Source organism: Lissotriton helveticus, chromosome 5_1, assembly GCF_964261635.1.
Source record: "Lissotriton helveticus chromosome 5_1, aLisHel1.1, whole genome shotgun sequence".
Taxonomy (NCBI): domain Eukaryota; kingdom Metazoa; phylum Chordata; class Amphibia; order Caudata; family Salamandridae; genus Lissotriton; species Lissotriton helveticus.
Window position 1 is genome coordinate 1,569,868,417 of NC_136065.1, and position 72,089 is coordinate 1,569,940,505.

The 72,089-nt window shown below is 45.6% G+C and overlaps 1 protein-coding gene across 1 annotated transcript; it reads right to left on the reverse strand.

The window, feature by feature from the left end:
• Positions 1–16,755: 16,755 nt before the first annotated feature.
• LOC144753708 (hatching enzyme 1.2-like) lies at positions 16,756–51,107 on the reverse strand. Its single transcript, XM_078641300.1, has 9 exons — positions 50,967–51,107; positions 43,763–43,826; positions 43,558–43,644; positions 28,027–28,179; positions 26,346–26,463; positions 24,359–24,537; positions 22,209–22,290; positions 20,650–20,771; positions 16,756–17,324 (listed from the first exon to the last, which is right to left on the reverse strand). Exons 1-9 carry the CDS (start codon positions 51,048–51,050, stop codon positions 17,293–17,295), a joined length of 921 nt encoding a protein of 306 aa, XP_078497426.1. The 5' UTR covers positions 51,051–51,107; the 3' UTR covers positions 16,756–17,292.
• Between the last annotated feature and the right edge of the window lie 20,982 nt (positions 51,108–72,089).

Sequence of the window (72,089 nt, forward strand, 5' to 3'; positions counted from 1 at the left end):
TTTCTCAGAAAGCTAGCCAGGGTAGAGAATGTGGCATAATGGCCAAATTTGAACCTGGGAAACCAGGTTTGAGTCTCTGCACTGGCTCAACATCCTGTGACTCTGGGCGAATCACTTAATCTTCCTGTGCCCTTCACAAAATGTATGTGTCCTTGTGTAGAGTGACCCAACACCTTTGGGTCGAGTTTGCGCTATATAAAAGCAGAAGCAAAAGTCACCGGATGGGACAAAGGCATTTGGTCTTCCGGCTCATGTATTGCGCTGGGTGGGGGCACGGCAATGAGAGGGAGGGAGGGGCATCATCCACTAGGATGGAGCAGATGAAAGAGCCAGCTATGAAAGATGCACTCTGAAGAGTGGCTGAACAAAAAGAAACAAATGGCTCCCAAAATCACGTGCAGTGTAAGGACACGAGTACTAGGGCCATGCTCAAAGGGACGGTCACATGCAAGAAGAGGGAAGTACAAACCGCAGAGCTGGCCAGAAGGAAGCAAGCAATTGAGCGTGGATTTGAAACCAACCAATGGTAAGTAATGGGAGGACTCCAAGCCCATTAACAGCAAGCAAAGTATATTGAAGAGACAACGCATGCGCTGTCTATGCGAGACCTAAAAAGCTAAGCCTGCCTCATTCCAGTGGCCAGCTGTGAAGGGACTCCAAACAGTGCTCATAGTGCATTGTGCCCTGTCTACACGTTCAAACCCCTTAACCCAGCTCTCCAGGAAATCTTACGTGCAATTGTCATTATCAATTCTTTAAATATTGCCCTCTTACCACATACTACTGGCAGTTGGTGTATCATTCCGCCTCCTGAGGAGTCTGCATTGCAATGCATGAGGTGACAATTTCACATCTCAAACATACACACTGAAGCATCACACATTATGTTCTTTGTCTGAGACGCATTCAGTGTACACTAAAGCACTTGTTTATGTTTTGATTTTTAATGCAGCGGGCTTTTAAAATGTTTTATTCCCGACCTCAAATGCAAGCCAGACCTATTGACTTTGTCAATGCTTGTTTTACACACGTCATACTGTTCTGAACTTTGCATAACCCTGTACTGCTACGAGTGCTTGAAGAGTTTATGGGAAGGGTTTGCACTATCAGTTAGCTGCCAATACTCTGCAAGTAGGCATATCAGAAGCCCTGAGATGAGCAAACACACTCTGGTGCCCTAAGCAGGGAGAGGACTGTCAGGACATGTGCTGCAGGGAAGGAGAAACTCCCCCTCTTGCTTCTCTTTACCAGGCTTCTCAGCTTTGCTTGAATTCAGGTAGTGCATGTGTTCTGTGTGCTGTACCTAAGTTCGGGGCTTTGGTGCTAAGGTGTAGTGACGTGTGTCTTGTATGTTTGCAGTGACTCTTGAAATTGAGGATCATACCACAGAGAGCAAAGTACCCTGGTCATTATCCGTTAGGAAAGCTCGGGCTGAGCCCCTGCTGGCTGCATAAGTGCATAACGCATAAGGTTATCCACAACCTTTGTTTTTATAGAAGAGTTCAGAATTAACACTTGAATAATTTTTTATGTAAACAGGAACCACATGTCAGATCATCAAGCCTGCGTGCCACACGGTATCAACATGTGTCACATGGCGACCAGGTGAACAGACATCATCACACTGGGGACCTGAGTGTCATGTCACCTGGTGTCTGGAGAATATGAATTGCATTCGTCCGTTGTGGGCTTTACCAGTGCTTGATGAGCTGGAATGTCCTTGCGCTGTGGAGAAGGGTGGGTGCAGCTCCAGCTGGGTGCACAAAGTGGTCCCTACAAAGTCCCTCGACGGACCCCACCCCTCTCCAAGCCCCCCTAAACTCCCCTACCTGCCATGGATGGACCACAGTGGTCATCAGTGCAATCCCGCCCAGTCTGAGGGGCACCTGTGGAAACATACTGAACTCAGTTATAATAATGCATACATGCACACTGACCACAGCCCCCTCTTCCCACTAGACAGATGGCTCACTTGAATCTAAGGTATCTTTTGACAAGCTTTCAAGATAAGACTGCCACTGAATTGCTCAACACTCATACCATTTCAGTGCCAAGAGACATGAAGATTGTGCGCTATATGCACTGTAATATTCTGAGAGGCCACGTTTGTTAAACTAGTGGAATAAACACATTTACTTTCCATCACCGCTGACCGTATTACTCGCCTTCCTTGCCCCCTTCATTGCTGAGCCCTTGGTGCGCATGTGGTGTATGTTTGAGGCTAATTCGCTGACGTCAGACATGGAATCTACTAAGAACTGTTTTGCTCGTCCCATCTTATGTGCTTGGCTTGAGATAAAAAACTTTTCGAACAAGTACAGATCCTGGAGCTATTTTGAGCCCAACAGGCCTGTGCTAGTGCTGAGGTTGGCCCGTGCCAGCGCCAAGGCAGGTCCGTGCCAGCGCCGAGGCTGAACCGTGCCAGTGCCGAGGCTGTCCAGTGCCACTGCTGGATCGGTTGTGGCACAGTAAAACAGACAGTGGTGGAGACGAAGACCTCTAGGTTTTTCCAACACACAAACAAACGTAATTATTGCTTGAGCACCACAGCTTCCTGATTACTAAAACCCGTCTCTATCTACTTCTAGTTGGATACCCCACGAGCGATGGCAGACCGTTGCGTGTTGTAGCTTTTGCAGGCCAGGACCTCAGCGTCTAGTGCCAGCGTGGAAGCTTCTCCTCTGCCTATCTAGTGGTTGTATGGTTCTTTTATACCTTAAAGATAGCCTTGTGATTCCTTACACAATCAATATGTTGTGAGTACGAATATGTAAATGAGTCTAAATCAATACCTGCAATTATGCAAAGTAGTTCTTTCGGCCTAGGATGAAGATGACCATGACTTTTATACAGAGTATGTTAATCCTGTTATGTGTGTCATGTGCAGGGACTTTCTACAAATCCTCATGCTTAATAAATGAGGCTGGTTTCAAGGAAACTGATCGACATTTATTCAGCACATAACTGGGTAAAAGGTCAGTGCTAGAACCGTTATGCAGAGCAGGGTAGGACAATTTTATGTAAAAGGTCGTGCAGCTGCCTAGACTGGGGTACATAACAGGAGGTTGTTTTTTTACAAAATGTATCTTCACAGTTGGTACTATATATCCCAAAGCACAAGCCTATCGATCACCATAAATCCTGTCCACTTCAAAGTCTGTTCAGATGGCCTTTGAGGTGAGAAGGGTAGTGGCTGGGAGACCATCAAAGTCACATTCAGACACAGAGACTTAGTTGTCCGGACCCCAGGGCTTCAGATTAATGCCCGAGGTGGTCACCCCCCCCATTTTTTTTATACAAAGGGGCAGACAACCTGCTTTGGGCCTCAGACTGGGCAGAGAAGACAGCCTGCTTCACAGGGCTGTGGATACCAGTGGGGCTGCAGGTGCAGTAGCCCTGGTGCCCAAAGGTGTGAGGGTACAACTAAAGCCCAATTTGGTTGTTTTTCTCTTTTACTAACCATTCTTTGCTTGCATTAGGGCCCACTGTACCCTTTGTTTGCTTGTGTTGTTTTGGGCTTCAGACTAATGGCTCACGGGAGGGGAAACTAAAGCAGAGGAGGCAATTTGGCTGGGCCTCTGAGAGATGACAAAGAGGGGGATGAGGCAAAACAGGGGCCCTTGTTTTTTTTAAAAAGGCAGAGAAGACTGTACAGTTTGCAAGGGAGCAGCTATCATTGCCAAGTATGTGCAGAGGTACTAGTTCCAAGGAGTGTGAGTGGCTCACTGAATCACAATTATGACTTTCTTTACAAAAGTGGCATGGGGGCTCATTTTGCATGTTAACGTTAGGGCAGAGGGTACCCTTGCTGCAAAGAGGAGGGCAACACAAAAGAGTTTTTTTCTGAAAGTGACAAAGAGTCTGTTTCAAGATTGGAGTGATGGTCAGATATGGCGGAGAAGGGGTGAAATAGACAGAGGAGACATTCTGCTACTCAGGGCTGCAGCTGTCATTAGTGCAGCAGATGCAGTTGCATTGGCACCCAGCTGTGTAACAGGCTCACAAAGCCCCGATTATGGGTTTTAATGTTTTTTGTTTACAAATCTTATATTTAGTATAGATTTTTTGAGCTATTGAAAAAGTACCTCTGAAATGATCTCATAAACCACATTATGCACACATCTCTGCCCTTCCCATTCCCCCAATTCGAGCCATAAAACTTTGGAGGGGGGCCAGATTTCAAACAAGGTTGCCTACAGGGTCTCAGAGCAAAAAAGATTGAAGACTTCTGCTTTAGAAGATAAGAATTTTGTGGGCAAACTTGAGTTAAAAAATATTTAAACTGAAGGAAGTGTGGTAATCTGACATAGAGAACATAATTATCAAGACTGGAAAGAATGCACACGTGATTCCAGCAGAAATAGCAATCTAGGCACATTTTAGGTTAATCCAGTTCAAATATTTACACAAGGTGTACATCCCCGGCACTGTAACTCCTACTTCCTTATACGGAGGGGAGAGATTTTATACGTAGAATATGGAGTTGATATGTGGTCCAGACTATTTGGCTGCAGATGCTGAGGTTCTATTAAGGGTCTTGGGATGGAGATTCCTTCTAACTCTTAGGGTTTCACATTTGGGTTATTAGAGGATCTTGAGATGTTTAGCTGCAGTAAGTGGTTAATAATTTATGGCTGCACGCAGCCAAGTGATACATTGTGCGGATCTGGCAGGCCAAAGAGACAGCTGAAGTTAGATAGTGGATCAGTGACATGGACAAATGTGTTGTTATGGAGCTTTGGCTTGCCAGAAAAAGCATCAGAAAATGTAAGGGCTTTGTGTCTTGGCAAGACATGAGCAAAGGAACGGTAACAAAGGCCCCCCTGTGCAGTGGAAAGGATTTATGAGAATGCGGAGTTAAAGACCGAGTTACGGTACCTGGATGCTGTGAAAGACCAGGCAGTGGCAGTTGGGGATGAAACACAAGAGGAAGGCCTTCAGAGTTAAGCAAAAAGTCTGAACCAATCAGAAGAATGGCAATGGTGCTTGAGAAACAATTTCAGAAGGAGAGTCAGCCAGAACAGGTTGAATTGCAACTGCTTTGGTGGTATGGTTGCCTCGATTGATCAATTTGTCCACCATTTTGAGTTTTGCACCCATATTTTCTTCCGCTTGCTAAGTTTTCCTTCAGATCTTTAGGACTAACATTTTGAGGATTGCTCCTGTGTCAGCTTCAGACCGTCTATCCTGCATTCTTATTGTGACAGGCTCCAGTTAACAGTATCTCATGGTGCTTCCGAGCTCGTCTCTAGGGGCTTTCTGTGTTCAGCACCAGCTTTACCACTGGGAGCATCGGGTGAGTTAATATTTGTTAAGACTAAGCCTGGGCAGAGTTGTACGAAGTGCAAAAAAACACTACGCTACGCAAAGCTTCGCGAGCGGCAGAGTGCATTGGATAAATGCTGTTTGCGGTGATTTTCAGTGCCAGGTGCTTGTCTGCATTGTGCAATCATCGCAAACAGCACTATGCACAGCGCAAGCTGGCGCTGCTTCCTTTCTGCCGCTCGAATAGATTTTTACTCGAGCAGCAGCTTTCTCAACGCGAACAGACAGTTTCTCAACACAAGTGGTCTCGAGCATACACGACCACTCACAATGAGAAATCTGACCGCATTGCATTGAGAAATCTTGATGATGATCGCAAACAAAGAAAAATCTCACCGGGAGGTGACGTTGACGAACGCGAGCAAGGAATAAAACTGCACTCTGCAGAGTTTTTCGAAACTGTGAGAGCTCTGCGTTACGCGTAGTACGGAAATCTACGCAAACTCCGCGAGTGGAGCGTAGTTTACCGCCCCTGGCTTAATTAAGAACCGACTTAATTACCACACCCATTAAACTAATACAAATATCCATATTTGCAGTGTGTATTTAAATCATTAGACATGTATGATGCAATGTGTCTGAATGTTACCACTGCTGCTGCCATATCCAATCTAAGGCTGTCTCAACCATCCCAAATATCGAATAGACAAAGCAAGAAACAGTCAATGCTTTCTCTCTTACGTCCCTATCCCACTCACCCATTTCCCCCTGACATGATCGAGTTGGTTCAGGTTTTGTTTGTGCCTGGCATATGAATCTCTATTGCCGAAGGAGTGGTGGATCTCCATGGACTCCGATCTTAACACCATCAAGCAGTGGCTCAGGGTATTAATAAGATACAAGAAGATATTGAGGTTGCCTGACAAGAAGGATGCCATTTGTTAACTAGAATAAGAAGATTGGGTAAAGGTAAAGAATATCCAGGAATCAGGAGCTCCAGTGTAGCTTTGGTTTCGGAAATTTCCATGAAATCCAGAGATATTTTGGCAACTCTTAACATAGGGACTGGTATACCCAATATAAGGACATGAATGAGTCCTCCTTAGTAGTATGAGTGAGGCCTACACATGGTTCAGGCATTTTTGGCTCAATGTCACCTTCATTTTTTGAAGAAGCCAAAAGCCATTCCTATTGATATTATAAAAGTGTTTTGTATTCTCTCAAATGTAACCTATAAACTATTATCTAGGCCATTCTTAATATAAAGTCTCCCACTGTCCAATTTACAGAACGTTTTGACTAGCTTCATTAAGATGTTTTATCAGTGTCAGGCTTCTCAGTGAGCTCATTTAGGCCTACTGACAATTAGGCAAGGGAACAGAGACATAGTTAATATCATTCATTTTCAACAACCCCAAGCTGAAGATAACTGAGCAAATGGGTCTACAATTCTGTCATTTTATATTAGGCCTCTAGAGAAGCTAAAAGCTGGTGGCGAACCGTCCCACTGATTGTGAACCAAACCAGCAGGCCTGTCATTAGAGAGCAAACCCTGGACACACCCCTGCTATCAATAATTCTAATTTTCACATCCGGATTACCTATAATACCCCTGAGAAATTTTAAATACTACTGCGCTGACAGATTGCCGAGCATCTGTTTGTTTCAGTGATAAAGATTTTTGTAAAAAGCAAGAATTTCCACTTATAAAAAAAGACTGGTATAAGCTATTGTTGGCATTGATGTCACACCGCTGGGGTCAGGCGTAGTGTGTGAAACAAGACTCTTACTTGCAATGGAAAATGGCAATTTAGAATCTTTAACTTCCGACGTTGTCACCGCCCCAATATTTGTATTAGCTCTCTGAACCACTTGGCTATGAACACACCATCCTGAGATCAACAGAAGGAGGAATACAGGATTATCAGAAGTTAATATTTCAGACAGAATTGTTGGCTAAGTCAGAGGTACATTTCAACATATCGTGATAATGCTTTGCTAATCATGCTCATCAGAAAGAACTGAATATTTCCCCTACTTATAGGGACTTTCTAGACGTATTTAGCAAGAAGATTAATTCACTCCACAACTAATACATGAAAGTGCAATTGACCTTCAACCAAGTGCTCAGATTTCACATGGCAGAATCTGCGTCTTATCACCAAAGGAAGGTGTTGTTTTAAAAGATTATTTTGAAGAAAACCTGCCTAGAGTATTTTTCCACCATCGGGATTTTCCTGCAGGTGCTGGTCTATTTTTCATACCAAAACCAGATGGTGAATTTCAGAAATGGATGGATTATAGATTTAAATGTGATTATCATTCACAATCACCATCCTCTCCCCCTCATTCCTGTCCTCTTAGATGAAGTCAAAATAGCCAAGGTGTTTCCCAGCTTCAATCTCAGTGAAGCCTGCAGCTTGGTCCATAGCAGGGAGGGGTAGAAAAGGAAGACAGCTTTCAACAGCAAATGTAGGCATTATGAATATCTTCCCCCACTGTCGTCCAGCATTTCGTAAACAACATATTTCAAGACATTCTAGATAGTTGTGTTGGAATATATCTAGATATATTTTTGTATTTTTCACAAACTTTGCCAGACCCTAGAAGATATCTCAAGGAAGTTTTAAATATCAAAAGAATTCCTTATATGCTAAGTTGGAAATGTGCATGTTTGAAATCAACACTGTTTTGTTTCTGGACTTTTCATTGCGATAATAGAATTCAGATAGATCCAGGCAAAGCACTATCCAGCTCCGAAGGCAATTAAACAGGTATAAACATTTCTAGGGTTTGCTAAGTCAGATTAAAAAAAGATTATATCTACGTTACACAGCGAATTTGAAAGCAGAGTTCCACATAAAATATCCACATTATGCCAATAATTGCCATCATTATGTCAGAAGTGCACTTCATCAAGCCACAGATGGTTCAAAACAGAGATAGGGAGCAACAGGAAAGATGGGGTGGCGGCAAAGAGGAAGGTGCTAGGGATGTGGCAGGTGACAAGGAAGGGACGGGTGATAGAGTTTGTGAGTGGGAGAGGAATTGCCACGGTGCTAGGGACTGGTAATGTTGTGAGTGTAACAGTGACTCGATTGGCGAAAGGGACTGTGAGGTTCAGAGGATGGGAACTGTTACAGGGAGTGGGGGGGTTGATAGGGACTGGAATGTGACAGTGTTAAGGAGGGTGACAGTGATAAGGAGTATAAGCACCTGTCACTACCCAGGGTGAAACAGGTGACAGTGATAGGGAGGGCGACAAAGATGAGGCGAGTGATAGGGATGGCAAGGGTGATCGGGAATAGGAGTGTGACAATATTTGGACGGTCACAAGGAGGGAAGGGGTGACTGTAAGAAATTGGAATTGTGCAGAGATGGGAGTGTGACAGTTACTGGTAAGATGACAGGGACTGTTAAAGTGATAGCGACTCGGAGGGTGACAGGGACTGTGACAGCACGAGGGACTACAAGTGTAACATGAACTAGGAAGGTAAAAGAGAGTGAGAGACACCAGGGCGGTGGCAAGGATAAGGAGGGTGACGGGGACTGGGGGGTGTGAGATGGGGATGGTGGCAGTGATATGATTGTCACTGGGTTGACTGGGAGTGCGACAGGTATTGAGATGACAAAAGGGACTGGTAAAGTGATAAAGTAAAATGAAAAGCGTTACATGGATTGCAAGAGTGGCAGGAACTGCAGGTGTGAAAGACAGAAAAAGGAACAGGGAGAATGGCATGATTTGGGGTGAGATTGGGACTGGGACTGTGAAAGACGGAAGGTGATAGCGAGAGTGGTAGGAACTGTGCGCAGAGATGCCTACGGGCATTGGTGCGCTATATAAATCACTCTCACAATCACAATCGCAGATGGTGAAGAGTGGCAGGGATGGGTTATGACAGCGATTGGGACGGCAAAGTGAAATGGGAAACATCCTTTACCACGCGGATTTTACTCCGCAAGGCTTTAACAACGCGTCCATTACAACGCAAGTCGTAACCACGACTTGCGCTGGAGAGCGCTAGAGGATTAAGAATAGTATATTTACTATTCCAACACCTTCCCTAGTGTCCACGGGGACTGGTGTTAGAATAGTGAATTATACTATTCTCAATCTGCACACCCAACGCGTTGTAAGGGACGCGTTGTTAAAGCACGCGTTGTGACGGTACGCGTCATACCGTCATACCGTCATACATCCGATGAAATGGACTGGGAGGTGACAGGGATGTAGGGAGGGTTGTATGATGATCCATCGCTTACATTTTTTTCGCGTGCGTTTACAGTGCGGCAGTTACATCACAACAGCGATCACAGCGGGAATGTTTGCATCGCACGTTGTTGCAACGCTAATGCGCCCTTCTAAATGAATAGCGTATCACATCGCAGACTTTACATCGCGCGTCATGACAACGCAATGTTTGTGCCCTACCACATGTTTAAAATGTTTACAGCCAATGCGTGATCCCGGATCTAACGCTTGGCCCCCAGTGGGTGGGGGGTATATATAAAATTGCCCACCGTGTCTGCAGCCATTTGTGTCTGTGTTGTGGATGTGAGCAGCCGTGACTCTGTGGACAGACTTTGAAATAGGTAAGTGTCCTGAAATGTGCGTCTTCTGTCCAAAACTGTCCTTTTTTATTTTACATTTGTCTGTCTCATTATTTGTAATGTCGGTGCAGATACGAGATCATGGTTGTTTGTCTTGCGTATTTATCCAGGAAGATTCCACCGTTTTGTGGAATACGCACACGAAATACTCGTAAGCCCTGCTTGTGCACAGAAACCCTGATTGTGCCCTTCAACGCATGCACCTGCTTTATTTCGATCTGTAAGTGCTTCGTGTTGATATTTAACTTTTTGTGGCAGGAGCATCGCCACAAAAAGTTAAATTTCAACACAAAGCACTTACAGATTAAAATAAAGCAGGTGCACGCGTTGAAGGGCACAATTAAACCCCATAGTTTGCAGCTAGAGCTTTCCTGATTCAATGTTATTCAGACCAATAAACGTTGGATTAAAAACAGGAAATGGGCAGATTAAATTTAGCAATGTAGAAAATAAAAGCTTTGTATGTCAATCTGCCCTACTCTTCAGCTATCCCTGTAGTGGGTGACGTAAGCGCAGCACCTCTGTTTTAAGTTTTTTTCTTTCTGAGGTCTTTGGGTAAACCAGATATCGATTTAAATAATTTTGCTCGTATGTTTTTTGTTGTTTTTGGATTCAGCAAAAGGTTTTCATTTGCATATTAGAATCCATCAGTTATTGCCGTTTGCCCATAGAAAACCTACATTTTGTTTGCTGTTGGGTCAATACTCCGTTCCTATTATAAAACGTCAGCTTTGAAAGTGCTAATTTAAGACAAGGCTGTGCCACAGTCTTGCGCTAAAAGGGCCCATATTACGTTATGGACTCACTGTCCTTGTTTGCACCATTGTGCATCTTTGAACTGGTTTGCCAACATGGACAGTGCACCCCGATGCAAGTAACAGCCATGAATAAGAGCCTGCTCTGTTTGTAGCTCTCTCTTAGTGCGCATCTTAACCCCTTCGGGGCTGATGACGAGCTCATCTCGTCATGAGCGTAACGTGCCGTGCGCTGATGACGAGCTGAGCTCGTCATGTAACGCGGTAATTTGAAAAACGCAGCGCGCAGCGGGAAAACCGCTAGCGTGCATGCGGTTAAAAGCCCATTTACAAAGTAATTCCCTCATTTGCATCGGGCCCACACTTTCACAAAAAAGCTCTGGCGCACATGAGATGCTTGTTGCCTCTTAATTAATGCTACAGTGCCCCAAGTACTGTACGCAAAAATGAGGCGCACACGCCATTTGTGCCCCGGGGCACTGCATGGTGTGTAAGACAGACCTTAGTGTCTTAAATTGTTCAGTAGCTCAAGCAGCTAGATGCACAAAAACAACACCGCTGCAACAATAAGAAGCACTACAATTTAGGACAAATATTCTGGTCACACATTACCACCTAAAGAAATTCACTTTCGTAATAAGGCAGTAATAGTGGTTGGAACCATGCACTGTCTTTCTTTATCGCAGGTGGAAGGTGTGCGTTGTAGTGATAATGTGTGTAATGGGCAGTAATGCATAGCTGTATCTCTGTGGGTGGGTGGATGGGTTGGTGGGTGAATGGATGGGTTGGTGGATGGGTTGGTGGATGGATGGGTGGATGGATGGGTTAGTGGATGGGTGGGTGCATGGATGGGTTGGTGGGTGGATGGGTGCATTATAATATTTAGCACCCCCCGTAATCTCAACCGCTTGGAGAACAGTGATGTGTGGATGATGGATGGGACCTTTAAAAGTACGCCCACCCCTTTCACCCAAATCTACACCATTCACGGGTACGTTAACGACATTGTAGTCCCTTTAGTCTACAGTCTACTAACAGACAAACAATCCTCAACTTATACTGAGTTTTTGTCAGTCCTGAAATCCAAAATCCCAAACAAAAGTCCGAGAAAAGTAATCATGGACTTTGAATTACCCATGATAAATGCTATAAAGAAATTGTACATGGATACCCAAATACAAGGATGTTTTTTCCACTTTTCTCAGGCTATTTGGCACAAAATTCAAAAAACATCCCTTATTGAGGATTATGTGTCTGATAGTAAACTACAGTTTGAGCTTAAAAAACTATCTGGACTTTGCTTTGTTCCTCCTAATAGTGTAGACGAGTACTACACATCGATTACAGAGTCTGAATACTTTATGGTAAACGAAGATAAATTGGCACCAATATTAAGGTTGCCGGAAGAAACGACGTTTTCTTGTGGACTGGTGGAACTGCAACTCCACCTGCTTAGAGGGAGGAGCAAAGACAAACAATGCCATAGAGGGTTGGCACAACTCTTTAAACAAAAGTATTGGCAAACCGCACCCACATTTCTACAGTTTTCTTGAGATTTTGCAAAAGGAGCAAAGTTACCAGGAAATGCGCATGTCATAATCTTTAGCAGGTAATCTACATCCACATGTTTCCCACCGTTCAAAGGAAATATCTGCCTGACTTTTGGCAGTATTAAAACTTTTCACCTTGTCTGTGCCTTCTGACTACCTTGCTTCCATCACACATGTACTTAATTCCTTTGGGTAAAAAAGTTGGTACTTGTCTATGTTGGATTTCTTCATCTGAATTCTTACTGTAGTGTACCATAATCCTATCTGTAAATTGTACACCTTTTAAAAAAATATATTTTTAGGGATATGTACCATCCTTAAATTGTTAATGCATTGTGTCATTGTTTTTTGTTGTTAATTTTGTTTGCTATTAAATACCTAGTAAGTATTTAAGTATTTGATATCAATGCAATGTAAAGAAAATAAAAATGTCCAAACGTGTTTATTGTGTTTTTTTGTATGTGACATTACATATCACATTCATTTATATTTTAGAATTACACATTGGCTTCATTTTTGCATGGGACATCACAACATTGTGTCCGTCTCATCATTCATAAATGGACACTTACAACCATCATGCATCCATCCATCCATCATGCATCCATCCACCCATCCATCATGCATCCATCCACCCATCCATCATGCATCCATCCACCCATCAAGCCATCATGCATCCATGCACCCATCCATCATGCATCCATCCATCCATCCATCCATCCATCCATCCATCCATCATGCATCCACCTATCCATCATGCATCCATCCACCCATCCATCATGCATCCATCCACCCATCCATTGTGCATCCATCCACCCATCCATCCACCCATCAAGCCATCATGCATCGGTCCACCCATCCATCATGCATCCATCCACCCATCCATCATGCATCCATCCACCCAACCATCCATCCATCCATCCATCCATCCATGCATCATGCATGCATCTATCCATCCATCATGCATCCATCCATTCACCCATCCATTCACCCATCCATCGACCCATCCGTCCACCCATCCATCCATCCATCATCCACACATCCATCCACCCTCATGCATCCATCCAACCATCCATCATGCATCCATCCACCCATCCATCATGCATCCATCCATCCATCATGCATCCATCCACCCATCGATCATGCATCCATCCACCCATCCATCCATCCATCATACATCCACCCATCCATCATGTATCCATCCATCCATCATGCATCCATCCACCCATCCATCATGCATCCATCCACCCAACCATTCAACCATCCATCCATGCATCATGCATGCATCCATCCATCCATAAGGCACCCATCCATCCACCCATCCATCCACCCATCCATCCATCCATCCATCCATCCATCAATCATCTACCCATCCATCCATCCACCCTCATGCATCCATCCAACCATCCATCATGCATCTATCCACCCATCCATCATGCATCCATCCATCATGCATCAATCCACCCATGCATCATGCATCCATCCACCCATCCATCCATCCATCATGCATCCACCCATCCATCATGCATCCATCCATCCGTCATGCATCCATCCACCCATCCATCATGCATCCATCCACCCAACTATCCAACCATCCATCCATGCATCATGCATGCATCCATCCATCCATCACGCACCCATCCATCCACCCATCCATCCATCCATCATCCACCCATCCATCCACCCTCATGTACCCATTCATCATGCATCCATCCACCCATCCATCCAGCCACCCATCATGCATCCATCCACCCATCCACCATCCATCCATCAGCCACCCACACATCATGAATCCATCCACCACCCACACATCATGCATCCATGCACCCACACATCACCAGCCCGCATCCCTTTCCAGCTGTAAGCGAGTTACATACATCCACCACCCACACATCATGCATCCATGCACCCATACATCCACCACCCACACATCACCAGCCCCGCACCCCTTTCCAGCTGCAAGCGAGTTAAACCAACGCATTAGTTGCCATTAATTTAGTTTTTCTCATCGTACTTGTGGTTGCACAATTATTTCCGCTGCATCATACTTGCATTTTTTCAAAGCCGAATTCAACCTCTTGGCATATTTCATCGTACTTGTATTTGCACAATTATTTTTCGTACTTGCATTTTTTCAAAGCAGAATTCAACCTCTTGGCATCGCAGGCGTAAGCGAGCGTTGTAATCGCATGCGAGGCAACGCACAAGTAGTTGACACTAATTTAGTTAATTCATCGTAAAGGCTTGCCTTTTTAGTTGCATCGTGCTTGTGTTTTCACAATTATTTCCGCCGCAGGCTCTCAATTGTCTTTGTAGTTATTTAATCATGTTTGTACTATTATTTCGGCTCCAGGCAACGCAGTTTCATCGTGCTTGTGTGTGCACAATTATTTCCGCTGCAGGGTCTCCGTTGTCTTTGTAGTTATTTAATTATGTTTGTACAATTATTTCCGCTGCAGGCAACACAGTTGCATCGTGCTTGTGTTTGCACAATTATTTCCGCTGCAGGCTCTCCGTTGTCTTTGTAGTTATTTAATCATGTTTGCACAATTATTTCCGCTGCAGGCAACGCACAATTATTTGCCATTAATTTACAGGCAACGCACAATTAGTTGCGTCGTGCTTGTGTTTTTAGTTATTTCATTGTCCGTTGTCTTTTAGTTGCATCGTGCTTGTGTTTGCACAATTATTTCCACTGCAGGTTCTCAGTTGTCTTTGTAGTTATTTAATCGTACTTACATTTTTTCGAAGCAGAATTCAACCTCTTGGCATCGCAGGCGTAAGCGTGCAGGCAACGCACAATTAGTTGGCATTTCATCGTCCGTAGCGTTGTAATCGCGTTAATGGCATCGCGCCGTTGTCGCATGCGTAGTGAATTCATGCGATGCCAACGATCCTGCGATGTAAAAGTCGCAGTGCGATGGCACCACGATGTTTTGACATCGATGTAATGGGTGTTTCCCGTAGAGAGTGACAGGTATGGGGAGGGTAAGAAGACACAGTAGGGTGATAAGGAGGACAACAAGCCTGAGAGCGTTAGAGGTGAGTATGGTGACAGTGATGTGACTGTGATAGGGTTCGAGAGCGAGACGGGTATTGGGATGGTGACAGAGGAGTGGGAGTGAGATAGGACTCAGGAAAATCTACCTGCTCCCACTACAGATTTATCAGCCAAGCTAGCCACACGCTCCCTAAAGCCCCCCCTACTTATTAGACAAATCTCATCTTCCCCCACCTCCAATCAATACCCACCTGCACCCAGCTCCGTCACTAGCCACCTCATTACTTACCTGAGCCATTTCCCTTCACACACCCCATCCCACCCACTAGTAGCTGTCTGGCACAACTCCCTCCACATCCCTCCCCACACCTCATTCACTAACCACCAGCTTCTACACCCTTGGCTTTACTTTAGGCACTCGCCTACCATACTCGTCACAACCTACTTGCTTCCACATCCACTACCAGCCTTACCTCTACGCCCCTGCCTCACCTCAGGCACGATCCACCTGACTCGCTTCAGTCACTACTCACCTGTACCAAAATGTATTGCTAGCCACCTCTCACTTGGTGACTGGCTGCCACAGCTCTAGCTCATATAAGTCACTACCCAGTTGCCACCACACCCCCTGCCACACCTCAGTAACTACCCACTCCAAGCCCCTACCCTAGCAACATTACCACCACATCCCAATCCAACCTTGCCGCCTGCACTCTGTCCCCACCAAGGCTGCAATATAGCTGCTCCCAGAGGGGTAACACAGGCCCCTGCAGACCCTGTAGTGCGGGAGAGTGGGGGAGCTCCAGGCCCCCCCTTCAGTGCAGGATCCTGGCCTGAGATTTCCTATGTAAGTCCAGAAGGGGGACCCTCCATGCACTTTGCAGGGGGGCCTCCTCAAGTTTCCTTACGCCACTGCTGCCCCGACAAAGAGAGAAAGTCACCCCAGCCCTGCTGGCCCCCGAGACACCATACAGCAGTGTACAGCTGCACTTCTCCCTCACTGTGCCCCTGGAGACGCCAACACATGTCCCCATCCAGCCCCCAAAACCCGAGATATCACCCTATTTCCACTTTTCTTGAGCCCCTCTAACCCAGAGGCCCTCAGATCACACAACATCCAGCATTACCCCCATGCACCCAGCCAGCCTGCTGTGTTCTCCTTATAACTAACACAAAAGGATATTTGCCTGACCCCTTTCCTAGGGGTCTCTTTGTTTGCCTGTCGGTAGCAGCCCAGCCCCAAAGACACTGCACCTGATGCTCCATCGTCTTCTGGATGACAGTACCTAGCCGTGCCCTGGTAGATCACGATGCGGCATGCACCCGCACATGCTGAGGTAACCCAAGAAGACGACGCACACATGCTGAGGTAACGCAAGAAGACGAAACAATGAATTGCACAGCATTTCCTTTAACGTGCAAGCATTTAATTTGCAAAATATAAGTCAGAAAGATAAGGACTGGGTCCACTTTAGCAAGCTAATTGCTGACATTTTAGTCTTACATGCAATTTATGTTTGTGTGAATTTTCACAACCCCTCCCTTCTGCCCACATACTTCGAAGGACACAAGGTTATGGTAAAAGAAAAGGCCGCAGTTTATTGCATATCACATAAAGAAAGGATCAACATCTCACAACGTTCATGGTTGGTCATCAGGGACCCATGTTTTGTCATAACTTTGCATCTCTTGGTAATCTTGTCCCACTAGTCCTGTTTCAGACAATCTTTGCAGACAGTCTCACAGGCTTTGCCCACCGGGTTCCCCGTGGGCCCCCATTGGTCAGCTGCAGTTCCAAACCACGCTACTTCACACCAGCCCTCAGGGGGGGACACCAGAAACAAAATATAAGCTGCAGATGAGGGGGAGAGGTCGTGGCATCTTTGACCTCCTTTTAAATCTGCCACTGACGTGAAACTAAAATAAGTGGTTCAAGCATGCCTAAAACACAGGGCAGGAGACACGTACATGCTTTCCATGAGCCGGAAGGCAGATGTCCACATAGGTTTATTATTTAGGAAGTTGAGTATGTGCTAAACAAAGACAGCGTGTCAGCAGAGGCACAGTTCAGTTCTTCGAAGCACTCTTCATCTTCATACACCTGCAGGCTTTAGAGTAGAGTTCTTGAATGAGTCCCCCTCGCTGCAAGAGGGAAGAAGAAGGCGGATTAATAGGTTTTACCACTGGCATGCTTTTGATATTTGCATGGTGAAAAGATGTTACCAAGCTTCAAGTCACAGAATGGCCAGCAGCCACAGGGCAAGCTTCCTTCATACACAGACAGTATAGTACAGCACCAGTACTGCAGACTTCCATTGCGCATACCGAACAAGTACAACAGGTGCAATGGCGGCACTATTACTGCCCATTGCACAGTAATAGCACAAGCAGCAGCAGGAGGCTCCAATTACACAGAGGAGAGGTGTGCTACATCCAGGAGATCTGCACTGCACAAGAGGAGAGGAGGTAAAGTATGAGCAGCAAGTGTCCAAGCATCCATCACAGGCACAGAACAGTCCCAGTACAAGCAGCAGCTGTACACGCTTCTGTTAGACAGACTGAAGACAGAGAGCACAGGCAACACGTGGTAGCTTCCCTTGCGCTCACACAGAACAGTCACAGTACAATCAGCATTTGTGCAAGCTTCTGTTAGACGGACACAAGAGTGAGAGCACAGGCAAAAGTGCTAGCTCCCCTGCGCTCACACAGAACAGTCACAGTACAAGCAGCAGCTGTACACGCTTCTGTTAGACTGACTGAAGACAGAGAGCACAGGCAAATGTGCTAGTTCCCCTGTGCTCACACAGAACAGTCATAGTACAAGCAGCAGCTTTGCAAGCTTCTGTTAAACAGACAGAAGACTGAGAGCACAGACAATTGTGCTATCTTCCCTTGCGCTAATTCAGAACAGTCACGGAACAAGCAGTATTTGTGCAAGCTTCTGTTAGACGGACACAAGAGTGAGAGCACAGGCAAAGGTGCTAGCTTCCCTTGTGCTCACACAGAACAGTGACAGTACAAGCAACATTGTGCAAGCTTCTGTTAGACAGAGACAAGACTGAGAGCACAGGCAACAGTGCCAGTTATGCTTGCGCACACTCATAAACGTCACAGTACCAGCAGCATTTGTACAAGGTTCTGTTAGACAGAGAGAAGACTGAGCACATGCAACATTGTCAGTTATGGTTGCGCACACTCATAACAGTCACAGTACAAGCAGCATTTGTGCAAGCTTCTGTTAGACGGACACAAGAGTGAGAGCACAGGCAACAAACAGTGCTCGCTCCCCTGCGCTCACACAGATCAGTCACAGTACAAGCAGCAGCTTTGCAAACTTCTGTCGGACAGGCACAAGGGTGAGAGCACAGGCAACAGTGCTAGCTTCCCTAGCGCTCAAACAGAACAGTCACAGTACAAGCAGCATTTGTGCAAGCTTCTGTCAGACAGACACATGAGTGAGAGCACAGGCAACAGTGCTAGGTTTCCCTGCACTCACATAGATCAGTCTGTGCAAGCTTCTGTTTGACAGACAGACGACAGAGCACAGGCACACACAGAAAAATCACAGTACAAGCAGCATTTGTGCAAGCTTCTGTTAGACAGACTGAAGACAGAGAGCACAGGCAACATGTGCTAGCTTCCCTTGCGCTCACACAGAACAGTCACAGTACAATCAGCATTTGTGCAAGCTTCTGTTAGACGGACACAAGAGTGAGAGCACAGGCAACAGTGCTAGCTCCCCTGCGCTCACACAGAACAGTCACAGTACAAGCAGCAGCTTTGCAAGCTTCTGTTAAACAGACAGAAGATTGAGAGCACAGGCAACATGTGCTAGCTTCCCTTGTGCTCATTCAGAATAGTCACAGAACAAGCAGCATTTGTGCAAGCTTCTGTTAGACAGACACATGAGTGAGAGCACAGGCAACAGTGCTAGGTTTCCCTGCACTCACATAGATCAGCCACAGAACAAGCAGCATCTGTGCAAGCTTCTGTTAGACAGACAGAAGACAGAGCACAGGCACACACAGAACAATCACAGTACAAGTAGCATTTGTGCAAGCTTCTGTTAGACAGACAGAAGACAGAGAGCACAGGCAACAGTGCTAGCTTTCCCCACGCAAAGACCAGTCACATCACAGGCAGCAGCACTGCAAGATTTTTTTGCTTTTGAGTATTTTCAAGATTGAATGTAGGATGACCTCAAAGCAGGTAAACAATATGACAAGACCTTGTGGAAAGTAGAAGGAATGTTAAAGTGTAGAGGTAGATAAAAAACCTGCAGAAAAGGGAGGATATGTTACAGCTGTTCAGTGTTCAACACAATATACCTAGCTATGGAATCGACATGGAGATGGAAGGCTTTCTATACTTTAACGAGAACATTTAGGGGCATATTTACAAGGACTTATTGCCACAGGAACATGACGTTTTGCGAAGTTCCTGTGACGATAATCCCTTCAATTTATTTACAAGGTGGCGTTAAACTACATTAAGTGGCTTATCACCGCCTTGTAAATAAGGCCCCCTTCCATGTTTCTTTTGCGTGAAAGGGGCGGGTAATGGGCGTTGCTGTGGGCATTCTGTCGCAACCCTCATTGATTTTGACGCTGCCCCCTATTTACAAGGATGGTGTAGATATGGGGCAGCTCCAAAATTAAGACCAAGGAAAACTCGGTCTTAACATGGCGAATTGAGGGGAAAAGTTTAATTTCTCCTCTTATTTTGCTGTTTCTATCTGTGCTGCATTATGCAGCACACATAGAAGCAGCAAATAGCCATGAATGATTTTTTTATGTGCAGGAAGGTGTCCTTTCCTGCACAAAAACAGTCATTTAATAAATGATGATTTGCAACTTCTATGTGTGCTGCACAATGTAGGACAAATAGAAGTTACAAATCACCATTAGTGATTGTTTATGTGTAGGTAGGAGTACCTTCCTGCACATAAGCAATCATTCCCTCAATGCAGGCACCCTTGCACTATGGTGCAAGGGTGCCTGCATGGGAGATAGGCAGCTGAGTTTAGTGCCAGCACTAGGGAAAAGACAGGGATGTGTTGTACCATTGTAAATACGGTGCATCCATGCGTTTTCAGAGCGTTAGCAATTTTTGATTAATGCCACGCTTCGCCATTCACTTGTAAATATGTCCCATAGACTCATAGACTCATGAACGCCGAGGGAAGCGAAGTATACATTTCAAGAAGGATCAGTATTGAGTTAGTACAGAGCTGAAAAGTCATGCAAAATGTGAACACTGCTCTACAGATTAAACATAAGATAACATAACATATATTATTAGCACCAAGTGACAATGCTGGGTGTACTGATATTATACCACTGAGGTATAAAGAAGGCACACTCCCTAGGTGCCCCTGGGTATTACAGTAGTCCCCACACCATCCCATAAATTACAAAGCAACATAAACTACCTGAAGTGAATCACTTATGACCACTTGTTTACTTACAGCAATACAACATGTTGATCTTTGCGATGTCGGTTTCAGTGAACTGTCGAGATTGCCCAATAGGAGTGTTAGGATCGGGCTTGGGCAAAATGGTGGGACTCCCATTGCGTGAGAAGGCATTCCTGTAATGAAACACAAGTATGAGCAGATGCAACGCAATCTTCTACTATTGTGCCTTGTCCACATAGAGGCAATGACCCCTCTGTGAACACTCTAAGTGAAAAGGCTGGTCATTTTGCAAATACATAGAGTATTTAACAAGACTGCATGTTGATGGCAGCATGTGAGCTGAAGTCAATGTTAGTTTCCATTAATCATGAACACCAATTGTGTTAAATCTTAAGAGCTAAGTACATCTCCATAAACTACTCTTTGCATTGATTTCCAGATGGGATACAACCTTCTACATCCAGTAGAGAGGGTGTCCAATAACCTGATCTCAGATATGTTAGCTTTAGACAGAACTTGATATCTCTTTGGTAAAGCATAATATTGACCACTCTTTCTAGTAGGCTTTTCCTTGATTACGTCTTCGATTTACCTGAGTGAGATTGCACTTCCTGCACCATTTTCTGTGTCGCTTCAGGTGACAATGCAATAGATTGTGACTCAACTGAATGGTCAAAAGTCATAAATGTAGCTAATTAATTATCAGGTGCTCACCTGAGGTCAAACAAAATAAAGATTTTGAGAAAATAAATACAGAATGAGTTTTTAGCCCTGAGAGAAACTTCTATTTTTCAGTGTCCTTAGTACTGAGGAATTTTAGAAGAATGTTTTCAGTGTTCTCTCTTGTCCTTAGGAGCCTGTGGGCTACACTGGGGATGTGGAATGATACATGACACTATTCTCATTTGTTCACTGTTTACCCTTATACATGCTTTGTATAGCAGTTGCACCACAGCAAAAGTGGCAGATACCCCAAGCCCGCTTTTTGTAAAACCCAGTAGTGAGATTTAACAAGCTTGCTTTACATCTCATTACCATACTTTATCTGTGCTGCCTAGAAATATTAGAATGACAGTGAATAATAGGTGTATTAGGGTAGGCATATCGGTGAAGGCATATGCAAGTGATAATGAGAGTAGCTATCAGGGGCCATATTACACAAAGTGCTCCGGGGGTGCAGACGCTTGTGCAGCCCTTTCTGCAATATCAATAGCATTTACTGCACCCGCCTACAAGGGGCTCTCCAATCCTCTTTAAAAGTACAGGCAGGTACTGCCTGCACTCTGAAAACACGGAGCGGCTTCAAAGCAAACACTCAGTTTTTTACTTGAAAGCGCTGCCCCCAGGGCATCGCAAGTTCGCGGCTGCCCTGGGGGCAGTGCATTCATCATAATACAGTGCATTTTTCTTTATTGCGCTAGGGGCACGTTTTAAAAGGTGCGCCCAGCACAATGAAGGAAAATGCACTGCATGTATAATATGGCCCCTGATGCCATATCCAACCCAAGATTCCCAAGATCCGATAAATCATTTGTGCAGTAATTCATGAAGTGAAAACCGCTGTTCTCTGTTAAACAATGGCATCTCCAATTTTGTTTCACAAAACGTACCTCGAGTAGTGCATAATTGAAGCATAGTCATAACGTGTGCCAAGATTATTGGTGTTCACCTTCTCAAAATTATTTTCCAAGCCTAAGAAAAAATAATTACAAGCAATCATTGTTCATGTTATTAAAATACGAGTTGATGAAGTCTCAAGTTCAGTTTCCTATAATATCATGACAAATACTACATTAAGGTACTAATAGGAAGTGTGCTTCCACACTGCATATAGCAAGGAATGAGACAAGGAAAGCTGGATGAGGAGGCCTCTCGTTCTCAAGACAACTGAAGTATTCTCTGACACAACTGAAGGTCCTGTGAAATTAGGAGTAACCCTTGGTCCCCTTAATGTGGAAGAACATATGAGACACAAAGAGATCAAGGAACCTGTTTGTATTGTGGGTATCATCTTTTCATAAACATCTTAATCATCTTCAGGAGCAGCTTGTGTTTGGGAAAAGAGGTGGGGCGGGGTGGGGGATGGATGGGGGATGGAGACAAATTAAACAACATAAAAAAGAACTTACTTGCTGCCCTCCACAATCGCACTTATCTGCTTCACTCCTCTCCACTGCAGGCAGGCACAGGTTCCCAGAATTTCCTGTGGCCAATATTGAAGCTGCTCACATGAGAGCAGCTTCAGGATTGGCCTGAGTCCTGATGATTTGCGCTCCCAGACAGACTGGGAGCCTGTGCCTGCTCTCTCCAACCCGGCAATGCAGCTGGGGTTGGAGAGAGATTCTCTGCGCACGTGAGATTGGCCAGTCTGAGATGGCCGGCCATACCCACATGCCCAGTGAAGGCAGTGCCCACCACTCCCCCTCCAGCCTGTCATCACCCTGGCCCTGCCCCAAGACTTGGCACAAGAAAAATAAAAGGATAATAAAATGGGCTTTAAACCCGTTTTATTTTTCACGTTTCTCAGAGTGCTGGCGAGGGGAGCAACGCTCCTTCGCCATAGCGGAGGAGCCGCCGCATCTTTCTGCCAGGTGCTGTTTTATTTTTGGCATCCTGGCAAGTGTCTCTCAGAAATTCTGGAGAACAACACTGTGGTGTCTGAAGAGTGTCACCCGTAACCCCCTTCCACCTTCAAGAAGTAAAGAACAATCCTGGATCTGGAAGAATTCTTGAAGAAAGGAAGGAAGAAAAGAAAGAATATTCTGACTGAAGCCAAACTCAGCTAGAATAGTGACTGAGACACTGATCCTGAAATTGATATTGTCTCTCCATAGCACAGTAAATGCCGAAACAAGAAAAAGAAGTTAGTAATATAGATCAGCGTTCATGGTTTATCAACGAGCTTCATAGATTTAAAGACAAAAAAACATTATTTCTTCAGAGAATGTCGTAGTAAACAGGAAATGTAGACTTCACTGGCCACAACCCCAGCCCATGAGAAGGAAGGGTCACTGGGCCACACAGCATCACGCTGTATAAGTGCTCTGGATTCCCCACGGTGCAGGACGCGCCCGGGCGAAGACAAGGCCAAGAGTGGACCTGTCTGCACACATCCACGCCCGACCAAGACCTGGGCTGGTCCCCCACTCGTTGGCCCTCGTATTCCTAACTGACTTCCCTTTTAAGATATTTTGGAACCCCTTTCTTGCACATACGATCAATGGTCTAGGGGGGTGTTTCCATTTCCTATTTGATTGACTTGACCAGTTTTGTTGTTTAGATACTTCGCATTTGCAACATTTGCAGTCTTGATCAAGTCAGGTGAAAAGGACGACAAATTACAAACTGCATACTTTGCTGATATCGTCAATCGTGTACTGTTGTAAAACTTGGTTTACACCTACACCATTATGCTGCAATGTATGCTTACATTTGTTTCTTTTTAACCAGGAACTGAGCTTACTGGTCCAGTAATACTGGTTTGTTTGTGTGTCATCGTGGCTGTTCCATTTGTACCATTTATTGTCACAGTGAAAGGCTTAGCATTGCCTCCAGCTAATGACTTCACCATAAGGCTGCATAACCCTTGCCTTCCCCATATACCCTCGTTCTCATAGCATCCCAAAAAAGCTGATTTGCAGAATGCAGAGGTTCACCAAACCCAGGCAAATAAAATCAGTATATATTCTATGGCATCTACTGCGCATGGAGTATATCAAGTCTTAACCTAGCTTAGTTACCTCACACCTTCTAGACTTACCCGGCATCACATTCTGGAGGAGGATGGTGACAAAGTCATCGCGGTCACTGCGGTTCTGCTCATGGTGGAAGCCCAGGGCATGGAGGAGCTCGTGCTGCACCGTGCCGGTGAAGACACAGCCGTTCCTCTGTAAGGACACCACCTGACGACCCCCGATCCGTCCAATGAAGGACCAGCATCTGCAGAGGGGGAAGGGCGCACTGTGATGAACACTCTTACACTGGCCGCTCGCCTATACTAGACTCTCACCCGGCTACCTGTAGGCCTCACTGCCCTTCAAAGAACTGTAACAAGGGGCAGAAGGTGAAATATATGTGTCCAAGGGTGTCTTTTTATAGGTTCTCACCACTTCAATATTGAAACCCTACGTAAAAAGCGCATCCCTTTCCTTACTTTCTAATGGCGCTTTAGTGAACCTCCTTACGGAATAAGTTTCTTTATGTTGCCACTCCTAACATACAGAGCCCATCGTTCCTCTATTGATAACCCCCCATACACATATTACTAACAGTGCAAAGTGAGACCATCACTTATTGGCTCGTGAATCAATACGAAACAGTCCGACTGTAACAAAACCGGCCTACACCCCTCCGGCCCACCGGGGGAATGTCCGGTGCCCGCTACGGCCAGCCCTGCCCTGCCGGGATCAGTTGAGAGTTCCATCTAAGCATGGGCGGATTTTGCGGATCCACGATTCACGAATTTGCGGATTCACGGATCTTGGATCCGCAAAATCCGCGGATTATGCGGATCGGCGGATTTGGGGGCGGGGCTTCCTCGAGTGTGTGGGCGGGGCCCAACAGACGGGGCTTCCATGCGAGCGCACATGCCTCTTGTGTGTATAAAAGGTCAGAGACCGATCAGAGCAGCAGATTAAGAGACAGAAGCTCCTGGTCACAGGAACAGCACGGGGATTGCGCTCGTGAAAGTCAAAGATGCAAATGCCTCTGGCCAGCATCACAGCGGATTTTCGATGGTATATTTGGGAAGAAGGCACACCTGCCCAGCCCCCACAACGCTCACGATTGTTTTTGGGCTGATGAATGAGTCACTGAATTTAAGCTTCAACTAGGGCACATGCTTTATTGATATCTGCAAGTGTTTCCTGTTGAGGTTTATTTTTTGTGCCAGGACCGTCGTGCCCGAATGAACCCTGCCCTTCATATTTATTCAAGAAGACACCACCGTTTAAATAATTTACGATGGCGCCGGCAAGCTGCCAGCGCCATCCTGCAAAAGTTACTTAATTAGCTTCAACAGGAAGCTCCAACTGATAAAATAAAGCAGGCGCTCGAGCCCCTGCTGTATCTTATCTATTAGAGCTTCCTGTTGAAGCTAATTAAGTAACTATTTGAGGATGGCGCTGGCAGCTTGCCGGCGCCATCGTAAATTAGGCTCGCTTGAACTTTTGACTGCAAAATCCACTCCGATCGCGGATTGCGGATTTCCGGTAAATTCGCGAGAGTTCGCGGACCGCGAATTTACCGAAAATCCGCAAAATCCGCGATCGGAGCGGATTTTGCGCTCATGCTTAGTTCCATCCCTTTAGTATCACAAGCCTGCAGGGTCCACAATTCGATTATCATTTATACTCAAGTTGTGTTAGCCCAACTATGAGTTTATCTGATTCATTCCAGTAAAGCCACACTACTCTCATGCAGCACTTACAACCTTGTACATTGTCCTTCTCCTTTTAGGGCTTCCAATGTGTGCTATACAATTGCTATATAATCTTCATTTCTCAGATAGAGACATCTGTATCAGACGTGCTGATGTCAAACAGCATCCCTCACATATTCACATGCACTCACCTAAGAATCAGCAATTAGACACTGCCAACAATGGCAATCACACAACCTGTAATAAAAATTCTCATCTGGCACTATGCCAACAATGCCCTATCAGACACTGTGCCATCACATGGGCTGTCGAGAAATACCCATCAAACACTTCCCTTGAAAATGCCCCATGAAGCGCACATACTGACCCATTCTGTGGTTCGATGAAGAGATAGTCGCGTTCGTTTGTTCGAGGTCTGAACGAAATACAGGTGCGTGCGGCAAATGATTGTATGGCACCCATAATCACTGCTCGCTCATTCGGGGCTGATAGGAACAAAGAATCAGAGAAACAAGTCAAAACACTAGTTGTGAGTTCACAAGATTATTGCAAGAACAGCCACACCTAAAGAGGCAGTCTACATTATTTTTGACCAACTCAATGAAACTGTTGGCATTGAAGCTCCACTTAAGTTGACCATATATGACTGCAGGCCAATGAGCAGGCTAAAAGTCGAAGCTATATCTGCAATAGCCACAGCTGGGTATGGCCGGCAGTAATGGCAGTTATGGGTCTCTGATTTGCTCATTAATGCCCATATGATCACAGAAATGTCCACATCATTGACATTGGTGGCTTTGGATAGTATTAGGTCTTTCGTGGATCAGGGTAAATTAGCAGCCCTGATCCTTTTAGATCTGTCTGCGGCTTTTTACACAGTGTCTCATCGCCTTTTGCTTCAGAGGATGCATGAAATTGGTGTGCATTCCTCTACCTTGGAGTGGTTTAACTCGTTTTTAAGTAAAGATCTCATTCGGTACAGCTGCCCCATTTTAAACCTAGCCCTCAGGGACTGAAATGTGGAGTTGATCAGTGATCCTCCCAGAGTCTGACCTTGTTTAACATCTATTTGTCACCTTGGACTGTCAAGGCGATAGGCCTTGAGATCTTTATGTATGCTGGTGATACTCAGCTGATTATTTCCATTGACTACAAGTACTCTGAGTCTCAGGGGAATTTAAGTCGCTGCCTCTCTGAAGCAGCAGGGTGGTTGCAGGCATATTGTTTAAAACTTAATACAGACAAAATATAAACATTGGTTTTTGGTATGGAATGATTATTGGTGGCCTTTGTTGTTAGAATCCACACCGAGGTCTAAAAGGGTGGTGAAGAATCTGGGGTTTTTAATTGATGATTCTCTTTCAATGCAGGAGCTGGTTTGGACGTCTGTGCACTCTTTGCACATTATTTTGGTGGATCCCAGTGACATGGTGAAGGAATAGCATTCAAGTTAAGAATATGAGTAGGCTAGACTAGGGCAATGCGCTATATATGGGTATGCCGGATTATTTGTTCACAGGTCTTGTTTATTCAGAATGCGGTGGCAAGACTGATTTGTAACAGGCCTAGCAGGAGTTCCACGTTGGCCTGTCTCAATTCTCTTCACTGGCTTCCAGTTCGTAAGAGATTCATTTTTAGGCTAGTTTGCCACGTGCACAGAGCACTTTATGACAATGGTCCAGCAATCCTATGTGACAGAGTTACATTTTATAAGCCAACTCAGGATCTCTACTCTGCTATTGAGGCTTTGATATATTGTAGACGAATCAAGAAATCCAGAATGGGTGGATTTGGTGAAGGTTAGAACTGGCAGGTAAGAGTTCTAACTCTGGGATATCCCTTAGGGGACGAGGTGCGCTTTATAAATACTTTACTAATAATAATTTCTATGTCACAGGACATCAGTCAGTCTGAAAAGATAATCACCGTTTTATTTTTATGGGACTGCATGCAAGTGATGAGACCAGGCTTTTATTAATAATATCCAATTGCAGGAACAACTTAAAATCCATAAAAGTTTGTGAAACAAACAATGACTTATTACTTACAGTAGGCGGGAGAGATCTCAAAGGGCACTAGCACCTGCCCGTTGGCAGCGCTGGGCCAGCGGCACCGATCAGAGGCACATCGGTCTGCGTTTCCCAGGGGATCCACTGCGATGTCACCAAATACAAGGGGTGGCCAACCAAAGGGAGATTTACCTGAGAACAATGAAGACAGGAAAAGAGCAACTGAGGTTATATTCTGAATATTTCAGCCATCTACTGCAAAAGCTGGAAGACTTCATGCTTGTTATGAACTCCTTTGCAGTTAATGCTTGCACCCTCACCACTATAGTTCAACTTACGCACTAGTCAACATAAATCAAATAATCACTTTACTTTAGATTACCATTTGATTGAATCATTTAGGTATGTAACAAAAAACACTCTTACGCCCGAGATAGTTTGTTGAAGCAGGAAAAACACACCTGAAACAAAAGAATTTTACCCAAAAGATGGGGAATTCTCTTATTTACTATACATTTTACAAAAAACCACATTAAATTTTACAATATAAGAAAGCACAATTATTTACAAAAAAGAGGGTTCATTTAGTCACAATTGAACGTGCATAGAAGAGAGTGAAAGTACGTGCTCGTGTGTGAGAAAGCGACCAAAGAGGTCAGTGAGGAGATAGAAATACAATAGCGTTCTTTAAACCACGTTTAAGATAGGCGTCCTTAAAGTGGTGGACATGAGCCTGCCCTTACTGTTATTTTGGCAAACAATGTAATTCTTTCTTGCTAACGATAAATCTTTCTTGCTAACGATAAATCGTTAGCAAGAAAGAATGACATTTTTTGCCAAAATAACAGTAAGGGCAGGCTCATGTCCACCACTTTAAGGACGCCTATCTTAAACGTGGTTTAAAGAACGCTATTGTATTTCTATCTCCTCACTGACCTCTTTGGTCGCTTTCTCACACACGAGCACGTACTTTCACTCTCTTCTGTGCACGTTCAATTGTGACTAAATGAACCCACTTTTTTGTAAATAATTGTGCTTTCTTATATTGTAAAATTTAATGTGGTTTTTTGTAAAATGTATAGTAAATAAGAGAATTCCCCATCTTTTGGGTAAAATTCTTTTGTTTCAGGTGTGTTTTTCCTGCTTCAACAAACTATCTCGGGCGTAAGAGTGTTTTTTGTTACATACCTAAATGATTCAATCAAATGGTAATCTAAAGTAAAGTGATTATTTGATTTATGTTGACTAGTGCGTAAGTTGAACTAACATCTAGGACCACTTTTTTTATAACCAATTGATACCCAGGTCCTTTTGACTCCTATTGGGCTACCCCTTGTTAATAACGCCCTCACCACTATAGCCACAGAGTACAAGAAGCTTCATGGAAACCTCTTTTTCGAACCCTCTGCCTGTAGTTATCTGTTTATGAACCCTACAAGGTCCTCTGTTAACACTGTTTCATGCCTGGAGAGCAGGAATGTGTCTGCATGTTACCACAAATTGTAAAATAAAAACAGATTTTGAAAGCAACTCACGTTAATGGTCTTAACTGAAGCATTTTCTACAAATCTCTAGGTGAAAGTTTATTACCTTCATTTCCATAGGATAGGGATGTGGGTGTCTAAAATACACCCTGTCATAAGTAAGTAGGATATGAATTCTACTAGAGGTCTTGCAGTTCTGCTGTATCAAACCCATCCAGCCTTCTTCCTCCATAGAGTGACCACACCCCTGCAGGACATGCAAGATGGAGATGAGATATCAGCCATATGTATGTACAACCTGAATGTCTGAGGAAATGAATGGTATGGCATGGTCTGTATTACATGTAGTTTACCAGCAGGATCAATTCCGTACTTTGCACTTGGTCATAACACAGTATATACAGTGGCTTATTTATGGTTTAAAATAAATTAATCTATCACCTCCCACAGAGTCATCAAAGAAATGTTAATGGTTCTTGAACAATTAAAATGGGCCTGTATGTCATGCTAAAAATGCACAGGTCATCTGTGTGAGCTTGGGAGCTAGAAAATATCTAAAATCCCATTCTGTTGGTTCCTTGGTGGCACCAGAACGGGTAGGAGGTGTTAGGATGGCATTTTGTTTAACTGGTCTTGTTGTGTTATCTTGCTTTCACGTATGTTGTTATTTCATGTTACTTTCATTGAAGCCTGTAAGAAGCTGCTTCTGATTCCAGAATGCTTAAGGTTTGGGGATCATCAGTTGCCGCAGGTAAATTGGAGACATTAGACAGGCATTTATGTACTGCCGTTTATGAGGAACAAACTTGGATTTTGAAATTAAAGACAGTGTTGTGTCTTTACATTTGGTGACTAGTATTAAATGCCAGGAAAACCACGCAGTGCAGTGGCAGAGCTACCAAAAGGATTCATTGGCAGATTTATAAACCTTTCCTACTGAGAGTGGAGACTAAGTGGTGGTCTGAAATAGTAAAACAGCATGTGGCTTATCGTAAGCCTGAGAATACAATAGGACATTTTAGACCTACAGTATTTTTTCTAACTATTTTTATACCATAGATGAGGAAGGAAAGATGTCGGAGGATCAAAAGAAGAGGATATTTTGCATTTTGTTGGTCCAGAGGGATTGAAAGTATATGAACATATGGTTAAAGATACAGGTGAGGGAGGTGATGAAAATGTTTTTGATAAGACTATAAGTGGCTTTGATCGATATTTTGCACCTAATGTGTGTAGTGGTATAACTGATTTGGAAAACACAAGAACCATCACTCAATCATGGTGGATAGTTTTGGGGCATTTAAATTGCTCCCACTTATCTAAGAATATGCTAAACTCGCATGTGAACTAAAAGTTACGTGACTTTCAAGGATGTAGTAGGTTTGCATGCTGGTGAGGCACCTTGACGAAGGTTTGACTACAGGGCCCACCTCCTCACAGTATCCCAAGGTGGAACAAGCTACCTATAATTAAGACTGGATGCAACAAGTACTGTCTTCACTAACAGTCGGGGTTCAGTAAGTATTGACTGCATAACACCCAGAGTTTATCATATTCTTTGGTCCTGAAGAAAGCCAATCTAGCCCTGAAAGGCAAAAAAGCTAGCTGAAACATGTTAATCACATCAAGGATAAGCGGGAGAAATTTAAATATCCCACAACTATCTCCCATGATTTTTTAATATCAACCGAGAGTCCTGAAAATAAAATCACAACATGTGGCTATGAGTCTCAAGTTTATTTTATTTTCACCTTATGCTGTGACACACACACAGTCACAAGATCACTCCATCATAGAAACCAGTTCTGCTGTAAACAGGCATCGCAGCACACCCTGGAAGCACTTGGCCACCAGGGTGGGAACCCAGTGATGAAGCATGTCACCTACTAGATAGGTGAGTGAGGGTTCGTTTATAAACACTATGGGCCTAACTACAAAGTCTGCCCAATACCTTCGCAGTCCTGGGACCAACCGACCTCCGGTTGGCAGTCCCAACTGACTATTTAGAATGCGACCAAACACTGTTTGGTTGCACTCCTACATTTCCCTATGGTTGTATGCATTACGGCCATAAACCGGCCGTAATACATGCTCCCATAGAGAACTTGGAGGTGCTGTTCATCCTTGCACCCTGTGACAGGCACCTCAAGGTACCTGCCATGAGGTGCAGGAATCAACTGGGGCACCATTGGTGCCCCCACTGGTCCCCAACCAGAGGATACACACACAAGGGCCTCCAAACAAACTTTACGACATGGTTTCCATGTTGGACAGGCCGGCATGGACACCATTCCGGAAACCGTGCATCGTAATCCCAAAGGAGGAAAGGCCCGCACTCTGGGATTACGAGCCGGTTCTGACTGGTTGACGGGCTCCTTGAGCCCCTCGGAATCCATCCGGAATGACTGGCCAGTTTCAATTCTGACCGGCTGATACATAATCAGCCAGTTGGAACTGAAACTGACGATTGGGGTTAGAAAGTCTCTGACCGAAGGTCGGAGGCTTTCCGACCTCCATTGTAATTGGCCCCCTTGTGTTTTCCAAATCAATGACACTTTGAACTGCAACAAAATAAGGTTATGGAAAATACATAAAAGATATAGGTAGAAGACTAGTTTTATTCTTGTTACTAATTTTTTAACTGTTGGGAAGGCAAACAAGAATATACTTCTCCCTCTCCCTTTGTTTCATTAGTGGTATAATTTGACCCAAATTCTTTCAGAGGAAACAGGAACTTAACACACCAATTGATGAATATCTGGCGGATCTCAAAAGATTAGTACTAGATTGCAAGTTTAGACCTATACAAGAGGAATTAGTAAGGGACCAAGTTGTAATGCGCGTAAGAGATCCCACAGTTCAAGAGAGGTAAATAGGGATGCAGAAGTAAAGGACATTTTAGCTATAGTCAGGAAGGCAGAATTATCAAGAAGAAGTGTAACAGCCATTAATCTGACTTAAATGATACTCAGGTGGAGGAGGATCATAAAGTGGGGACCAAGGATAATGAGAAATATACGAAATTTCAAAAGAATGAATCTAAGACTGGAGAGAAGAATAGAGGTCTTAGGTGTTATAGGTGATATAGAGGTTCACATTTAGCATAGAATAAGACATGTCTTGCATCAAAGAAAAAGTGCTCGACATGTGGAATAATGGGGCACTTCTTGAAAGGTTGCAAAAGGAAAAAGAACTGGGTGAAATGTGTAGAAGAAAGGAGTTAAGGCGAGGAAGAATAGATCACTTCAGCACAGACAAATAAAGTCAATGATGGTTTGGGGTCTTTCGTTTTAACTATTTGTACAATGTCCTTAAGGGGTGTTAAGATACAAATTGGGGCAGACTCAGGATCTCCCTATACAATCATAAATAAAGAGATGTGGAATAAGAAGTTTGCAACAAAACTAGGCCCTAAATTAGAAAAGTCAGACATAAAGCTGAAAGGGTATTCTGGTGAAGAAATAATTTACTAGGGTATAGGTCTCTAATCTTTAGGCTCAAAAATCGGAAAACCACAGGCAAGTTATATGTGGCAAAGAATGGACCCTCAGTTTCAGGTTGGTATGATCAAGGCAACCTGCACATACCACTTAAGCCTAACAGTAATGATTGTTGATGACGGAGAGGTTGGAGGAAATACTGTGTTGTAAAAATGTCCAGATGTGTTCAGCTGAAGGATTGTGAAATTAACAGTATTCAAACATCAAATAATATTAAAACAAGATTTTTGTCCAACAGTACATGAAGCAAGAAATATTCCAATTCTCCTAAGAGAGAAGGATGAAAAAGAATTGCAAAGGTTGCTGGAGGCTGGTTTTATAGAGGCAGTGGAAGCATTGGAATGGGCTTCTCCTACCATAGTAGCAAGGCACACCGATAGAAAAATCTGTTTGTGTGTAGACATTTGCAATTTGAACAATAACATCGTTATTGACTGATTCCCATTAACTAAAATTTGAGAAATGCTAGTTCTGGTAAGGGATGCCAAATGATTTTCTACCATTGATCTATCAGCTGCTTACCATCAATTATTGTTAGCATTTACAGCTTTCTTTATTCCCATGGGTTGCTGCTAGTATATGAGAATGCTATTTTGATTGGCCTCAGCGGCTGCTGATTTTCAACATTTGGTGCACCAGTTCTTCAGAAAAATGTCAAACATAAAATGTTTCAAAGATGATATTTTAATTTATGTAAAAAAAAAGAGAGGAACATAATGATGGGCCAGAAAAAGTATTCAAAAGTACTACTAACCCTACACTGGTTGAGACTAACAGGGAGCCCCTGCACCAATAAATAAGGATGTGGTAAGGTCTGTTCTGGGACTAGTAGAATACTATGCAAAGTATTAGTAGAATGTTGCCTGTAAAAGGTTTTTAGCATTCATCAACTGTTGAAAAACAAAAGTAAATTTGTATGGAATGCGGGGTGTCAAAAAGAGTTTGATGGTATCAAAGAATGTACAGTGAACGCTCCTGCCTTAAGTAGTTTTAATCCAGAATTGTTGAGTATAGTATAGTTATCACTGGTGCAAGTTGCAAGGGTTGGCTGCAGTGTTATGGAAGAAACATGTAAAGTGTTACACATTTCTCATTGCCCCGCATCCTTAAAAACCTAATGACATTTTCAACCTTGGCTCGCCTGCTTCACATTCCTCATAAGCCTTTTGCCTTTCTGACTCAAGCTTAAAGCTTTAACTTTTCCATCATTGAGGTTCATAGCTTCTTAGCTCTCTCAGGGCTGTCTCTTTATCACACAAGAACTGCAGCACACCCAGCCATTTCAGTAACCTTGGTGCCAGTGGGTAATTTGTATAGTAAAATAGGTGTTGTGGCTCTCATCAGGAGGACGGTTCCACCAGCCCATTTCTCCTGTTAGCACCACCTAAAACAGAACCAACCAACTGCTGACCATGAAAGTAGGTAGGATATGGTGCAATAGCTAAAGAAGCAGACTTCGGAGCTGGGGAACTAGGTTTGAGTCTGGGGTTGGCTTAACATCCTGTGATTTTGGACAAACCACTTAATCTGCCCGTAAATGAATGTGTTCCTAACTGGTGCTAATGAAAAGCGCCAGTGTTGATGATTAAGTGCCGGTGCACCAGAAAGCACCGGCTCAAATTAAGTGCTGCTTGGTGTTATGAGTTTTTATTTTGTGATTTGAGCTCTGGTTCAGGTTTCACCATTGTAATCAGAGATTACTGGGCTCTGTGACAACTTGAGTCATTTACCACTGGTGGCTTGAGCCCCCCTCATACTCAATTACAGAGTACTTCTATTTAGGAGTTGCCTCCCAGTATAGTGAAAGCAAGCAGTCCAAGAGTTACTCAAGGCTGTGGTTGTGGTGTGTGCCAAAATCTGAGAACACAATAAAACACAGAACCCCTTTATAACTGAATGTTTGGTCAGTGCTTGGTGTAATATAAGCAATGTTCATACAAACAAAAATAGTTTCTGTGCATGAGATGGAGGTGAACAAAGAAAAGCAGAACTATCTGAACTATCTAGCCACTTCCTAGTCAGAGAACTTGTTACAGACATTATGGAAGCACCCATTCACCAAGTGATAGATCTTTCTCTTTGCATCTGTTACGCCAAAGAGACATATATTTTAGTAGTGCTTACGAATACTTGCTCTGTGGTCCTGGAACATAGTTTTTGTGCTGAGCAGCCAAAAGCACAAAGCATCAGCTCAGTTTCTCATGCAAAATAGTTATTACCAATCCTTCAGGTCCCCACTGTATCAGTGCAGTTGAGTTGACTGTGAAAGTGTGCACCTCTTCGATGAGTTCTAGTTTTTGCAGGGTACTTAAGCAAATTGGATGTACAACACTTCAAAGGAAGGCTTGTCTTGGCATCAGCCTGGCTCAGCCTTCCCTGCTTCTATTCCAGATGTATGGATGCCTTTGAATCAGCGAGACATTAATCAGGGGCTCAAAGTCTTTGTGAATATCAGTAGCTATTATCTCTGGTGTTGGAGTTCATAGATCCCCAAACCATGTCAATCCGCCGTACAGCAACCGTTGATAGACTGTAGCGGCGATTGAACTAATTATATAAGTCTCGGTGGAATCTTCTGCCCAGCCTTAATTATCGCAGACCGCTTGCTTCCTTAAGTAACGCTTTTAAATTGATTGCTTACTTGCACATTGTTCTTGTATTTTAAAATAAAAACTTACTTGCACTTTAGTCGTGTTCTGCCGCCTGCACCCCAGTGCACCACAGGGTGTTTCCGACTTTTGTGGAGGGTGCAGGCTGACACAGACACACAGTATTTCCTCAGTGGCAGTTGGGGGCGGAGCACTGCGACTAGCACTGTGCTTGCAGCCTATATCTCCCAATGTGTTACCCGTCGCGCAGCGGACGCGCCGCTGGCGTGTGGAAGGCACGCCAGAGGCAAGCCCGTCTGCGCCCGTCCGCAGCCAGTCGGTGCAAGGGGCCATGCACCCTGCCCGTTTTCCTCTTAGCTACTCCTCAGTTGAATTAAACTACCTTCAGGGGGACTGGGTCATCAACCCAGATACCAGGAGGACCCTATATAAACTAGGGTTGTTGTCCCCCAAGAATACGGCCTGGAGTCTGGTCCCAACCTCCCTGATCATATGCCACCTCCAGGTTCAAGGAATACTCCCCCCACAACTCCCACCCCCTGATCAGCTCAACCCAGGACAGCCTGACCATCTGATACCTCAACACACGCTCGATGGTCAAGCACCAATTAGAGATCTTTTATCTCCTAGATACCATCAAACCTGACATTCTACTTTTATCAGAAACCTGGCTTACAGCCGAATCTACCCCAGATATCTTGGCCGCCATCCCTGATAACTATTATGCTCTCCAGGCCAACAGGCCTGAAAGCAAGGCTTTCAGAGGGGTGAGGGGTTGAGGCCTTAATATCACAGTCACACAAATTCACCTCTCTATCCACTTCAAAAATCACCTCTGTTGATAGCCTCCTTTTTATGTTCAACTCTAACTGCTCCTCCTTTACCTGTGCACTAGTTTACAGACCCCCCATCCATATGCCCAATTTCTCACAAACTTTTGGTAATACTATCGCTGAATTAGCCATAAATCATGCCAGGGCACTGATTATTGGCAACTTCAATTATTGGCCACACGACGCACAAGAAAGCCCCTGGTCGGCAGACTTTACCGACTTGTTGAATGGGATGAACTTTACCCAGCACATCAAGGTAGCCACTCATATTAAGGGGCATATCCTGGACAAGGTCTGGACATCCAACCTGGAGATCACTGACATACAGGTCACCCCCTGCACATGGTCTGATCGCCACTTCATATAATTGTCTATCCCTAATTCCCCTGTCACCAAAGCCACCCTCTAGATTCCGCTATGGCCAGGAACTGGAGCCGGGTAGACACTACCGTGCTCTCCTCCCTCTTAGCAACTTCTATGCTTCCTACCTCTCTGCCCAATGGCCACCCGGTTTTTCCTCACACTAAGGCAGAAAACATCAACGCCTGGCTAGCATTGGCGAGAGACAGACTGGCTCCCCTCAGAAAGATCAAATGTAAGAGGTCTTATTATGCTCAGAGTTGGTTCACTAACAATCTCAAGGAAATGAAACTCGCCATGAGCCAAATCGAGCGCAAGTGGAAACAGGATTACTGCCCTAGTAAAAAATCAATTTTTACATCGGCCCTCAAAGATTGCAAAAGCGCCATTCTCAGAGCTAAATCAGACTACTTCTCACTGAAAATCCTAGAATCCACCAATAAAGCTAAAGACATCTTCTCCATCGTGGACGAACTTGTCAAACCTGACCGCGTCACTGTTAAACCCATCCTCTCACAATACCTCTGTGATTCTCTCAACATATACTTTATTGACAAAATGACCAGTATCAAAGCCAGCATCCCCAAGACCACCCCTGCACCTGACCCTGGCTACGTGAACCGTAATCCTCTTCTTCGTGATCTTTTTCCACCGATCACTCAGGAGGTCTTTTTTTCCCTCCTCAAAAGGGTTCGTTCGGGCTCCCCGACAGACAGCTGCCCCCCTCACATCGCCCGGGAGGTCTTTTTCCACCTTCCTGAACCACCCCTATCGCTTCTCAACAACTCCCTCGCTACGGGCACTGTCCTCAACCTCTTCAAGATCGCGGAAGTCACTCCTATCCTAAAAAAAGTAAGCGCGGACCCCCTCGTACTCAGCAACTTCTGGCCAATATCGCTGTTATCCTTTCTGGGCAAAATTCTGGAGGGCCATGTATCAAACTATTTACAACAAGGGGTGGTGATGGACAGAGTCTCTGAATTAAGCAGAGTACTCTCACCCAGTCAAGAGATCAGGGCTAGATCCAACACCGTTTTTTAGCTCATTGCACCATCCCAGTTTCAGAACCTGGCTGTATGCAAATTATTCTGTCCCTGGCCCAGTGCATCATGGGAACAGGGCAGACCAGACTACAAAAGCCAATTCTTACACTGGGAAGGAAACAAGCTTCCGGGGACCGGTTTCTGGCATTTCAGCCGTCTTCGGCCCAGCTTGCTTGAATCCTGATGGTGCAATGAGCAAGGGACTCACATCTGAGTATACCCTTCCACGCTTAGGGTGGACAAAATTATTTACAACAAGGGGTGGTGATGGACAGAGTCTCTGAATTAAGCAGAGTACTCTCACCCAGTCAAGAGATCAGGGCTAGATCCAACACCGTTTTTTAGCTCATTGCACCATCCCAGTTTCAGAACCTGGCTGTATGCAAATTAGTCTGTCCCTGGCCCAGTGCATCATGGGAACAGGGCAGACCAGACTACAAAAGCCAATTCTTACACTGGGAAGGAAACAAGCTTCCGGGGACCGGTTTCTGGCATTTCAGCCGTCTTCGGCCCAGCTTGCTTGAATCCTGATGGTGCAATGAGCAAGGGACTCACATCTGAGTATACCCTTCCACGCTTAGGGTGGACAAAATTATTTACAACAAGGGGTGGTGATGGACAGAGTCTCTGAATTAAGCAGAGTACTCTCACCCAGTCAAGAGATCAGGGCTAGATCCAACACCGTTTTTTAGCTCATTGCACCATCCCAGTTTCAGAACCTGGCTGTATGCAAATTAGTCTGTCCCTGGCCCAGTGCATCATGGGAACAGGGCAGACCAGACTACAAAAGCCAATTCTTACACTGGGAAGGAAACAAGCTTCCGGGGACCGGTTTCTGGCATTTCAGCCGTCTTCGGCCCAGCTTGCTTGAATCCTGATGGTGCAATGAGCAAGGGACTCACATCTGAGTATACCCTTCCACGCTTAGGGTGGACAAAATTATTTACAACAAGGGGTGGTGATGGACAGAGTCTCTGAATTAAGCAGAGTACTCTCACCCAGTCAAGAGATCAGGGCTAGATCCAACACCGTTTTTTAGCTCATTGCACCATCCCAGTTTCAGAACCTGGCTGTATGCAAATTAGTCTTTCCCTGGCCCAGTGCATCATGGGAACAGGGCAGACCAGACTACAAAAGCCAATTCTTACACTGGGAAGGAAACAAGCTTCCGGGGACCGGTTTCTGGCATTTCAGCCGTCTTCGGCCCAGCTTGCTTGAATCCTGATGGTGCAATGAGCAAGGGACTCACATCTGAGTATACCCTTCCACGCTTAGGGTGGACAAAATTATTTACAACAAGGGGTGGTGATGGACAGAGTCTCTGAATTAAGCAGAGTACTCTCACCCAGTCAAGAGATCAGGGCTAGATCCAACACCGTTTTTTAGCTCATTGCACCATCCCACTTTCAGAACCTGGCTGTATGCAAATTAGTCTGTCCCTGGCCCAGTGCATCATGGGAACAGGGCAGACCAGACTACAAAAGCCAATTCTTACACTGGGAAGGAAACAAGCTTCCGGGGACCGGTTTCTGGCATTTCAGCCGTCTTCGGCCCAGCTTGCTTGAATCCAGATGGTGCAATGAGCAAGGGACTCACATCTGAGTATACCCTTCCACGCTTAGGGTGGACAAAATTATTTACAGCAAGGGGTGGTGATGGACAGAGTCTCTGAATTAAGCAGAGTACTCTCACCCAGTCAAGAGATCAGGGCTAGATCCAACACCGTTTTTTAGCTCATTGCACCATCCCAGTTTCAGAACCTGGCTGTATGCAAATTAGTCTGTCCCTGGCCCAGTGCATCATGGGAACAGGGCAGACCAGACTACAAAAGCCAATTCTTACACTGGGAAGGAAACAAGCTTCCGGGGACCGGTTTCTGGCATTTCAGCCGTCTTCGGCCCAGCTTGCTTGAATCCTGATGGTGCAATGAGCAAGGGACTCACATCTGAGTATACCCTTCCACGCTTAGGGTGGACAAAATTATTTACAACAAGGGGTGGTGATGGACAGAGGCAGTGAGATAAATAACGGTGATGGATCAAGCCCTGATCTTTGGACTGGGTAAGAGTGGTCTGCTTAATTCAGACACTCTGTTCATCACCACCCCCTTTTCTGTATCGTTTTTGGCCACTATAGGTGTGGCAGGGTATACTCAGACATGAGTCCCTTTCTCACTGCTCCATCAGGATTCAAGCAAGCCGGGCCGAAGAGGCTGAAATGCCAGAAACCGGTCCCCGGTAGCTTGTCTCCTTTCTGGTGAAGAATTGGCTTGGTAGTTTGGTCTGCCCTGTTCCCATGATGCACTGGGCCAGGGACAGACTAATTTGCATATAGCCAGGTTCTGAGCTGGGATGGGGCAGTGAGATAAATAACGGTGATGGATCAAGCCCTGATCTTTGGACTGGGTAAGAGTGGTCTGCTTAATTCAGACACTCTGTTCATCACCACCCCCTTTTCTGTATCGTTTTTGGCCACTATAGGTGTGGCAGGGTATACTCAGACATGAGTCCCTTTCTCACTGCTCCATCAGGATTCAAGCAAGCCGGGCCGAAGAGGCTGAAATGCCAGAAACCGGTCCCCGGTAGCTTGTCTCCTTTCTGGTGAAGAATTGGCTTGGTAGTTTGGTCTGCCCTGTTCCCATGATGCACTGGGCCAGGGACAGACTAATTTGCATATAGCCAGGTTCTGAGCTGGGATGGGGCAGTGAGATAAATAACGGTGATGGATCAAGCCCTGATCTTTGGACTGGGTAAGAGTGGTCTGCTTAATTCAGACACTCTGTTCATCACCACCCCCTTTTCTGTATCGTTTTTGGCCACTATAGGTGTGGCAGGGTATACTCAGACATGAGTCCCTTTCTCACTGCTCCATCAGGATTCAAGCAAGCCGGGCCGAAGAGGCTGAAATGCCAGAAACCGGTCCCCGGTAGCTTGTCTCCTTTCTGGTGAAGAATTGGCTTGGTAGTTTGGTCTGCCCTGTTCCCATGATGCACTGGGCCAGGGACAGACTAATTTGCATATAGCCAGGTTCTGAGCTGGGATGGGGCAGTGAGATAAATAACGGTGATGGATAAAGCCCTGATCTTTGGACTGGGTAAGAGTGGTCTGCTTAATTCAGACACTCTGTTCATCACCACCCCCTTTTCTGTATCGGCCATGTATCAAACTGCCTGAGCACATTTGTGGAACACTCAAACTACCTAAACCCTCATCAAGCGGGCTTTAGGCCCGAACATTCTACCGAGTCCATTGTTTTGGCGGTTCACAATGAACTCAGGAAGGGGGTGGATCAGAATATCGCGCAGGCACTAGTACTCCTGGACTTGTTGGCGGCTTTCGACACCGTCGACCACATTTTATTGGTTGAGCGGGTCGAAAGCGCCGGCATCCGGGGCCTTCCGCTAAAATGTATCACCTCCTTCCTCAACGACCGCTACCAATCAGCCCGTCTCTCCGATTTCACATCGGAAAAAAAAAGATTAACCTATGGGGTCCCCCAGGGCTCTTCTCTCTTCCCTCTTCTTTTTAATCTGTACATTTTCCCACTGATTTTAGATCTACGGAAGAGAAAAGTAGTCACTTTTAACTACGCCAATGACCTCCAGCTTGTCTTCACCATTGACTCGTCACCCTCCGCAATGGAGAACTTCCAATCAACCATGACCTTCATTAGAAACTGAATGAACTTAAACCAGTTAAAGCGCAATTATGATAAGATGGAGCTAGTTCTCACTAGGACCTCAGCCAACCCCTGGAACTTTAACTTTTGGCGCCCTTCCTTGGGACATCCACCCTCTCCAGTCAGCTCGGTCAAAAGCCTTGGCGTCATAATCAGCAGCAACCTCACTTTGAAGACCCAGATTAATCCGGTAGTCTCCATCTGTTTTTTTTCATTTACGCAGGATTCGAAAAATCAGCAGATTTCTATCCTTCGAGGCCCTCATCCAAGTCACCCTGGCCTTAGTAATGTCGCGTGTTGATTACGCTAATTCACTTTATGCCGGAATCTCTGCATACCAATCACGCCGGTTAACACTGGTACAGAATCAAGCAGCCAGACTAGTTTACGGCCAGCTTAAATCATACCATGCGAAACCCCTGCTTAGAAGTATTCTTTGGCTCTCAGTTGCTCAGCGCTATCTTTTCAAACTGCGCTGCCTGATCCAGAGCTCTGTCATCCCACGGACCCACCTTTATTGCCAACAGAATTCAGCGTTATGTTCCCTCTTGTGCGTTACGCTCTGCTAGGTTGAACCTCTTGACCCCTTGCTCATTCAAACAAAAAAAACATGGTGGACTAAGATTCTCGATCTTGGTACCTCAGTTCTGGAACACCCTTCCTCCCGAATTGCACCAAATTCACTCCTATCCTCTGTTTAGGAAATCTCTCAAGATGTGGCTCTTCTCCCAGGCTTTTAATTAACATTTTCACTGCACCTGTCCACGCATTCCCGACTAGCGCCAAGAAACTGCTGGTGAACGTGCACTAAATAATTTTATCATCAGCCACCGCTGTGGAATGGGTCAGTTATTTTCTTCTTTTACAGCCCAACAAGCACCTTTAAGCAAAACCTTTTGCGGCATTTGAACGTATATCACGATGTTCAAGAGGGCAGCAAGACAGGTTTAATGGTCTGGAAGGGCAGCTAACCGGTAGGAAGCTTTGCTGCTTCCTTGACTCACTGGTGCACGCCAGTTGAAGCACACTTCTGCTCTGTATATTGCTCTGTATGTGTACATGGTCCCTACTCGGAGCCAACAGTTGAGCGTGCAGGGTCCCGGCTGACAGGCATCCAGGGTAGGCAGCGCACACAGGCTGTCGGTGAGGTGGATACAGGTTGGTGTCAGCAGCCACTGGGCAACCACTGAAATATTTATGGGCAGCCCGGCGCTGTGGCATGCCAAGAAAATAACTGTGTGTGCACATGTGTACCTCTATTTGCACATGACCAGTCCCACCCCAATGGTGCTGCAAAGCCAACCCAAGATTGAGGAGCGTAGTCATGGGCTGCCCTGCCCATGTGCTACAACACTTGGCCAACAGGTTAGTATGCATAGATGGTCTCTGTGCGAATAACTGCGTGACATTAGTGACATCCCCATCAAGCACCTTCACTAGTATAGCATGAGACATCAATGCCTCAGAAGGCCGGTACTCACAGAGATCAAGAAGGCTGCTGCGGACCTCTGGTTGTTGTTTCTTGGATTCTGGAGGATCAGCACGTCCTCCAGCAGGTCCACTGTGGTGTATCTGGTACTCTCACTGTGGATGCTTTCAATAGACTCTATGCATTCATGTTTGTGTGAAAATAGTCATCATCTACACTGTCCCCTTGCCATGATGTGGTGTGGCCAGGACAGTTGGCTTAGCTGGTGGCGATCTGTGATAAGTAAGGTGTGCACCCCTCCCCTGTTCGAGGTGGGGCTTTATTTACCTTTTACATTTGCACCTACTACTAGAGGTATTACCTATTTATCTGATAAAGAGCCCACAGACGACCTGCAGTCTCCACTGTGTTACATTACCGTGCGGCAACATACTTGGATTACCAAAGGCCTCCTGAAATAGTCCATGTGACCTGGTCAGGACCAATAAGTGCTGGTGCCGACAACAAGTATATACTAGCTCAATTCAAGTACTACCCTTAGCAGTCATCATGGCACCATGCAGATCTTCTGTAACCTCTAGCCATTGCTCCCAGCCATCGCCCTCGCTCTTAGCCATCCATTACCAGGACTCACCAGAAGCTTCATTAACTTTCAGGATTTGAGTTGAAGGTTCAGGGTCTTCCTCCCCAGATCCGTACTCCCTCTGCGCATCGTACCATCCTGTGACAACAAATCAATGATATTTTAAAGTGAGGCATAGGATAATGGGACGTTGACATGAGAAAATAAAGTGACAATAAGCTCTCCCCCAAGCATCCATATGGCATTGAATAATTACCCAGGTGGTGTTTCTTCTCCCACGAAGCACCATGCCATCCTTTGCCAAGGGACCAACTCTGTGCCTGGGGAAAATAAACATATCTGTGAAATACGGGAAACATCCTTTACAACACAACTTTTACCACGCAGTGCCTTTACGACGCAACTTTTACAACGCAAACCATTACAACGCATTGCGCTGGGGGCGCTCTAGGATAGGGAATAAGTTTACTTTACTGTCCAACACCTTCCCTAGTGTCCACAGGGACTGGAGTTGGAATAGTAAATTAAACTATTCACTATCCAGCACCCCAAAGCGCTATGCGTTGTAAAGGTTTGCGTTGTAAAAACCGCGTTGTAAAGGCATGCGATGTAAAAGCATGCGTTGTAATGTCATACATCCGTGAAATACCATACCTAGGTAGCCTTGACCTTAAAACCATTAACCAATTGATAAGGTAGCCGTCAACATCAAATGACAAAGCTCAGGGAATTATTGTGCTAACAAGGCAAATTTAGGCACCAACTGGGCTTCTCATCACTGGCCGGCTAAAGACTAGATAATAGGAAAAGAGACACCAAACCCTTTATCATAGCCCAGAAAGAACCTTGGAAAAGTACTGCATGAGAGAGGAAGATGTGTTTGTCAGGAACATGGACATGCTTACTGTGCCTTTACCGGAACCATAACGTTTACGCTGTTTCGCGCGTTCAAAGGCTCTGCAAACATTCAGCCACCATGGAGGTATTTGGCACACTTTAACATGAAATGCAATGGAAATACTTGTTGAAAAATGTGGTGCGTATTCGTCATGTGGTATGAACCCACTGCTTCTGATAGTAAGAATAATTGATGAACAAACGCATGGAAAGTTGTAAAGAAGCCAGCAAAACCGAAAGTCACAATTGATTTGCGTCACTTGCTTCCACATCTGAGCCCTAGCAGTCAGGCGCTTTTGTGGATAATTGACATTACATATATGTTTCATTTTGGATAATATATTAATTTTAAATTACATATATATATTATTAAAAAGTTTAAATCATTTAATTTCATTAAACATTATTTCCGAGAGGCCTTTATTTTAAGTCTTTACCTTCATTTTTTTCTGATTATATTTTAATTGAGTTTTTACACTGCAACAATATTAAGTTTCATATATTATAAGTCTGTTGCTCTGATGCAAGTATATGTCATATAATATACACAGGAGATTACAGCTCAGGGGAAATACCTCATTTTGCCTTACAGAACTAGCAAATATTTCTAATGGCGCATTTAGTTATCAACCAACATTAAACCATGAGAAAATAGGAAGCTAACTCATCCAAGTACAGTAGCATTTCACCCCCATTTAGTCAGCTGCCCAGTCCATTAACAAGCATGTCTTCATACTATTATTTTGACCCTTCCATCGTACAAGCTAAGCAACAAACGTGTTTTTCAGTGTTAGCACCAAATCAAATATGTTCCCATCCACACAACATTGATCTATACTTTCATTGATTTTGATGTGAGGTTATTGCAGTTCCAGTGGTTGGCCATGTGTGGTGCTGGACTTACTTCAGCCTTAACTGGAGCATATTTACTGGTGTTTTGGGTCCTTTTTGGCTGTAGTAACTTTAGAAGTGCACTTTGTAAATAGCAATGGGCTTACACTTTTTGAATGTGGGTGCACATCAATTTCATATCCCTCAATAACCTCTGATAACTTGTTTTTACTTCTCCATAAACCCCACTTATTTTGTAGAAACTTTGCCCCATTTATCAACCACTGCCCTGGCCTCTCCCACCTTTACTACTAAGTAATAGACTGGCATGTTTGCGGACCGCTTCATAGAAAAAAAGGAGAATTTAAAGTGGGGATTTACACTTGTATGTTTGTGAATAGTATTTTGGTAGTAGTTTAGTAAAATGTATCTACTCCTAATGCCTAGTAGCCATCAACATTGTGTCTGTCTAAGCTCCCAGACACAGGGGCATCAGTGAACGTTATGGCCCTTGACACACACATATAGCAGTCCTTCTCTGCTTACTGGTCAATTGCTGTAGCAATGGTGACCACCATTACAGCATTGGCCAACGAACAGTTTGTTGCATCCTACCAAACCTTGATCTTGATGCAGGGTGTTATAAGCTCCAGCTCCATCCACACTCTCACCACACCGCAATGTTTACTAATCACACAAGCCTGCATATAGAAGTGCCTCAGCTTCAGAGTCTTATCAGAGGCTGATAATTTCAAGAATGAATGTTGTGAGAGTATTGGTGGCCTGCAGTGCTTTAAATGGAACAAAATAAGTGCAGGTACTCACCAAATTGAGATGTGGACTATAGGGCAGGGCTTTGGGTGGGGCTAGGGGGCGGAGCTATGGGCAGTGCAAAGGGATCCGCCCAGGGGCACCATTTAAGCATTCATGCACGCAGACATGGCATTCAGTTCATGTATTTTAGAAACATGTACATTAGTTGTTGCCCCCATTACTAATCCTTGATCCCACGTGCAGTGCTACCTTATCACTATCACCTCCTTCCTCCTCAGTCTGGTTGTAGTCTGCTATGCCAGCAGGAAGCTGCCTCTTCGATTTCCAGAGTCACAAGAAATGCCTGTGAGCAAACCCTGCTCTCACAAATACAGTGTTATGGACTAGACAGAGCCTGAGTGGAGACTGCGTCAGGCATCACAGTGTGAGTCTGGCCCCTCCCAATATTCCTGCCAACTCTGAATGAATGCCTACGGGCCGCCGATAAATGAACACATTGAAAGGGGAGATTAGCCCTGGATCAGAGTGCTTCAGGAAAACGGACCCACTCGTTGTCAGCTGTGTTGCGCTTTTTAGTAAATGCCAATTTCACTGAGCTTGACTCACATCCCCATGAGTACCGGTACTCTCTTTGGACAAAGAGAAGTTCCGGTACTCAAGCGCCGAAAATTTAGAAGTGCCGGTACTCAGTACCGGTAAGTACCGGCCCATTTAATGCATTGGTGGCCTGTCGACTATCATGAAGGTTAGTCATGCCACTGGGGTTCCTGGGCAATTCCAATGACAGCACAGACTCATTCTGACGCTTCCGGACCTGACAAGACAAGTGCCAGATCGGGTATGTCGCATCAGCAGTGCGCACCTTCTACCTCAGCAAGGCCAAAGCCAGTCACCAAAATACGGATCCATAACCCTGTACACGACTGTGTCAGGGTAAGAGCCAGGCTTACCGCTGACTAAATAATCGGTCTCGTCCAGCCATCATTTGTACGCCCCCATACAGCGTTACATTTTTTTTGTTTCATTCCCCTCTCTCTACAGCTGGTAATTTCAATGAGTGGGGTCTCTCTGTGCTCCCAGATCAGACCTAGCTGACTGCCTCCCAGCAGCCTGTGAAGACATAGTGACCCCTCCCCCCCTCGCCTGATTCATCTATTTGGTACCCCATCTCCTTTTCGCCTGTACAAAATTGGGGCTGAGAGGCAAGGAGAAGAGATAGGACGATGGAAGGAAAGGAAAACAGGAAGAGTAAGGAACTGATAAAAGGGCCAGGACAAAACAAAGCATTGGCAAAGCCAATAGGTCCCATCTATCAGAGAGCTTTTGGCTTTGGCAATGTGTTTTAGCCATTATGTACACCAGTGCGGCTGCTGTTCAACATGGCTTAAAGTGGGTAGAGTGATGTGGAAGGTGCGAGTTGGGCAGGGGTAGATTGGACAAGAGTTGAGTGGGGTGGATTGTGGTAGATTGGAGTGGGGTAGACTGGAGTGGAGTCGAGTAGATTGGAGTTGGGTAGATTGGAGTGGAATGGGGTAGATTGGGTGGATTATAGCAGGCTCACATAGAATGGAGTGCGGGTAGATTGGGGTAGAGTGGAGTGTGGTGGGGTAGAGTTGAGTGGGGTAGGGTACATTGTGGGAGTAGGGTAGATTGGAGTGGTGTGGGTAGAGTGGGGTGGGTGGAGTAGGTTGAAGTGGGGTGGAGTGGGGTAGAGTGGGGGTAGATTGGAGTGGTGTGAGGTAGAGTGTAATGAGTGGGGTCGGTTGAAGTGGGGTGCGGTGGGGTAGATTGGGGTGGAGTGTAGTAGTGAATGTTTTTTTTTTATGTTTCAGTTAATCAAAACTGTAACAATGTTTCATTTAAAATACACAAGTCTTAATAGTTGAATGCCTGAATAAAGGGCATCAATGCTAAGTAAAACATAGCAGCACCATATAGTATCACTTGATAAAATCCGCTACAGAAGCAAAAACCTTTAAGGTTTACAGGTCAATCATCAGCAGAGTGAAGTTGTTTGAACTGGAGTAGATTGGGATAGATTGGAGTGGAGGAGTGGGGTAGATTTAATTGGGGTAGGTTGGGCTGAAGTTGGGCAGATTAGATTGGAGTGGTGTAGATTGGGGTAGAGGGAAGTATATTGATGTACATTGGAGTGGGGTGCCATAAAATGGGTAAGAGTGAAGTGCATTGGATTGGGGTATAGTGGAGTTTGGTAGATTAAAGTGGAGAGGAGTAGATTAGAGTGGAGTGGGGTAGATTAGAGTGGAGTAGATTAGAGTGGAGAGGAGTGGAGAAGAGTAGAGTAGAGTGGGTGGATTATGTTTGGGTAGATTGGAGGGCAGTGGGGTAGACTGCAGTGGAGTGGGGTGGATTGGACTGAGATAGGAGTGGGCTAGACAGGAGTAGAGAGTGGTAGATTGGAAAGAGGTAGGTTATAGTTGAGTAGGGTAGATTAGTGTGGAGTGGGTAGAGTTGAGTAGGGTAGTTTGGAGCGGAGTAGATTGGAGTGGAGTTGGATAGAGTGTGTGGGTTGGATGGGGTGGATTGGGTTGGGTGGACTGGGTTAGGGCGGGGTAGATTGGATTGAGACAGAGTGGAGGGGGTGGATGGGATGGGGTACGTTGGAGTATGGTAATTAGGGTTGGAGTTGGGTAGGGTAGATTGGAATGGGGTGGAGTGGGTTGGATTGGGGTGGGTTAGATTGAAGTGGAGTGGAAAGAGGTAGATGTGGGTGGCCTGTGGTAGATTGGAGTGAATTAGAGTGTGGTAGATTGGGTAGAGTAGAATGGAGTATGGTGAATTGGGCAGGGTGGGTAGATTGGGTGGATTGGAGTGGAGTGGATTGTGGTGATGTGGGGTAGATTAGATTGAGTGGGGTGATTAGAGTAGGGAGGAGTTGGATAGATTGCAGTAGAGTTTGAAGTGGAGTGGGGTAAATTGGAATGAAGTGGGGTAAAATAGACTGTAGTAGATTGGAGTGGAGTGGGGTAGATTGAAGCAAATTCAGGCAGATTGGTGTGGAGTGGGTTGGACTGGGGTAGATTAGACTGGGATGAGTAGGGGTACATTGGAGTGGGGTAAATTGGAAAGGACTGGAGTGTAGTGGGGTAGAATGAAGTGGTGTGGGGTATACTGGAGTGGTGTGGGGTAGATTGGAGTGGTGTGGAATGCCTTTAGAGTGTCTTAGAGTGGAGGATCATAGAGTGAAGTGGCATGCCATGAAGTGGAGTTGAGTGACGAAGAATGGAGTGGCGTGGCAAATAGTGGAAAGGCGTGGCAAAGAGTGGAAAGGGGTGGAGTGGAGCGGAATAGCGTAGTGTGGAGTATGCATGGTGTGGTAGCGCACTTTCATTACAGACAACACATTTTCAATAAAATTACCATTATATTTGCACTGAAATACGGTTTTACTGCATGCAAATGATACCGCGTGCAAATGTCATCACCTAGCGTATTGATGTGTTTTGAGCATATTCAAATATTTGTTTCTACCTCACTTCAGAATTACAAATAAAATGTGCTTCATTTGTACTAATTCAAATATATTCAGCAACATCAGCACACTTTTTTTTTGTTATGTGCTAGAACAAATTACATCCTACACCCTCCCTCTTGCATGTATACTCAGCATAGTTGACAGATAATTTCTCTCACTTCGAAGTCAGACAGAGAAAAGTAAACACCAAGCTCCCTCAGAAGAGAGTGCTAGCTATTTGATCTTTGTCTTTGAATGCACAGCAAATGCACCAATATAAGAACAAGATTTAAAGTCCTGTTTACAGAAATCGAGTTCATGCAAGAATACAGTAAACGAGGTTTGTGCAACGGGAGAGACGAAGTCAAGCTGGACAGCCTAAAGCAAATAAAGCCAGCAAACAGATAGCCAGAAAATGTGAGTTACACACCACAAAGCAATTGTAAGCAACAAGCGGAAGGCATTCCTAGGTCAGCTTTCTAAATGTTCCCAAGAGGTCTTTAGCAAACCAGACAGCTGTTCTGTCTGGTAGGCTTCGACCTAAAAATGAACAAGCACCAGAAGAGTATATGTAACAAAATATTAAGAAAAAGCTCTTTGTGAAGTCAGCTCCATGTGCATTCCTCTGAATATAGGCACCTCCAACCCAGCTCGCTCAATCTTGAGGCCCTGCAAGTGAGTAAGCATGCGTGAGGTACACACGTGTCAATCTCTTTTGAAGGTGTGCCAAGTAACATCTTGTGTACCTTACATGTGGCCTAGGTTCTATAAAGAGAGAGCAACTTTATAGGCTACTAAAACAAACACAAGAGTGTTTTGTACAGCAGTGATCCTGAAGTTATTTGAACGTGCTCTTGGATTCGATAATGAAGTAAAAATAAGGTTAGGTGAAATAAAGTATTTGGCCCAGGATCACACAACTTTGTTTGTTAAGCAGAGAGATCGGACCGATTGCCAGGTTTTCTTGTTACACATTTTGCTATTCAGCCACCAGATGGAAATCTCTTTCCCTTGCCTGTTTGGTATCGGAGGTTAATGCTTTGACGTTAATTCTTAGCCCCTGAGGTGAGAGTGTGGGTAGCAGGTAGAAGCCACACAAAAGCTCGTTTTGGGTTCAACGGTCCGAGGGGCGCTAGAGCGGAGCGGAGCTAGAGCGGAGCCAGGCGGGATCCGGCGTGGCCTTTCAGTGGCTCGCACACCTCTGCTAGCAGATCCGACCTGGCCTAAACCATCCGCCCACTGCCCTCTCTTTGCCCGTTTGATAGGACTGTCGAAATCTGTCCTTGATTCTGTATTTCCCTTTAAACCGACCTAAACCTACCAAAAGGAGACACTAAAGCATACATGAAACCCCTAAATCCATACTAAGACGACACATTAGTTAATACAAAAAGTCGTTAATTGGAGCGCTTACAAACGGAGGAAGTTTAACATGAGGCGCTACATATACTTGAAAACCAGCTATTATTATCATTCATCTCACCATTCTGGCGCGACCTGGCAGCGGGCCCCCGAGGGGCGTGGCCGGGAGCAGGGTGAGGGCAGCGCACAGGAGCAGCAGGGTCATGGTTCCTCGATGTTCGGCCGGACTTCTGGCGCTCTCCGTGACCCCTGCTTTATACCCCTGTCCAAGGTGCAGCAGGAGGCCTCTGGAAGGGAGGAAGTCTTTGGTAACCCTCTGTGTGTCCCAACCGACGGCGACAGATCCCCCGCTGGCCAGGGCCGTCCTAAATGAGGCGCCAAACTCCAAGAGTCGTGCGGAGAGCAGAGAGTCTAGACGCGCGCACCAGAACTGTTCGCCACAGTCTTCACTCTCCAAAAAACATAACACGCGCCTGCACCATCATGCCACTCAAAAGTTTTAGTTAGAAACAATTTGAAAATATGAAGTGTGCTTTATACAACCCGGTGGAAGAAAGAAAGCAGCAAAAGAGCGTCAGTGTTCTTGCCATTAATGTATACTTCATACGAGTTTACATTGTTTTGCTTCATAGCCTTTAAAAAGACCTGAGGCAATTTCGGTGAAATTACTACATCTTTCTTTTCTATTGGGTATTTCAATTTGCGGGGTTTTCACTATTTGGCCACATCTTTTACTGTACAGATATTTATATTTCTCAGTTATTAACATGTTGTGTATGTACAAAAACTCACAACCGTGGTTGGATATTAAAATGTTTCTTGCAACTCTGATAGCTGTGTTATATTCTACCTCTATCCCACTTCACATAATATCACAAATAGAGAGTGTCTAGAACAATGTTCACTCTAGTCTGTCTCCTGCTATGTTATGTGTCAGCCAATAAAATTAAAGTACCTTGAGGGGACGTCTTTGAGCAGATAATCATCTAGGGCAAATCTTTTTTCCTTAACATCCCATTGGTTGCTTGCATTACACCGAATGTTACACTTAGGGTGCTTCAAAGCACACGGCACGTCAAAGGAAGAGGATGAACACATAGAGGGCACAAGTCAAGGGTAAATGCGGGTATATATCATCTCTATATGTATATGGTGTGTTGCCCCCTAACGGTTTGCCAGATACCTGATGCCAACTTGACGGAGTGTGTGCTGGCAACCTGCTAACCAGGCCCCAGCACCTATGTTCTTTCCTAAAACTGTACCTTTGTACCCACAATTGGCACACCTCTGGGCCACCTGTAAGTCCCTTGTAAAAGGTACCCCTGGTACCAAGGGACTTGTGACCAGAGAGGACCTCTGAGGGCTGCAGCATGTATTATGCCACCCTCAGAGACCCCTCACCTTATCACCCCCACCCTGACAGTGCAGAGTGTGTTTTGGAGGAGACCAAACTAAAGAGTCTGGCACACATCCCTGTGTGTCATGCCCACCAACACTGTCTGTGGCATGGGTAAGTCATGCCACAGCCCTTAAGGCAGGGTGCACCATATCCAGGTGAGGGCATAGCAGCAAGAGCTATATGCCCCTACAGTGTTTGTGCCATTCACAGACATTGTAAGTGCAGTGAAGCAATTTTGAGTACACGGGCCGGGAGTTTGTCAACACGAACCCCACAGCTCCATGATGGCTTTACTGAAGACTGGGAAATTTGGTATCAAACTTCCCAGCACATTAAACCAAGACTGTTGCCAGTGTTGGATTTAAAGAAAAATGCACACAGAGGGCATTTTAGAGATGCCCTCTGAAAGACGACATCCAATGGTGTGGTTTCTGACAGGCTCCCAGCCATCTGCCACCACCAGACAGATTTCTTGACCCCTGTGTAGAAAGCCCTTTGCTCTTTGGGGCCGGGAATAAACCACATCCTAGGCAGATGTGTCAAGCCTCCTGCCCCAGGATGAGCAGGTCCTTGAAGAAGGAGCTTCAAAGGCCTGACACCTTTGTTAGATACCACCAGACTTTTGCTGCTATCGGCAACTGGCTCCCACTGGTTCTGACCCCCATTTTGGGGTGCGAGAACCAACAGGAAAACCTTGCCAGGAAGGGAGGTGTGCCCACCTTTGTCAGCTTCACCCCTCGGGTGGGTGAGGCGATGTGAAGCACACATCTCAGTCGCCACCATCTTGTACATGGGGAGACCCCTCCAATCAGGAAGAGGCTTATGCCCCCTCCCTCTGGAGGGTGGCATACTAGGGAGTGAAGACAACCCAGGAAAGGGACCCATTGGTCCCAACGTGCACACCCCTGTAACACCCCTCAATCTTTTATTTAGGGGCACCCCTGAACCTTGCCTCTTCAGATTCAAATTGACAGGAAGAAGAACCGAAGATCAGTGCTGCGAAAGAGGGTGACCGCCACAACTTCTTTGGTCCCGGCCCTATCGGCCTGTCTCCTGCTCTGACCCTTTGCAAGCTGAACCCAGCGTTTCATGAAGCCAGCAGCCTCCAAGAACCCTGGGGACCTGCCCTGCCTTCTAAAAGATCGTTTATCTCCTGTGGACATCAGGTTTGTCCGACACCAACCTAAGCCAGTACTCCAGATCCAGTCCGAGTGGCCCAACACCCCAGCGAGGCCCCCCCGGCCATCCGGACCTGATTGGCAGTGTTGGACAACCTCCACCGACCTTCTTGTTGGACTTTGCTCTTTTTGCAGGGTCATCCCTGAACTTTTTGCCTTCCCCCTAGCCTTTTTTAGGTCTTGCCTAGCGACTCAGTGCATGCACTGCTCGCTTGCGAGATCTATTGTCGTCGATAGAGCTTCCGAAGCGGGGTTGGAAGCTCCACCACTGCTTCTGATTGGAGCAGCTCCAAAATGGGAGGTTTTCATTGGAAGGGAGGCATGTATTGTTCCCTCCCTGTCTTCTGCTTGCCGTGCCTGCCTGGACAGACGATGTGCACACGTACGGTGTGCGTGCATGGCGAGCTTCCACTTTAATTGCATAGCATTTTCCCCAGTCCCGCGGGCGTCTCTTTTCATCACATTGCGCACTTTCTTTTTCGCATGCTGCATTGGTATGTATACACAGACGCTTTAGCATGCGTTTTGTCACTGTAAAGCTGGCGAGCTTTCACTTGTATTTGTATTATTTATTTATTTTATTGAGGCGCAGCTTTCTCCCATTTTAGTTGCGCTGTGTGTGACATGTGCACCACTGTGCTCCGAGGAAGCTGGATTGCCATTGGAAGCCCTCCGATCCCCTTGCACGGTAGAGTATCTGCTTTCTTTTGCACAATGTTTATTAAACTTTCTAACAATTAATTGTCCTGTTCCGCAACACTTGGTGCATGCGTGGCTAACCTTAGACATCAATCGTAACTTCGGCTTCCTCCCGTTTGTTTTCGTTGCGCTGTGTGTGTCATGCGCACCACCCTCCCCCCATGCACCCACCCTTAACCCCTTCTTCCCTTATGCTTCTCAGCGCCCCACCTCCCCTGCCCACCGCATGAGCACACAGGGAGTGTGTTATGTTCATTACGCAGCAGTGTAGAGCAAGCACTTTCAATTTATATTTAAAGAGCCTCACCTCGAGTCTCTCTTCCAGAGCCCCTCCCTTCCACCCGTCACAACATTCACATGCCATACATTGAACAAGGTACATTTTTGCTGCTATTTGCTCAACCCGTGTTTTAGTAATAATTGCTTTTGCTCTGTTTTAACACTATTGTTTGTTCTTGTTTTATTTTTGGCACGCTTTCAGTTTTGTTTTCCTTTAAGAATGGTAGCGGATACCGCCACTCCACTGGTGGGAGGCCTGGATTTTTTAAGTTTGAGGAGCGAGTAAGAGAAATGGGTTGAATGTTATAGTGGGAGCTATGGCTTGTGGGTACAGGTGTAATGGTCAGAGCTGCTTTGGTTCCACTAGCGGGTCACATCACAACCCTGCACATCTGCTATAGTGTGTTAGAAAAGTCTACACTGTAATGCAGGTCTTCGATCACCCTGGTGACTTCAGTAGACACATCAGGTGAGCGGTGCAAAGAAGCGTGCACAGAACCTGCTCACACCTGCACTGTTGTATATGAAGAGAAGAGGGATTTATTATCTCCTCTTATATCGTGACGAAAAAGCCTCTCTCGCTCACTCTTCCCCTACCTCTCTCCTTTACATTGTTCCTCCCCTGTCCTTCTCCTGTAATGACCAATCATTGCGCTGCATCTCTCTTCCTGCTCTGATTGGCTGAGATAAAGCTCAGAAGCTCTCCATTCTCAGTTTTGGTTCATGATTAATCTCAGCCGCAGATAACTCCTCTGGGACGCAATGCAGTCCATCTGTTTTTCGGTTACTGTGCCTTTACAAACTGGGAAAAACATAAACAAATTAACCCTGGTCCCTCTGGAATAGGAAGAGTCCAGTCCAAACTGCCAGGCTTGTCCCTTCTGACCCGTTTTGCTTAGTTGGTGGGCCTTACCAATGAGGTCCAGCGCGAACCCTAGGCTCTCTGAGGTAAGTGACCCATATCTGGCTTTACCAGTTGCACTTAGGAAGTTTCACTTAAAAAACAGATAGGCAGAAATGCTTGAATTAAGCTAACCCACATTTCAGTTCATAGTATACTCTCTCTGAACTTTAGCACAATAAACACCATTTTGTAAAAATATTTTCTTAACTGAAAAAAACGGGCTTTCCAGGCTGTTTCCGGGTTTAGCAGTTTGGTACCGATATGAGCAATTGTTTATGGTGAGAGGTATACAGTGTTTGCCTTTGCATGCTCTTACCAGGACTTTATCAACATATAGCTCAGTGATTTAAGTGCTGAGCTATTTAGCTAACCTGCAAGTAAAAGTTCAAGTGTGAAAAACAACCATTCCGCCATTAATCCGAGGTTGGTAAAATATGAACTGTTGAGTCAGGTGATACTGACACCTGTTATTTCACAGCACTAACAAACTGGTGAAGAATGCAGGCCATGAGCATCAATCCAGTACTCAATGATGATAGTATTCTTAATATATCAAACTTAAAACAACCTCCTCCTCTGCTTTCCAGCAAGTTCATGGGGTATAGAATTCTCTAAGGCACATAGAGGGTGTCTGTGTAAACATGAAACTACATTAAAAAAACAGTAACCTTTGGGATTCTAATTAACCAGTTCTTAAGCCTTGGATCTAACCTTTGTTTAGGAGTAAAACTGTACAATTAATATTAGTCATTCGGCCTAAAATTTTGTTACAGAAAAGGCAAGACTCAAGCAAGAGTAAGATATATCTTGTTCAATCCAAAAACAGACAAACATGTCCACTGCTCAAATTATTTTCATATTTCCCCAGACTAATGCACAACTAATCCTTTTTTGATTCTGAAGTAGCTTGCTGCTCGCCTAAAAGAGCTTAGACACCTCATCAGAAGTAGCAAGCACTTTATAAATGCTTTGTATTTATAGCCCTTGCTTACGAGAAGCAAGACTGGCAGTAAAATAGGCGCAGTTACTGCCAGCCTGGCTTCTTGCAAGCAATGACTATAAGTACAAAGTGCGTGTTAAGCACTAATTGTAGCCTTTCAAAACACATAAATAAAATGCATTGCCATTTACAATACCAATAGCTCAAACTCTGGCAAATGCGAGACCTATTGCATTGCAAATGCTTGCTCTGACATGGTGTTGCTGGTTTTAGGACTCTGGGCACTTTAGCACTGCTGTTCAGTGTAAAGTGCGTGTGCTCTCTGTGATAAGTATGGTAACGATTGTCTACACCTGTTTGGCATATTTATTTCACCTGTCAGGCCCTTGTAAAGTGGTATCTCATATACCGGGGGCTGGTAAATTAAATGCTACTGGTGGGCTTACAGCGCTGATTGCGCCACCCACCAAAGTAGCCTTTCAAACTTGTCTCAGGCCTCTGCCATTGTAGGGCCTGTGCGCGCAGTGTTACTGCCTCTGTGACATGGCACCTAAAGTGTGTGCCATGTCTGTGCCCCCCCTTTTACTGCATGTCAGTCACCCCTAAGGTAAGCCCTAGCTAGCCCTATGGACATGGTGTGTTGTAGGTGAAAGGTAGGACATGTACCTTAGGTGTGTGACAATTCCTGGTAGTGACAAACAGCCATTTTGGTTTCTCACTGCTGTGAGGCTGCCCTCCCATAGGAATGCATTGGGGATACCCTGATAAGTGTTTCAGTGGTAATTTCTGATATGAGAGTAGCAGCGTGGTCAAGTTTGGTATATTTGCAATAGTGATAATAAATGCTGCGCAATAGTGTGCGCAGATTTATTATACCTATTTTAGGAATGCCATTTCTAGAAGTTGGCATTTCTGTGTGCTATGTGTCTGCCTGCCTGATGTGGATTGCATGTCTGGCTTTGGAGTGACAGGGGCTGGTGAGGTGTGTGTGTGGTCCCCGGCAGGGCAGGGTGAGTCAGTGCTAGGCTGAAGAGGGGATATGTATTTGGAGCAGTGAGAGGAGTAGTCCCCAGACCCTGAATAGGTCTGTGCCTGCATAGGTGAATGCTGGCTCTGCCCCCCTCTGGTGTGTCTGATGAAGAGCCTCCACCTGACAAAGGGGAAGAGGAGCCTTGTCAACAAAGTGCTCCAAAACCACCCAGAACCAGTTTAGGCTGGTTCCCCCAAGCCCTGTGCCAGGGCAGACAAAGCAAATGTTGGTATGAATATTGGGGCTGTGACCCCATGAAATCGTTGTGCTTTTGTGCTTCCCTGCGACCTATTGCTGCCGTGCCCTGGGAGGAACCGCCATGAGGGACTTCCTGCCTGCTGGAGGGCCCTGTGTGCTGGCCTGCCTTGGCCCAGCTATGCCCCTTGAACTGTAAGGACTCTTAGCACGTCATGAGCGCTATCTTTTTATAGCCAAAGAGAAGAGGAGCGCGTGGGCACTTCAGGGCTGAGCTGCACCTTACTTCGAGGGAATCCCGGTGTATGGATTCCTCCACCTGGATGCGAGTGAAGCAGGAGCCCACCCCGCATTGTTTCATGCTCCTTGAAGCGGAAGCCCACCCCGCGTTTTGCCAATTGGAGCAGGAGCCCACCCCGCTTTCATGCATTTTTGAAAAGCAAATGTCCACCCCGCATTTGATGTTCGTTAAAAAGCGGTTGCCCACCCTGCAACCCACCGAGAAAAAGGGAGCTGCCTCCGCTGCAAGCAGCGAAACCAGAAGTCAGGCGTCCGTTGCCTGACCAGGCCCGTCAAAGAAGCCAATCCCTGCCTGGCGCCAGGAAGAAGTGCGGGACGCAGAAAACGGCTTCCAGCATTGAGGCGTGGCACCCGTGTTAGTGAGGAGAGCCCAGTATGCAGCCCAGACTGTCCGAAGCCTCGCGAGCTCCAGAGAGAAGTCCCGTGTCCCAGGAGAGGGACCAGGCAAAACATGGAGAGGCCGAGAGTGGGACCTGCCGAGGCACATTGCCGGTGCCTGTCCCAGGTGAGAGGCTGTGGGAGAGGTGGAGAGAAGTGTGGCTCTATTTTCCACGCAGTAGCAGCTGCCCCGGATGGCAGTGGACAGCTGCTTTGAGTCACTACACGCCCCAGAGCCAGTTTCTCGAGGCACATTGTCGGTGCCTGAGGCTCATGAGGCACGACAGTGCCAGAGCCCGTTTTGCCTTCCTCAGCTGCGCCGCGAGAGGGCAGACCGCTGCAACGTTTGGGGGCCATTTGTTTGGTGATATTCAGAAAGGGGTGAGCTACACCCCACGCCCCGGCGCTTTGCGTATATCGCTTTAGCTGCAGTGGCAGCTACGCCCTGACTTTCTGGACAGAGGGCATTGGGGCCCCCTTTGAGAGGCCAGTTGGCCTGGGGTCATTTCTGTGTTTAGGCCTAAGGTGATGTTTAATGCTAGTGCATAATGTGGTTTATGCCTAATAAGATGCATACTGTGTTTCATGCCTAATGTCATGCGATAATGTCTTTGGAGGATGCCTAATGTTATGCTTATGAGGTCCATGCATAATGTGACTTATGCCTAATGTGATGGAGACCTAATGTGTTTATGTTGCAGGTAATGATGCTCAGTACAGTATTCTGCCAGTAGTTACTGGTTGTGCGTTATATGTGTTACTAGTGCTTTCTAAAGGTTCTGACAATGCCCAATTGGCCCTGTCTTGTGTAAATAATGTCCTGTAAGTATTGCCTAGTGCCAGTTGGCACAGTGTATATATGTGATTATGATTATAATGTGTTTTGGATAATACAAAGGCTATTTTTTATATAACCTTGTGTGGAGTTTATTTTGTGGTGCGCCTTGTGTGTTGCTGCTGTAGGAGTGTGTTGCGCAAACACTTTACACATTGCCTCTGGGATAAGCCTGACTGCTCGTGCCAAGCTACCAAGGGGGTGAGCAGGGGTTATCTTCAGCGTGCAACCCCCTTGCCCTGACTAGAGTGGTGGTTTCTTCCTGGCTTAGGCGCATTCACTAGCCAACCAGAAATCCCATTTCTAACACTTCTCCTCGATGCCTGCATCCTAGTTCTGAAGGGTTCTCCCAACCGCGACCGGAGCAGGTGAGAAGAATGTGACAAGAAAGTACACCCCTAAACCCACAGCTCCTGAGTCCTGAGGTGCTCGGCTGATGGTGTCCTGGTATCCAGAAACTCTTCATCTTCATCCTCCAGTTATTCGTTCCCTTCATCCAGTCTCCTGGCCCCAGACTGCAGTCCTTTTCCATGACCGGCATCCTCTGTTGAAAAGCATTGGGCTCCTGACACCTCCTGAATACCTGCCCCCGGCTGCCCCTGAGCCACTGGGGGTGTGGACTTGCTGCCAACCTGGGAACCCCTTTGCCCTGCCCTTAACCTTAAGAGAGACCGAGTGGCCTGCCCACGAGCAGGCCCCAACAAAGGTGCCCCCTATCCCCATTGGTTAATATTAGCATCCTGCACTCTGCCCCCAGCTACCCAAATGCCGCTGGTGGTGCCCCTTGAGTGTAACCTGAACCTTGGCGAACTCCAATCCTAAAACTGTTTTACTCCCCTGTAAACTTAACACTTCCTTTTCCCCATAGGACTGAATGGTGGGTTTTCTCAGAAAATTCTTGTGTTGAACTGTCTTGTACTGCACAAAAAGTAACCTCTTGCCTTCAGAAGAGTTAACCTGCTTACAAAAGTCCTTTGTTGTCTAAACTGAGTTAGGAGTGTGTTTCATATCAAACTAGAACAGAAGTAAAAAAGTAATCGGAAAGTAATTAGAAGCATTTTTAATCTAACTATTCCTACAAAATATTTCTCTGGAGGGTGTTTACTGTATTTTTAAAAGTCACATTATATGAAGAGTTTAACTTACCAGCTTCTAAGTAAATCTTGGTTCTAGAAATAAAACAGCAAACTAACTTTTTATACAAACAATTAGTCTGGATTCAGTCTTTATGTGTGTGATATAATTTCTTGCCTGAGTGTGTACAACAAATGCTTAACACTACCCTCTTGATAAGCCTGACTGCTCAACCACACTACCACAAAAGAGAGTATTATCTACTTTAGCCTCTGCTATACCTCTGGAGATCCACTGGACTCTGTGCAAACTATACGCTACTTTTGTATAGCATATACAGAGCCAGCTCCTACAGCTTTCTACCAACTCTTTTCACAGAGTGGATACTGTATCCCCTGTCAAGACGTTGGGCCCCACAGAAATATGCTAAACTCGTCCAGGGGACACGTTGAGCAGCACCTGCATTTTGTCTGCTTTCATTCCGAGCAGCAATGTGCAGGTGATGGGGCTTTGTTATTTTAAAGGCTGAAGTTAAGGGGCCATCACACCTCCTTTCGATTGAGTATCCTGCCTGGGAACTATCTTAAACCTCACGCCTAACTGCAAATGCAATGGACGAGAAACAAAGGCTCACAGCTTATTACTTCACAGGTATTTAAGAGTAGCATAGTTTTTACTTTGTTAAATCCCTCTTTATAATACATATGCAAGCACTATAAGAATGTCTGTCCCAGTATTTACACAAATAACAATTAAATGCACTATTTTGTTTTATTTATTTTATAGTGCGACTCATCTCAATTGAGGGTGTGGGAACAATTTACATCATGTACACATTATACAATAACAATAAATATTATGTGCGGAAACCAATGTACAGGATATGTTACATAAGACAGTGAGGGTTACAAGGTGTTGGAGTCAGCTCACTGTTCTATAGAACAAGAATTAAAAATTATAGATTTCAAGTAACAAAACGATCTCTGTGTTAAAAGCAGTGTCATCAGCCAGGGTAGCTTGACTCCAGTGGCGTGGAGAGCACGAGAAGAACATATCGGCATACCCGTCCCACTCAGGGTGGCAAATGCAAAAACAACAATTGATGGACAGAATGCAGAACAATGTCATACATTCACCCCAGAACAGAGATCTGGGCCTAAATCCATCGTTTTTTTGCTCACCGCACCATTCCAGCACAGCATAGAAGGAATAGATGTCTGGGCATACCCGTTCCTCTTGGCGACCCGCTTAGACAACAAAAAGGTGATGGACGGCAATGCATGAATTTATCCGAACCACTGTTAATTACGCCGTGTCAAATTCCAAATAATCGCCTTTTAGCTTGTTTGTGCTATTTGAGAAGAATGACAAACTACAAGCCAGCCTGCCATGCTCCATTAGGAAGGGTCCAGTGAAGGTGTATGCCACATCCCCGATAAACGAGAAGACAAGCAACCCCAGCTGGTGTTAGCTTTGTGGAGTCTCAACAATGTGTTGCAGCTTGAGTGCCTATAGCACAGCAAGCAGAGGACCTGTATCTGGGCAAACCCACAACACTTGAGGTAATTCAAACATCATATAAGTCACTGAATCCCTGGTGATTACACTGGGGACATTACATAACATTGTTTTTATCTCATCTGTGCCACTGCAGAATTGCACCAACCATATGCAATGTAGACTTGGTGGAGTGCTGATGTGAACTGTTCACCCCGTTGGGCTCTGCTAGCTGAGTGGCAATTCAACACCTGAGACTGGTTTCAGCCTTGTTGGGGCTCATCAGTGCAGCCTACGCCCCTATAGCACAGTAAGCCATAGGGAAGGACTTGTTCCTTTGAAGCACTATAGACATGAGGAGAAGGAAGTAGACAGAGTGGCCAGGAGAAAGGAAAGTGAGAGGGGACATTATGTTGAATGTCAAGTGGAGAAACGGTGGACCACTCGTTCCGCACCTCACACCAGTTCCATTCCGTGAGTTGGCCGCGCAAGCTACCCCAACGCCAGCCGTTGCGTGACGTCACTGTGCTCCAGATCAAGGAATTGTTTTTATTTTAAAATGGGGTTGTGCAGCTCACAAAGTCCAACAGTCAAACGTAGATGAAAAAATAATCTCTTTATTTCAAATTATATAAGTCAAGTCAAGTCAAGTCATGTGATTTATATAGCGCGCTACATACCCAGAGGGTCTCAAGGCGCTTGAAGAATGGTGGGGAATTACTTGTCGAATATCCAGGTTATAAGTTGCTTTCTGAATGATAGGTGGTTTTGAGTGAGGCGAAGGTGAGTGGGGAGTGAATTCCAGGTTTTAGCTGCCAGGTAGGAGAAGGATCTTCCTCCCATGGTGGTTTTGTAGATGTGGGGAACAGCAGCAAGGGCTTGGTTGGAAGAGCGTAGCTGGCGGGAGGGGGTGTAGAAGGAGAGTCGCGTGTTGAGGCATTCGGGTCCAAGTTCGTAAAGTGCTTTGTGAGCGTGGGTGAGGAGGCGGAATGTTATCCTCTTATTGATAGGGAGCCAGTGGAGGTTTTTCAGGTGACCAGAGATGTGGTCTTTATGCGGGATGTCTAGTATGAGTCTCGCAGATGCGTTCTGGATGCGTTGTAGTTTTTTCCGGAGTTTTGCAGTGGGACCGGCGTATAGTGTGTTTCCATAGTCCAGTCGGCTTGTAATCAGTGCGTGGGTGACTGTTTTTCTGGTTTCGGTGGGGATCCAGCGGAATGTTTTTTTGAGCATGCGAAGAATGTTGAAGCAAGATGATGAGACGGCGTTGACTTGTCTGGTCATCGAGAGTGAGGAGTCCAGGATGACGCCCAGGTTCCGTGCGTGGTCTGTTGGGATGGGTGCTTTTCCAAGGGCCGCTGGCCACCAGGAGTCGTCCCAGGTGGAGGGGGAGGTGCCTAGGATAAGGACTTCTGTTTTGTCTGAGTTCAGTTTTAGACGGCTGTGCTTCATCCACTCTGCTACTTCTTTCATTCCTTCATGTAGGTTTGTTTTGGCGGTGTAAGGGTCTTTGGTTAGTGAGAGGATCAGTTGAGTGTCATCAGCGTAGGAGATGATATTGAGGTTGTGTTGACGTGCGATGGTCGCGAGGGGGCTCATATATACGTTGAAGAGGGTGGGGCTGAGTGAAGATCCTTGTGGTACGCCGCAGATAACTTCAGTGGAGTTGAACAGTGGGAGGCGGACTCTCTGACTTCTTCCGGTAAGGAACGAGGTGATCCAATCGAGTGCTTTTCCTTGTATTCCGATGTTTCTGAGGCGTTGTAACAGGGTGCTATGACAGACTGTGTCGAAGGCTGCCGAGAGGTCGAGGAGGATGAGGGCGACTGTGTCTCCATTGTCCAGTAGTGTTCTAATGTCGTCTGTTGCTGCGATGAGTGCGGTCTCAGTGCTGTGTTTGGCTCGGAAGCCGGACTGTGAGGAGTCGAGAGATTTGTTGGCTTCGAGGAAGGCGGCGAGCTGGTTGTTGACTGCTTTCTCGATGACTTTGGCTGGGAATGGGAGGAGCGAGATGGGGCGGTAGTTTTTGAGTTCGGTGGGGGGTCAGCTGTGGGTTTTTTCAGAAGGGCGCTGAGTTCGGCGTGTTTCCAGCTTTCCAGGAAGGTGGCGGTGTTGAAGGAGCAGTTGATGACGTCTCGGAGGTGTGGTGCTATGATGGAGTCAGCTTTGTTGAAGATGTGATGAGGGCAAGGGTCAGTGGGGGATCCTGAGTGGATGGAGTTCATCAGGCGGATGGTGTCCTCCATGGAGATTGGGTTCCAGTCATTGAGGGTGCTTAAGGGGGGTGAAGGTTCGGCATGCGGTTGGGATGGTTTGTCTCCGGTTTGGTTGTCGAAGCTGTTGTGGATGTCTGCGATTTTGTCGTGGAAGAACGAGGCTAAGGAGTCGCAAAGGGATTGAGAGGGGGTGATGTCGTTGGAGTTGGCAGTGGGGTTGGTAAATTCTTTGACGATGTTGAATAATTCCTTGCTGTTGTGGGCGTTGTTGTCAAGTCTGTCTTTGAATGCGGCTTTCTTGGCTGTTCGGATCAGTTGGTGGTGTAAACGGGTGGCGTTTTTGAAGGTGTCCCTGGTGCTATTGTTTAGGTCTTTTTTCCAGGCCTTCTCAAGGGAGCGACAAAGTTTCTTGGATTTCTTAAGATCATCGTTGAACCAGGGGGCGATTTTGCTGCCTAGTTTGATTTGACGTTTTTTCAAAGGTGCTAAGTTGTCGGCGCTGTTGGTTAGCCATTGAGTGAGGTTAATGGCTGCTTGGTTGGGATCCGATGAGTGGGCAGGAAGGTTTTGAAGAAGCGATGAGGAGATCTGGTCGATGGTGATTTTGTTCCAGTTTCTTCTCAGAGTAGGTTGAGGATGGTTGTGGGTTGTGGTTTTTTTGTAGACAAAGTGAACGCAGCTGTGGTCCGTCCAGTGGAGAGTTGTGGTGTGATTGAAGGAGATATGTTTGCTGGAGGTGAAGATAGGGTCGAGTGTGTGTCCTGCATAGTGGGTGGGGGTGTTAACTAGTTGTTTGAGTCCGAGGTTAGCAAGATTGTCCAAAAGGGTGGTGGTGTTGTTGTCGTTGTTCTTTTCTAGATGGAAATTGAGGTCTCCCAGTAGAATGTATTCTTCTGAGGGGAGGGCGTGTGGGGTGATGAAGTCAGTGATGTCTTCACTGAATTGTGCACGGGGTCCTGGTGGCCTGTAGAGGAGGGTGCCTCGGAGTGTGGTCTTGGGGTCGGTGTGGATCTGGAAGTGGAGGTGTTCGGCGCTGGCGAGGTTGACGTCTGAGCTGGTTGAGATGCGGATGGAATTCTTGTGGACGATAGCGATGCCTCCTCCTGTTTTTTGATTGGTGCGGTCTTTTCGGATGATCTTGTAGCCTTCCGGGATGGCAATGGTGATGTCTGGAGCTGAAGAGGCGTTCATCCAGGTTTCTGTCAGGAAGGCGACGTCTGGAGAGATGGTGTCTAGTAGATTCCAAAGGTCGATGGCATGTCTATGGATCGAGCGGGTGTTAAGCAGGATGCATTTAAGGTGGTTGGTGTCGGGTCTCTGTTTGGTGTTTGTGGAAGTGGACTTGGTCTTGGTGCCGTCAAACTTGCAGGAGTTGCATGTAAAGGGTCCATGGGTCTGTCCAGGTGCGGCTTGGGCGCAGTTGGGGAGACGGCCGGGGTTCAGTGCTAAGAGGGTGGAGGCGTCGTAAGTAAGGCGGGTGGGCTGGGCAAAGCGGGGACCAGGGGGTTTGGCGCTGGGCGCGGGCCAGGCGCGGACGGGCGAAGACGGGCTTACCTTTGGCGCACCTTCGGCGCGGCCGCAGCGCGTGGACGCTGCGCGTTGGGACATCAGTCTTACATGGATGGTGGAGGGGGCGGAGCGTGGGAGGGGCAGCTGGGAGGCGGTCTCGGGGAGGTAGAGGCGGGCCAGGAGAGCTGACAACAACAACAAGATGGTGGCGGGCTGATTCAAAACGAAACCGGGGCACAGTCCGCGTCAAGCCTGAGCTATTACCACAAAGTTACACACCACTGGTGGGTCCGGCCAGAAGCGCTATGAAAACAAATGCCAGGCAGCTCACATGTAATTGTAAAATCTAGTTGCGTGCAGAAGCGCTATGTCATTTAATATGTGCAGCAGGCAGCAGATAGTAAAGGAACCAGTTCTGTGCAGGAGCGCAGTATGCAGTCAATGCTAGCAGCGCTGTGATGAATCAAAATGAGCAGTTAACGATACCAGTACTCCTTCCAGGGCCAAGGGAGCGTGGGGAGCGACCGTGCAGGAGCGAGTCCAGGCGGTATAAAAGTCTTCAAACATAGACACTCCAGCCAACATATTTCATTCACATACTGGTAACTTCATCAGGGCTGAAAAGGTAACAAATAACACAAATTTTACATTCAAATAACGAGACAAAGGACTAAACAACACTATACATATATGCACATAATTAAACATAACTTTAATATATACATTTTTATACTACATAAATTAGGACTCAAATACTCACAAAAGACTTAACACATTGATTACATAAAAAGTGCACACTCCATATAAAACAAAACAACTGCGGACTTAGATAGAACCTGGTCCTTAGCGCAAGACACTTCAATATCCCTTGATGACACCGGGTATCTTGATCAACCCCATCCTTTTCAACATAGATTGACAGTGATTTAAGCGGTACATAAAGTTAGTACCGAGCAAAGGACTGAAATGAGCCAGTGACCGGTATAAACAGCACTATACATCAAGAGAGAGGTGTAAAGGCACATTTCTTACCAAATGAAAAAAGTAGTATAAAACAGCTTGTATATGCCGCCTCTCATTGGCAAGTTTTTCATGAATCACACTCTTAACTGAGGTAGATGCTTCTCCCAGGGTTGTGGAAAAGTAAATTTTGCCATGTTCTGTGTCCCTACGCCTCATCCATCATATGTTATGTGTGCATGACCAATATGCATATGTTATTCCCCATGCCCGATTAATGACGCAATTCCAGTTGTGTCCACCTCTGGTATGTTAGTTTCCAGTCCTCGTGAATACTACGAATATCAGGCCTATGTAAAGTAATGTTGCCACGTTTCCCAGTGTGCACGTTATTCCCTTATAAAGTCCCCGTTTCTAGGCCTCAAAAGGGCCTGGACATCAGATTCAGCTCCTGTCTCCTGAAAGCCTCGCTGAGGAGCGATACAGCCCCCACCTGTATCCTCGACCCTTCACTTACTTCCTGCCTCGCAGTGCCCGGTGCAGCTCGGCTCTGCCTCTGAGTCTGCCAAGAGTATGTTATGATTCCAGCTATCAGTTCAGTCCTCCTCTTCTGCATTCCTGAGCTACTGAACTGCATCAATAGTTTTCGTCATTGTCTAGCCTTCTCGTCTCCATGTTAGAGAAATACTGTATTTACTGGTCATTTAGTATTCTTCATCACGCACTACATGTAGAATAATGCATGGTCCAGCCTTAGAATCAAGTTAGCCTTTCCCTTCATGACTCCTAGTTTATATCAACATGTTCCCTAAACATTAGATACCAGATAGGGTTTAGGTACATGTCGCTCCGACCCTCCAGACTCTAGTCTCTGCTCCTAGCACAGAGTTCGTAGCCCCCAGCTTCTCCTAGTAACACGTCATTGCCAGTTTTCGCGCACCATTAGGTTAGAGGTCCCGGCTCCTTAGGTAGCCCCCTCCAATGTTTCCGCCCATTCATGACATATTCTGTTACGTTTTCATCACATGTCTATGTATACTCCCAGTTACACCTCTTTTTACTGTTATCTTTCGCGACTGCTACGCGTCACGCCTTCTGCTCCACCCACTGCTACGTCTACTGCAATGTAATGCTATGTGTTCGCGCTATGTATATATGCCTGTGTTTTGTTATTGAATGTTAGCGCGCTCATCCCAGACCTAGCCCCAGCAGCTGCTGGGCCTCTTTTCCCCTGCTGGGTCATCCTATGCAGGTTGTCCTGATCCTGTCCTTATGCTGTAATAAACCTGCAGAAACTCCTACTACCTCGAATCTTGACTCTTATTTTATTGAGCTATCTGTTATGCTATAAGCCTAGTCAAAAATAGGGTATTATTTATTTATTTACCACATAATGGCGCCCGAATAGGGACTTGCCCTTTCCCCACGCGTCGGTGAAGCCACGCCGACCCCCTGACCCTCTGCAGCCGTGACGGAACCATACCGGCCAAGTGCAGATATTTCTGCTTCAAGTATCCCTCAGGCCCACGGAGGAGACGGAGGAGGCGGTCCAGCATCCGAACGAGACGGTGGAGGAACGCGGCGGGTCCCGACCAGAGCCCAAGCCGAGAGTCCAAGGTCCGAGGTATCCGGAGGCCCACCCGTAACTGAAGTCCGAAGTCCGAAGTCCGTCGTAGTCCAGTCCCGTCCGAGGCTTTCCGTTCCGTGCTGCCCGGTGAGTACCATTGCTGGGGTAGTATCTAGACAGGGTCAGTCTAAATTGACTCCTGGTCCGTGGGTTGGTGGTACCCAAGCCCACAAACGAAGTGTTCACCTAGGTGGATACGGGTCTTGATGCGTTCCTTTATGGGACCGGTATGTTCCGTACTGTTACAGCAGTGCATCCAGTAACTCTAGTCTGTTCCGTTCTCGAGAATTCTGTTCTGTTTCTGTTTTCAGTATTTTCAGGTAGTATTCTGTTCGAACTGTTATGTTATGATATTGTTTAATGTATTTCCAATGTCGTGGTATGCCTGAATTGTTTTCCCAATTGTTATTGTTTTTCGTGTATTGTATTGTGTTCCGATTCAAGTTTAGAATGCCGCTCTTTTCCAAGTTACGTCAGTTAAAAACTAGAAAGGGTTTGTTGGAGGAAGCAGTTCCTGTCCCGCCTAGGGACAGTCCAGGTCACTTTATGTATCAGAAACATGGCATAAGCGCCATAATGTATCTAGATTTATGGGTAGAGTATACCAAACAGTTAGAAGAAAAGTATAGATGGCCCGTATCGGGTACATGGGATGCCGAATGTATCATGCGAGTAGAAGAAGCATTATGGAAAAAGAAAGCCAGACAGTCACAGAAAGATGCCATCGAGTTATGGCGTAAGGAAGCTCATAAAAGAACGGAAAAGGAAGTCAGAAAGTCAGAGTTAAGTAGAGAATCCCAAGAACGAGCCCAAGAAAGAGAGTTAATCGAGATAGGTGAACAAGTCAAAGCCGAACAGTCAGACAGACAGAGGCATGCCCTCATTAAGGGTATGTATCCTCTTCTTGCCGAGGGCCTGCCAAAAGCGACCCCAGAGGCATCCAGTAATTTCCCGTCGCCATTAGTTCCGACCAAGCTACGTCACAAACCGACCGCAGCTGATATTTTTATTTCGTCCTATTTGGACGACACAGTCCCCGAATATGCAAATCCTGTTCGCACTCCGCCAGTCCCTGCAAATCAGGCACTTCCCGCTCCTCCAGACACCGGAGTACCTGTTACGGTACCCCCGGTCCAGCCTACAGTTCCATTTCCCACTCTGCCAGGACGTAGAGCCTCAGTAGACGACTCCAGTCTAGGGGCCGCAGGAGGAGCTACTCCTCAAACCCCACCGCCACACAAACGTTTATCAGCACTCGAATTACATGCTCAAGCATCACAGCGTACTCCTAAAAGTAATAAGTCTGTCACAGAAATCAGACAAGCCCTTAACGAATGTGTCTATGATCCAGTCCCAGGCGAATATAATATGGTTTTATATTCCTTACGTGTAAGGAGGGTGACCGAGTATCTAGTCACCTTACCGAATATGAAAGAAGATCTAGACAGAATATATCGTTTCATCCGTACAGGGGATGATCCAGAAAGTATTGGCGAGATTATGTCTCAAAGGAAAGCCGAGATCCAGCTCATGATATTAAAGTTCCTGATCAATTGTCTAATAAGAGAACAAGATTACCCGTCTAAAGATCCCGCCGAAATGAGAATCCTGACAAGGTGGAGTGATAATATAGCCGAGGGTAAGCACAAGACCGTCGGTGCCATGGAGAGTATGTACAAGAAAATTCGTAAAGAAATAATAAGGTTACACGAACAGCGTAAAGCAGCACAAGTAAGCGAGAAAGAAAGTATCTCTGATCCTGAAGAAGAGGACGAGAATCCCGCCAGAATAGCGTATGTAGGAAAATCTAGATTTCCAGATCACCATTTACGCCTAGAACACAAGTCTATTTTTCATCATCCAGCACCAGAACAAGGTTCTCTAGAACAAGTATTTCAAGCTACCGATCACATTCTGAAATCACGAATCGGTTATAGCGAATTAAGTACTATGCATGAACAAGAACTAGCCCGATCAGCAGTCCGATGGATTACTGATTCTACCACTTTTCCAGACGAAATAGTGGCACAAATGTTTCTGAAACTGCCCCCAGCCGAGCAACGACTGGTGGGTATGTATATGATCCAGCACCTCATTACTCTGTATGAGGGTCAACACTCTGATCCAGGTCCGTTACACGATATCCTGAACGAGTTACTCCAGTATAGATGGAGAGGTCTAGGTACTGATTTAATTAGTGTAATTCTAGAACAGCGTCACAAGTATAGAACGTTCTTGAACCCGCATTTTGTTCATGTCTCACCTCCAGAAAATAAATCATTTTACATAGACAGACAGAATCCGTTACGAGAAGTCCACCCAGTCAGAGGGACGGGTGGCGAAATGCAACGAGTGTTTGTATACACTCCAATATCAAAGATGGAACTTCTTGAAATGAAGAAATTAATTCCCTGTCATGATAAAGATCCAGCAGGGTTCCATCGAGAATTAAAAGACATGCTCCGTATGGGAGAATACACTTACCCAGACATCATTAAAATGTTAAAGGTCCTGTTACCCGCAGGGGTGTATGAAAAGTTAAAGGAAAAAGAATGGGAGGTGGGAGAGAAAAAGATCGATTGGGCAGCTCTAGAAGCTGAAGACAAGGCACGAGTACCAGGTACCGGTCTTGGAGATAAATGTAAAGAATTACCAGAATTACTGATTCAAGTTTTACCCAGATTATTGACAACTAGGAAAGAAGACTGGGATGCAATCTCAGCCTGTAAACAGAAACAAGATGAAGATATTAGTGATTTTTATTCTAGATTTGAGAAATGTTTCAGTATTAACAGTGGTCTCAAGACAAGTAGTGAGTCATACCCTCACCTTTTCGTTACTAAATTAGTCGAGAATTCAAGTCCACAAATTAAAAACCGAGTTCTGAAAGTCGAAAGCACCTGGCAAGCAAACACCCCGTCCCAGATGCTCCAGATGCTCCAGTATCACCAGAATAGAATCAGGGAAGAGCAAGAACACGAGAGAAAACGTATGAAAGATACGAAAATGAAAGTGCTAGTTGCACAATCTATTCCTCAAGACAGTCAGAAGAGGGGTCCGAATCAAGCCAGTCATCCTGCAGCTCCCGTTAAAGGGAACTGCAATTATTGTAAACAGCCAGGTCATTTTATAAACGAGTGTGCAGTTCTGAAACACAACATAGCTACTGGTAAGACTAAAGAAAGACCACGTCCGCCGAGACAAGAACAAGTTTCACAGACTCCTCAGTCACAGAATGCACAACAGACAGTTACAGTACCGCAGCCTATTGCTGCAACACAGCATGTCACATCACAGATGTACCAGTATGCACAGTCTGAGTATCCAGAGTACCAGTCATATTCATGAAACAGCCTAGAGAGGGAGGTAGGCTTGCCTCTCATCGAGATACCTGTAGATCAAGAAGGTCCCTATGTTCACAGTCAAGTATTAGGGAAAGACAGAAAGTTTTTGATCGATACAGGGGCAAGTAGGACCACAATTAGTCACGCCGAAGTTCCAGGGGCTCCGCTCTCAGGCTCAAGAAATGTTTCCCTTGGATTTTCAGGAAAGCCAATAGTTAATGAGATATCAAAGCCAGTCACTCTAGAAGTAGGTCCATTGTCCCGCACTACTGATCTGTTACTTACTAAGTCATGTCCAGAAAATCTATTAGGCATTAAGACATTGAAAGAATTAGGTGCAGTTATTTGCTGTTCCCCAGAGGGAATACGACTGTTCCTACGTGACTTTAAGGGTCACTATGTATTACGAGATTTTGATTCAAGATTGTCTAATGTTCCACAGCATTTATGGGCGCAAGGTCCAACTGATGTAGGTTACATGCAAATCACACCCCATCGTGTGACTCTCAAACCAGGTGTAGTGTTACCCCGAATCAGACAGTACAGATTGCCACCTGAGGCTGTAGCGGCCTTATCCAAAATTATTGACGAGCTCATGGCTCAAGGAGTAGTTGTAGAAACTGACTCCAATGTATGTAATTCTCCGATCATTCCAGTCATGAAACGTACTGATCCAAATGCACCCCCAGTATATCGATTAGTGATTGATTTACGAGAGCTTAATAAATGTATTATTCCTCAGTACCCAGTTGTTCCAGACATTTCTTCCCTGTTAACAGCCATTGATTCCGAAGCCATGTTCTTCACTGTTATTGACCTCAAGAATGCATTTTTTAGTGTTCCAATTCATCCAGACAGCCAGTTCCTTTTCGGATTTTGT

Bases quoted from the DNA above. Each gene is read 5' to 3' on its own strand.
- LOC144753708 (XM_078641300.1), bottom strand. From the start codon at position 51,050: ATGACCCTGCTGCTCCTGTGCGCTGCCCTCACCCTGCTCCCGGCCACG. The intron at 43,645-43,762 runs GTAATTATTCAA...TTGTTGTCACAG, and splicing joins GGAGAAGAAACACCACCTGG to GATGGTACGATGCGCAGAGG. The intron at 24,538-26,345 runs GTCAGTATGTGC...CCCCCTCTGCAG, and splicing joins TTCATCGAACCACAGAATGG to ATGCTGGTCCTTCATTGGAC.